This window comes from Tachypleus tridentatus, chromosome 9 (genome assembly GCF_004210375.1).
Source record: "Tachypleus tridentatus isolate NWPU-2018 chromosome 9, ASM421037v1, whole genome shotgun sequence".
NCBI lineage: Eukaryota > Metazoa > Arthropoda > Merostomata > Xiphosura > Limulidae > Tachypleus > Tachypleus tridentatus.
In genome coordinates, this window is record NC_134833.1 from 108650497 (window position 1) to 108722585 (window position 72089).

Below are 72089 nucleotides of genomic sequence, written 5' to 3' on the forward strand. Positions count from 1 at the left end.
GCAATGAAACATGTTTACACACCTTCTGTGTTTTGTGGGTTTTTTGTTTGTTTATTTTTCGCGTATCTCATTAGTTTAACTCCTATGTGACAATATCACTTATTCCGTACTTAAAGTTTGAACAGTTTCTTCAAGAAACTGATCATTTATGCTTTCTGTTGTTATACAAACCATACAATTAAAAATAGAATTAAACCATTTGTAATAACTTTAGTAAACTGTATCTTAATAATTACTGTAATAAAAGATTGTTCATTTGAAGTATGGTTTGTTTGTTTTGAATTTCGCGCAAAGCTACACCAGGGCTATCTGCGCTAGCCGTATCTAATTTAGCAGTGTAAGACTAGAAGGAATGCAGCTAGTCATCACCACCCACCGCCAACTCTTGGGTTACTCTTTTACCAACAAATAGCGGGATTGACCGTCACATTAAAACGCCCTCACGGCTGAAAAGGCCATCATGTTTGATGTGACAGGGATTCGAACCCGCGACCCTCAGATCATATGAAGTAAGAACCTTACCCTCCAAGAGCTTATATTGTTTTGTTTCTTATTAAATCACTAGTGTTGGTGGTTGAGTATTGTGATTTTAAGTTTTGTACTCAAAATAATAAAATGAATGAATTTCATTACGTTGTACAAATAAAGAAAGGCCTTGCACTTAAACTATCATCCATGCCAACATCAATATAAAATTAATCAAAGCATATCGTATTACAACACATTTGTCATAACGGAAAAAACTGATTATAATATTTGTTTATTTCTTTTCTTTTATTGTATATTAGAGTTGTATAATATATATTGTATATTGTATTGTATATTGTTTTTCTCATTAAAATGTATGTGTTTTATTGCAAATAGTTTTGATAATTTTCTTAATTAAAATAAAGAGTTAGTTACAAAATGAAAGATTTCAGCTGTCTTGTGTCATTCGTAAGAACCAATTATCTGTATATTCTGTGAGATCCATAACAAAATATTTCTCATAGAAACAAATCTATTAATGAATATATTCTTACTGAAAATAATATAACATAATTAAAGAGAACATATGTAATTTAAACGGTTAGTTAGTTTGTTGTTATTATTAAGCACAAAGCTACACAGATGAATATCTATGCTCTGCTCACCACGGGTATCAAAACCTGGTTTGCAATATAATAATCCACACACATACCACTCTGCCACTGTGAACAATAAAAATAGTTCTTGGCAATATCTGGCAAGTTAAATAAATTTATCAAACACTGCAGGACTGATTTGCTTAATTTAGCTGAGATAATTGACATTGTTATTGTACCTAATTTCATCAAAAACTTTCAATAACTGGTGATCTATTTTTACATTAGTTTCGAATTCTAACAGAATATTTCCACTCGATGAGTTTTATTTGGTTTTATATGTTACTCGTTTCTGTTATGCTGAAGTTTTGTTTCCATATTTGCTGTTACGCTTTTTGGCATACCTCAAAGAAGTTTTTAATAGGCTTACATATATTTTCTAGTTCAGTTTTGTGTTTCTCAAGTTCGCATAAAAAAACTAAAACCATGTTTAAATAAAATGTCTGTGTATTTACAGAAAACGAAGTGCCTGAAAATAATATAATAACGTAGAATATCTCTCACGATTCTGACCTTAAAAAATCAGTGTCAGCAAGGCAATGAGTTAAGCCTATTTAAAAATTAAAGAAACGAATAGATATTAATTGATCACTCAAATAATTACGTCAAACGAAATAAAATCAAAATGTCGCTGTTTTCAGTAAAAATAACAGCCTATAAAGTAATACTGATGTATCAAAGTACAATGAAAAACGGCTACATCTACATTTCTTGAGTTTTCATTATAGAAATCTCGCGCCCAGTGTGATGAAGAAGAGGTTGACCTTCAGGGTGGGTCTTTCCTTGGATTGACCTTGTGTCTGGATTGGAGGCGGAGGTGGAACGTCTTGAAGACTGTTAGAAGCTGTAGGGATTGCTCGTATCATCTGTTTGTTTATTGGACGAGGCGGTATTCTTTCGTTAGGAGCTTTTACCTAAAGCAGAAAAACAGAGGGAAGATCTAAAAATCTTGTTTTCATATTCATTCTTTATATTTTAGCTTCTGTTAACTTTTCCTGTTTTTGACAGGAATTCAAACTCGACCGTGAAATTTGTTGCCCTATTTGACTACTAATAACTATTTTAATATAACAAATGGCAGTAAGATGAAAACAAAAATTATTATTAAAGCATGATATTACTATATGCGTACATTAGAAAAAAAAAATTCAACTATAAGTTTTACGTCAGCTGATAATATTCTTTTGATAGTCGATATCTTATTAAAAATACAGATGTTACTATATTTTGTTTTATAATACGTTTTAAAATATTCATCATAGTTTGAATCTTTAAGCGCTTTGAATAACACAAAGAATAAACCTTGTAATTTTTCTTGTAGAGTTTTGCTTCAATCCTATATTTGTCACGTTGATAAAATACACCAGCAAATATGAGAACGTTTAAAATGAGTAGCGAACAGCCAACGGCAATGGTTACGCTGAGTGCTGTCGAATAGTTCGTATGTCTGAAGACGGTAGCCACTGTATCAGAACTATTAGTTGAAATGGAATGGTCTTCATTTGGAGCCATTGTTAGAGAAACGACATCATCAGTCTGCTTGGAGCTGTCACTAATATTCCACACTTCGGCCAGTGTCGGCAAGGGCAATCCTGGTAAAGACGTCGTAGTCACTGGAAATCCTTGGGAAAAGGGCACCTGGCGGACTATACCGTCGTACATATCAGCATTATTATGTTCGTACAATAAATGGTGATACGGCGGAACACCAACGTCGCTTTTGTCTAACTTCGGAATAAGGTGAAGCCACAAAGACATACGGTGAGCATGGTAGTGGTCACGAACCTTTGGTTTTATTCCTAAAAAAAATAGCAATATTATCTGCTGGTCAGGGAGTTATTCCTAAAATATTTAGCTATGTATTAGTAGGGCTATTTCTGGGTACAATCTGTAAAAATGAGATAACATGATATCTAAAAATTTAAAATTTCTGTGTGCGTGTGTATATTTTATAGCAAAACTATCTGCTGTATATACTGAGGGGAATCGCACTCCTCATTTTATCATTTTAAGTACCCGAAGCTTTACCGTTGATCTATCATGGGACTTAAAATTTGAGACCTCGTTATTAGAGAATATGTTTAGCACATTATTTGACCCTTAATTATCCTTCTCACTGATAATTTAATTCTAAAGCTAAAATTAAGACATTTATTTCAGTTTATTTGAATATGTATTTTCACAAGTTACATCCGTTTTTTTTTCAATTGAGCTACATTCTATAGAAAAACAATCTTTTTTATTTCCTATAACCGTTATGTTTCAATAGTCGCTAACAAAATGTCAGTAAACCAAGTATCAGTAAAGATATATATGTACACAAACACACACACACACACATATACATTCATCATAAAAGAAATTTTGATTTTGAGGCTGATTAGTGACATACGTTGCCAGTATCAAAGTCAAGTAGCAAAATGCTCGTTCTATTTTATTACAATACCCTATTATAGATGTTAAAACATTCTCCAGCACAACAATAGTTTGTGCTAATATGGATGATGATTTTTACTTGTTCAATAAATTAGTAAGGTTCTATATATTTTTTAGCTTCGTCCTCATAGAAACCAGCTTGTAGAACGTAAACAATAAATTATGCAGAACGTTTTACAACAGTTATACTTAAAGTTATAAGCTAAATTAAAGAATCTAATTTTATATAAGTACTTTACTTAATATACTCTTCAAAAAAAGAAACGCAAAAGGCAAAATTTGAGACAAATTGTTAATAAGTTTATTCCGGGTAGTTCTGTATGACATGTGTGAAACTTTGCACATCCACTGCTGAACATCCAAAGTCTGCAACAGCGAAGTCCACGCTTACTAGGTGAAGTTTAACGTCACTCAACGTCAATAACGAGTATACCCCCCGTGAGCATCAATAACTGCTTGGCATCTCCTGCCCATGGAAGCGATGAGATGACGAATCACATCCTGTGGAATGGCTGTCCACTCAGCCTGCAAAGCTGCTGCAAGCTGAGGTAGAGTCTGCGGTTGAGGTTGTCGCCGTCCCAGACGTCAGTCCAACTCGTCCCAAAGATGTTCAATGGGGTTTAAATCTGGTGATCTGGAGAGCCAGGGAAGAACGTTGATGTTGTGGTGTCTCAAGAAGACAGTGGTGAGTCGGGCTGTGTGAGGACGGGCGTTGTCATGTTGAAAAACGTCGTTGATATTCACCATGATGGGTTGCACATGGGGCCTAAAAATCTCGTCGACGGTTGCGTACGGTCTGATCGGAAATCCTATGCAGCCCTGGTATGGTTGAGGCAGTAGACGTCGCAGTGGTAATCCTATCCCGAAGGTGACGTAACCGAATGTTGCGATCTTGTGCGGGCGTGGTCACACGAGGTCTGCCAGATCGTGGACGGTCACGAGTTGATCCATGTTGTTGGTGACGATTCCATAGCATTGAGATGGTGCTTGGGTGGACATTCACAGCTCTGGCAACATCTGATTGAGATTCGCCTGCTTTCAAACGACCAATGGCGTTGTTGCGTTGTGCTTCAGTCAGTCTTGGCGTAACTGTATTGCGTGTGGCTTAACACTGAGCTATGGAAACCGAGAGCCCGTCACTATTATAGGGATTTTGCACATGTTGCACTTGCAGAACATGCAGATCTCTCAAACAAATTTATTGGACACGCATGCGTTTTGACGAAAAATCCGATGTTTTCTTCCGTTTTCAAAGTGCACAACTTTTATTGTCATTTTGGTCTGACAATCAGTGCCTAAACACGTGTAACATCACATACTCTGAGTTTGTAACGTTATTACATATATTTCTCTTTAAAATAACAAAAATATCCCTTTTGCGTTTCTTGTTTTGAAGAGTATAATTGCAGTCTCTCTGTCTGTTAATCATACGGATGATCTTACAGTTTTATTTATGTGACTTAGCAATGTTTATATCGTTCTTATTAGTAAGCACGATCAAATTAAAAACGAAAATACAAGCAATACTTAAACAGGAAACCCAATAATTGAATTTCATATGTTACGTTGTATTGTAACCTACAAAGTCGATAATTTTTCTCGTGATTCATGACATCCCCATGTTTGTTTGTTTGTTTTTTAATTTCGCGCAAAGTTACACGAGGACTATCTGCGATAACCGACCCTAATTTAGCAGTGTAAGAATAGAGAGAAGGCAGCTATTCATCACCACCCACCGCCAACTTTTGGGCTACTCTTTTAGCACTTGAAATTTTTGGCAGGATTAAAGGACATTCATTTTTAGACCTTTTTTTTTCTCTCTCTTTTTATTAGCTATAGTTGTGTTCGCCAAAAATACCAAACGTGAAGCGCGCGTGTATTCCATTCGATTTTATTACTCATCAATATCACTACCAGCCTATGTTGAAACTGAATTGTTTTATTCAGGAGTCAATTAATATATGAGACTTTGGACATGGTTAAATACATAAATCGATAGGGTTTGAGCTTCCGAGTCCTAAACTGTAATTAGACCTCAAGTCTGTAAGGAGATGACGAAAAAGTTTGCATTTGAACAAAAACAGCGATAACAAAAAAATTGTTATGTCGCGGCTAAAATAGTTTTAAAATATCGCTAATTTATAAACTTGTAAAAATACGCCATGTGTTCACTCCTGAAATTAAAAAAATATTTAAAAAGTTACAAGAGTTTGGTTTGTTTTGAATTTCGCGAACAGCAACCCTAGAGTTATCTGTGCTAGCTGTCCCTAATTTAGCAGTGCAAGACTAGAGGGATGGCAGCTAGTCAAAACTTTAACAATTTGAACGTATGTAGTAACACTACATCACCGGAAACATAATAAATTAGTTACAAGATTATAAAAATATATAATTACTAGATGGACTTCCGTAGGTTCCCCAAAGGTGCTCTTTTTCAAATGTGAATAAAACAAAAATTAAGAGAAACAAATATTTTTATTTCTTGCTCTTGAGGTATTGTTTTTGTTTGTTTTGAATTTCGCGACAAAGCTACACGAGGGTTATGTGCGTCAGCCGTCCTTAATTTAGCAGTGTAAGACTAGAGGGAAAACAGCTAGTCATCACCATCCATCGCCAACTCTTGGGCTACTCTTTTACCAACGAATAGTGGAATTGACCGTTACATTACAACGCCCCCATGGTTTATAAAGTGAGCACATTTTGTATGACGGGAATTCGAACCTGCGATTCTAAAATTACGAGTCGAGTGCACTAACCACCTGGCTATATTGGGTTCTTTTTGAAGCATATATTTTCTGCTGTATTGTGGCCATTGGAGTGCATAATTATCCTCATGATACATAGCATACGCAGGTTTTACAAATGTCACGAGAGTACAAGCTGCAACTTTAATCGTCCCTTATGCAATGTGAATTTAGGGTCTACTGACAACATACTATTTTAAAGTGATGCGAGTGGTTAAAACAGGTCACATCTCCAAGCGGTCTTAAGCTCCTTTTCAGAGAAATAAGTAATTTTAACATAGATTAAAAATAGGTTAAAAATAGTCAACAATTTTCTTCATCCCTTTTAACTGTTGAAATGGTTCAACTTTCTTTCTTCAATAAGTACATCACTGGCAGATTTTAACTATTCTAATAGATTTGTATAAAAGAAACAAAGGACTTTTGCTTTCTATAAATTCAAGAAAAATTATCTAGTTTAGCCTTTCAGAATTCCAGTTTAATAATAAATCCCTCTATTACCAAAATAAATGCCGCTGTAACCAGTTTCACAGATATTGCGGTTCTATCATAATAATAATAACACATATCTTAATCGCTGTCCAATAACCAAACTAATCTTTTGAATAATGTATGTTGGTAAGGTGTTTCTTCGTTTTTATTTGAAAGAAAATAACAATAAAAAAAACCTAGTCTAGCTTACTTGATTATCTCCACTCAAAGCACCCTTGCATTAACTTCACTTGTAAAACTTAGGCAAATCAATACCACATACCTTTGGGTGGATACGCGCGTAAATGGTTGCTTCATTGATTTATGCGATCGATGTTATTGTTTTTTTTTTTTCACTTTCGGTTCAAGTTTATTATTGTTATTATTTTTACTTAAAAGAGCTTGCAAACTTCTTTCGTTTCGTGGGTACCTTCACTCAATATTATTTTCTTACACCAAGCATATTTAGACCCATGGTTAAATTTTCAAAATAATTTAACTTCACCAAACTAACTAAATGCCCAAACTAATTTAACAATAGCATTTATACCCTTACTGAACTTGACACTAATTTTCGAAATAGTAATTATTTCCATATTCTGGTTATTGAGTCCTATATGGTTTCCTGTATAAAGACTGTGTAATATCTTCCTTTCGCAAAAAAGCCAACAAAATCGATATGTTAAAATAAAAAAATTGCAGGATATGTGATTGTTTTTTTTAATTCCCCAGTTTCAACTTCTATAAATTCTATCGCTAAATCTTCTACTAAACCATTCATGCATAATTAAGAGACGAAACACCCAATTATCTTTAATTAGGCATATTTTCCTCGTTGTGATTAAGTTGGTTTAAAGTGTTTATTTAGTTTTACTTGTATTAATTTATAAAACGCATGAGTATTAAATTCAACTTTCTTGCACTTCAATGAAACAAGTTTTGCTCTTTTTATTTATGTCACTGAAATTTCGATCTTGAAACTTACTTAAATTTTATTATTTTCAAGATGCATTGATTTTAAATTTCAATATGTCTGAATTAAAAAAACGTAAGTGAATATTTACACTGATAGAGTATTATTAAGGTTTCCTTTTTTATAAATATCAACAAGTTTTTAGTTTATTAAATAAATCTTAAGACATGGAAGCGATTAAAGTGTACCAATCAAGGATAACTGTAATCTTACCTATAGAAATATATTTCTGATGAACAGCGTCATATATTGGCCATTCAAACCTATAAAAATGGCCAATTCCTTTATCATCAACTACATCGCGGTGAAGAAGAGGAATATTTGGATCCCTTTAAAGAGAAAATAAACATAGATGTTTTTATCTAAACTTCAGTTTTCTAAAATGATTTTCCAAATAAAAAACAAAAGCAGACGAACACTTCTTGAAAATAACATTAAACAACATAAGATCTTTGAATTTCTTAAATGCTGTGAATGATAAACTGTTTGACGATCTATTAATGGAAAACTTAACAATTTTTACGGTGATTTTGAAGCTATTAAAAATTATTTGAAATATTTTACGAAACACTGAAGCTCAGCATTTATCAAACTGCGATCTTGTTTACGACATGTTCTTGTTTTTTTTGTTTGTTTTTTGAATTTCGCGCAAAGCTACTCGAGAGCTATCTTTGCTAGCCGTCCCTAATTTAGCAGTCTAAGACTAGAGGGAAGGCATATAATCATCCCCACCTACCGCCAACTCTTAGGCTACTCTTTTACCAACGAATAGTAGGATTGACCGTCACATATAACGCCCCCACGGCTGAAAGAGCGAGCATGTTTGGTGCGACCGGGACGACGTGTTCTGACTACAGAGTTTACAGTTGTTTTTAATATTAAAGCAAATTATACTGAATAGAATATGTGAGATATAACATTTTCATGGCGTTAAGTATGGTGGTATCAGTCGTAGGGGTAACACAAAGTGTTCACATCTATTAAATGAAACTAGTTTTCCCCACTACCAAGAAAATTCTCTTCCATCTTGTACACATAATCCTTCCTATTAGCATAACTTCACTAGTCGTTCTAATAGGCATAGCTTTAATAGTTGTTCCTGCTAGAATAACTTCAATAATAGCTTCTGTTGGCATAAGTTTAATAGACGTTGCTGTATTTTTAATAGTCATTGTTGTTTGTATAGCTTTAATAATCATTCATGTCGGTATATCCTCTTGGCATAATTTTAATAGTTGTTTCTTTTGATAACATTTTAATAGTAGTTCCCTTAGACATAGCTTTAACAATAACGAAATTTATCTACCTAATGTTTTCCTTCGGCCCACTTTGTTTACGTGTGTTTTTCTTACAGCAAAGCCACTTCGGGCTATCTGCTGTGTCTCCCGAGGGGAACCGAATCCCTGATTTTAGAGTTGTTAATCCGTAGACTTACCGCTGTCCCAGCGGTGGACACTTTGTTTGCATATACAACAAGTACACCTTAGTTACCTTACCACACTGGAACATAAATTAGCAAATATTATCGTATTAATTGTTCATTTCATATCTATAAATTACTAGTTTATAATATACGAACAAAGCTGACTTGTTTTTAAGACTAAAACCTACTGTCCTGTTTTGTTGTCTTACCCATATTTTGCGAAATTTGTCCAATACATCATGACAGCCATGGACAGCGTTACTTCGGCGTGGGTGAAGTTTTGTTGGAAATGTGATAAGACCCCGTCAACCAAAGGAGCACCGAACACATAGGGAAGTTCTTCACCGTGAACACATCCCAATCTTTCTGGGTAATCTCCGTGCTCTGTCTGGTGTCCAAATACGTAGAAAAAAGTTCTGGAGTTGGCCTTGGAATGATAATTCACTAGCCGAATGAGTGGCGCTACAATCAAGGCATCACCTAAGGCGTTCGCTGTGTTCTGCCTTATATTCATTGGGTGCTGCACAGTTTTAGCCCAGTCTGTGTATTCGTTAATAATTGTAAGAAATATTTCTTGAAGATGGTAGGTGCAAACATTTCTGACGAGAGTACGTATTAGTTTGTCTCTTCGTTCTGGTTCTATTCCATATTTCTCGTCTCGAGACGAGAAGTGATGATAAAATTCGTTTCTAGTCACTCCAGCTAAGAGCTCATATTGACTGTACACGTCAGGGTAATTTCTCAGCAGTAGCTCTGGGTCGTTTGGAATCACAATTCCATCTACAGTCGGGCCAAAGGCTGTCAGGTGTTCGGGAACTAATAATTGAACCCGCATGATGTCGGATAAAGACTGTTGTCTCATACAGGCCACTAAGAGGGCATGATCTTCAAATGGACACCCAAGAACTCTTGCCAGGTGTCGCGTGTAGGTTACCGCTTCTGGAGCAGTGGCCCACGGACTAAGAACAGAACCACTTTGCAGGATTACTCGTGAAAATAGATCTGCAGTGAGTTAAATAACAGATATTACCAGATAATGTAACAGATAAGTGAAAAAATAATACCTGAAACAAGTTATATATTTAATATTTTGTACATTTCAACATAACATTGAAGAAGAATGACAAACATTTGGTTTCTGTCATGTTTAATTCCTTTTAGTACAACTATTTCACGTTCTTACAATGAAAAATTATTTAGACTTCCCACATAATACAACTAACTAGATGTTGTAGTCCTCTTCTGTTTATGATGTGTTACAAAGAGGGGGCCAAAATAATTTTTAGAACTTTGTTATTGACAAACATTTAGCATGGATCATATGCTAGCCAAAGAGCGAGGGATTTTTGTGCTGAATATGTAATGAATAACAGGAAAAAGTGTTGCAATATATGAATAGTTTTGACAGTCTGCATTCTTATCAAAAGTCCTGCTAGCTGCTACAAAGAACAATGCCACACAGTTACATGTAAAACAATAAATAGAATGACCAGGATCTTAAATTACTAAAAGAGAAAACCTGAAGACGAAATGGGGACACTGTATTTATAGGTTTGTACTGGTGATTGCCACTATGAAACTTGCTGAGCTCGGAAAATGAAATAAAGGTCTACATTGACATGTAAATAAATCTAACCTTTAGCCATTGGAGACAACATAAGCAGGTTAACGAGAGCTGCTCCGTGTCCATGACCGAGAACCGTCACATTATTCGGGTTACCTCCAAACTCCACAATGTTTTCTTTAATCCAGTGTAGAGCTGCCACCTGGTCCATGAGGCCATAATTTCCGCGGGCTGCTCCCGTTAATGTAGGAAGAAATCCTGCAACAATTAAATATAATGTCTATATCGAATTCTTAAGGAACACAAAGGGTTTATTATACCAACCAGTACAATGTCCGTCAAGTTTAGGATGGTGCTGGACTTCAAAGCCTGCATTTGAAAAAGAAATAATATATTTATATATTTTTAAAACTTTCTTCATTTACGTAACGCGTAAAGGTCGCCTTCCACAGTTGCAACACTCAAATTACCTCTGGAAGCAACATCAGCACAAGAACTGTTCGTCCAGAGTTTCATGAAATGGATTTCCATCGCTGAGATCACCTAAGATCACCATGCTCAATGCCAAGCATTGGCTGAAGTGGTGTAAAGCACACCATTATTGGACTCTGGAGCTGTGGAAATGTGTTCTCCATAGTAATGAATCGCGTTTACTATCTTGCAGTTTGACGGACAAATCTGAGTTTGACAGATGCCAAAAGAACGCTACCTGCCTGAATGCATAGTTCCAACTGTAAAGATTTGTGGAGGATGAATAATGGTCTGGGGCTGTTTTTCATGATTTGGACTAGACTCTTTAGTTCCAGTGAAGGGAAATCTTAATGCTACAGTATACAATGACATTCTAGAGAATTTTGTAATTGCAACTTGTGGCAACAGTTTGGGGAAGGCCCTTTTTATTTTCACCATGATAAGGCCCACGTGCACAAAGCGAGGTCCATAAAGACATGGTGTGCCGAGATTGGCGTGAAAGAACTTGACTGGTCTCAACCCTATCGAACACCTTTGGGATGAATGGGAACGCCGACTACGAGCCAGGCCTTCTCGCCCGACATCAGTGCCTGACCTCACTAAGGCTATTGTGGCTGAATATGAGAGAATCCCCGCATCCATATTTCAAAATCTAGTGAAAATTCTTCCGAGAAGCGTTAAGGCTGTTATAGCAGCAAAGGGGGGACCAAATCCATATCAGTGCCCCATGGTTTTGGAATGAGATGTTCAACCAGCACATATGGGTGTCATGGTCGGGTGTCTGCATACTTTTGGCCATGTAGTGTATTAAACCAGTAACTGTAAAAACGTTATAACATTTCTAAATCAAAAACGTAACCGAGTATTATGGTATTTAGTGATTACGTGACATGTAGACATAACGTATTTCCTGGTGACGAGAAAACCACTTGAAGTAAAAATGTATCTCAGAACAGCTGGTATGGATATTAACACTTGTTATTAATAAAGCAGAAACTAATAAAGCTTTATTATATCTGACATTCAGACATAACACATGTTTTCTACCCCTTAGTTAATATGCACATTTTTCAAATGTTGTCTACATATCGTCTGTAGTTTTGATATAGAATGATCCATCAAAGGTATCACTAAGTTCATTTCGCTCTGGTTTCTCAAATCTTCTACCTGGTGTCTCATACTTTTCCCGATGAAGAAAAAATTATTTAACATACTGTACGTAGAAATAACAAACGATATTTTTATTGGCAATTCTTGTGATGCTTCAAGTATATAACAACCCTTGTCACGAAATAGATGTGACACTTAGTCGCGTGGGTAGCGTATTATCCTTAAGAATAATGAAATCGTTTCTATTTTAGTATGTAATACTTTATTCTTCAATGTAATTTAAGATGATTCAAGACCACTGCAGATCCTGAACTGCTTTAACAACAGCGATAAATATATAATAATTACACCACAAAACAAATTTGCATTAAGCTTTAATTGTGTTGGTATTAAAATAGTCAGTTTTCTAGAGTTTAATAGTATCCAGTCTCTACAATCACTTGGACTTCACTAGAGTAGTAAGATAACTCAGAGTTTTTTACGTAAACAATTTCTGGCAAATCACCTGTATTCGATTACTCTATAGGAAATCAATGAACTTGAGAGAAACACAGTTCTAAACTGATAGTTGAAGAATACAGTATAAAACCTTATTACCTCATGGTTCACAAACAGAAGCTAAAAATGTACCAAAACTTTAATGATTTAAAAGATTGCTAAGGAATATTATGTAATATTCAATTTACGAAACTGGCTTTATTTTAAAGCTAAATAATCAACTACGTTTTTAAATACCTGTCATCAATTACACTAATTATTAATTTTAAACAGAAATCACTATAATTTTGACCAAGTTTCGTAATTGTGGTCACAACGAATCATGGTCGTGCGGCAACATTGATAAAACTTAGTAAATGTAGGTGTACTAAAGTAACAACAACTGTAACTAGATTAAACCAATAAGACTATGTAACGTCGTGCCTGTTTCCCTTATATATAATGAACGCCATTATCAAACCATGAATTATAAAATGAAACGCTTCTCAACTGATATTCTGCAAATCAAAATAGCTAGTTCCTGGTAATATTCGTATGATGTCTTGTGAACTGTTTGACATCAATTACAGTACCGATACCAGCATCTTGATGACATGTTTTAAGAATATCTATTCCAAAATATCATCAAGAAGAAGGCAAATTTAAAGCAACTTAGCATTAACAAGGATATATGTTGAAATTAATATTACGTCTTGGATAATACTTGTTACTGTTTCGTTTGTTTTTATTTTTCTGAATGAATATGTTTATCCCATTTGATACATATTGTTTGTTTTTATTTTCTGAATAGACCTGTTATCCCACTTGATACATATTACTTTGTTTTTATTTTTCTAATAGATCTGTTAGCCCAGTTGATACATATATTTTGCTTTTATTTTTCCAATGTATCTGTTATTCCTATTGATACATATTGATTGTTTTTATTTTTCTGAATGGATCCGTTTATTCAAGTTGATACATATTACTTTGTTTCCAAATATATTAAGCAAAAAAGTAAAAAAAGAAACTCATTTCTTGTAAATTATAAATATTCAATCTTAACGTATTTTCATGACCTGAGTGTATAAATATTCTGCACACGAAATAGCTGTTGCATTGTTACATACCCTTCCCTAAAACGATTAATTTTTTGGTAACATAATATTACTTATGAAACGCCAAACAATATCAAAATATATTTTTGATACAAGCAGATTAACGCAACTTTAGATCGATTATGGCTGTTACGTAAGATGCTGATTAGTGTATTTAAAATAATTTGAATATAACATACTGAACCACATATATACAGAGAGACAGATGCAAACCTAGTAATAAATGCATTAACGTATGAAACAATATACCTTCAGAGTAATCAAATACTCAGTAACCTTACGGCATGAAATATCTGCCATTTGTGGAACAGATGGGGATTTATAAGTTTGTGAATAACCCACTGTTTAAAACGATTGACCTATTTTATTTGCAAATATTTTTGTACATAAAATAATTAACACAATTCTTAAAGCTTTCAGAAGGTAACGTGTTTACATTCGTGCTGGTGATTCTCACAGTCCCCAGAACGTGACAGCACGTTGTTGGACGCGATTTTAAATTGTTTCTAGAACGTGAAAGTGAGTTATTTCTAGGACATGGTAATATATTGTTTCTAGAGCTTAGTGTTGTAGTTCTAGGAAGATTCAGAGTTCCGGAAATATAATGATGATTCATTACATCGTTTTCATGTTACATTAAATATAGCGATACCGGCCATTGTTTTTATATCAGCATTCGTGTTGCAGCAGACCTAATGATGGTTAATCTTGCAAATTGCTTTGACTAGTACTTAGATTACAGTAAACCTAATGTCGGTAAATATTGCACATTGCTTTTCGCAATAACTACATTAAGTGTACTGATTGCTAATCTCACATATTATTTTTTATGGGTAATTAGATTTAATACTGCCATTGTATTTACCCGAATATTTGTGTTTCAGTAAATCTAATAATGAAAAATTAATTTTGCATGTTGTCTTTTCATTGGTATTAAAGCTAAGTAAACAAAATATGATTAGTTCAGAACGTTCTTTAATTACATTACATCACACAGGTCAGCACGAGAGATGCACAACTACTAAACCTAAAATTAATTCAAAAGATAATTTATCAGTAAGCTGTAAAAGTATCACTAACTGTACAGGATGTGCTAAAGTTTTGCTTAAACATTTTTATAGGTTGCATTAAACTTACTTGATGAATAAATAAACAGTTTTATTTATTCATAAGGATGTGAGTACCACAAAAGTGTTTAAAAACATAACGAAATTTAAAAGACTATTTAAAGATAGCAAGTATGTTTAGTTTTGGAGCAATTTCTTCCTTTATTTTTGTTTTCAATTCTTTAAATATTACGTAGAGTTCCAGAATATTAATAACGTTTTGTGGATAAGAAACATCATTTGTGGACAGATATAGAATAATTGCTCATTGGATAAGTGTAGTGTAGTTACAGTTTGTTTCAGAGCAAAGCCACATTATGTTATCTGCTGCATCAACCACGGGTATTCGAGTGTTAACGTAGTAATTCCATAAACCGAATATCAGTTTAATGTTTTTAATATTATATATGACCAGAGCGATATTTACTCTCGAGTAAGACGAAAAAGTAGCATATTATATCACGTTATTCGTGCAACATCGCGATGGTTTCCACAGTACCTAACACGTACTTACATCGTGTTATTAACAATAAATAGGCATTTCAAGATTTTTATTGAGGTAAACTTCGTGCCTCCAAATTCGAACGAGATCTTGTAAAACGTGTTTTGTGAGATTATTTCATTTTTTAACGAATATTATTAGGGAGTGACTTTTCCCGTAAGCTTACACAAATGTACTTTCCAGCTATGAAAAGCTTTCAGAAAAAAAAAAGAGAAGTTTATTTCATGTAGGACAATCAATCAACCACTAGAGTCAACCAGTGTACACTAACAGTGTCGAGGATGTATATAACTAAACATCACCCCGTTCATAAAAGTATAATGTATTTTATGCAACGTTCCGTAAAATGAGGCATTATGAATGTATTTTAAGGATAAGAACAAAAGCAAAAAGATAACCTTTGATAAGGCCGATGAAATGGAAGTCACTCAGATCTAAGTCAGAATAAAATAGAATAAGACCAACTTTGTTTATAGTTAAGTTTTTTAAGTGGGCTGTATACCAACTGTCGCATACGATAACAATAGCAGCTGACGGATAATACACTTAACAACGACTCATTCATATCTATCTATAGAAAAGGAAATCCTAATAATGTTTAACAAGTCACATGCATAAACCAGTGACGACTTACAGTGGTTGTGTTGTAAGAAAAACCTTGGTTTATCACTTCCTTAAACAAAAATATAAAGTGTAAAATAGTCACAGTTACACCACATTGATAATTATTTCTGGAACTTAAACCATGTATCGCACACCATTAGTTGTTTTTATAAGTTTTAACGCTATAAAAATTATCATATGCCAATAATTGTTGTCCTTCTCATACTTATGACCATGACTGGGATTCAGAAGCTAACATTTCTCATCGTGTTAAAGATATTGTAAACATTTCTACGATTTAAACCGTTTTTATCCACAAAGTTCTTCAAATATATATGCCTTATTAAAATAAAATATTTATTAATTATTTAACGTGAATCCGCATTCAGTTTCTGATCACTGAACAACTGGTAAGTTATGATTAATTATGTAAAGTTATTTATTATCCAACGGAAAGTTTGACATTCCTACTACATTTTAAATAGTAATACGTTTAAAATACCAACAACCTGCCCTTAATCTTTATATATAGATTCTTTTTGTTACTTTACAGAACGTATTTGTTGTTACTTCAGTAGCACAGCGGTATGCCTGCGGACGTACAACGCTAGAAATGGGCTTCAATACCTCTGTGGACAGACTACAGCGAGTCCATTGTGTAGCTTTGTGCTTAACTTCGAACAAACAAATCGTCATGCTCTCTGAACTCATTTCCAATGCCTTAAAATTAACGGTTTTTGATAAACTACCAAAAGTACTTATTTTTAATATTACACATTTAAATGTTTGTTTTCCTTTAAGTTCAAATTTACACAATAAAAATGTCTGCGACATTCTAACTGCAGATATGAAGCCTCGAACTTTAGCGTTATAAGCATGCAAGTTTACCGCTGAATCACTGGAGTATATGTAGAAGATATATACAAAATAGTTTATGTTCCCCTTTATTGTTCGAGTGACGTGCTTGGTTTAAACTGAAATATCATTTTACGACTGTCATTAAAAATAAGCATCTGGTTTATTATAGTGGTAAGATATCATTTTTTTAAATGTCTCACAAAATTGAAGAATACATAAAGATATTAAATGGAATATTCTAGATACAGAATATTCACTAAGCTCTTCACCAAGATGTTGACAGATTTTTTTTCATCGGTTAGGAAAAGGTTTCAGAATTTTAATGAATGAATATTGGAATGTAATTCAGATACGAAATTCTTGATGACGAGAAAAACACATGGAATAAAAATGTATACCAGAACGTCTGGTATGGTTAACCTGAATATGACCTTGGAAGGTCGAAACGTTGTTCTCTGCTTTATTAATAATAGTGTTGATACCCATACCAGCCGTTCTGAGATACATTCAGACGTGAAATGTTTAGGCAATATACAAAAATGGAGCGAACAACATTATAGTTTTCGCTAAATGAACTGTTATAGACAAAAGTTTTAAATATAAATATGTTGTCATTATTAATAAATATGAATATAATTAGATGCTCACCCAGAACTCCTAACCGAAAGTTTAAGGTAACAATAATAACTTCAGCGTGACTAGCAACCACACTTCCATCATATATATTACCAGAATTCCATTCGTAGGACTCTCCGTGAATAATAACGATAACTGGAAAACGAGATGTTTCTCTACCTATAAAACAAAGAAACAAGTTAATGAACAGTAACAATAATGAGCAGGAAAACAAATTGTGATAACAAATATTGAATATAAACATGTGACAATAACAAAAGATAAAATGAAACCAACAAATAACAAAAAGTAATAAATATTTACCAAACAACAATGCTTTATCAACAAGTATACACAATAAAAAATAAAAATTATTGAAAACAGAAAACAATTGGTACCAATACATAATTAAAACTAGCAAGAATGAACTGTGAACAGTAAAAAAAAAACATTTAGTTAACTGATGAAAAACAAATGAATAGGTGACAATATTCAACAACACTTAACGAACAAGTGAAATCTGTAAACAAAGTAAAAGAGACAACAATAAATAATGATAAACTGCGGTGATAAACATTGAACAATTGGTAAATAAAGTTATGAAAGTAAAAGTATAGATTTTTGTCAAGGGACAAAATTAATTAAAATTAATGAATAATGAACCATTGTGAGACATTAAGTAGAGAAACATAAAATCTTGAAAGATAATAATTAAAAACAAAGACAATAATGAGGGAACAGAAAAGATTTTTTTCAACTAACAAAATAACAAGGATAGAAAGCATTAATAGAAAACAATTGCTGTAAATTTCATCAAATAATAAAAAACAGAAAAAGTAGAAATAATGGATGAAATACAAATGACGGCAATCAATAAAGAATTGTTAGAAACGTATAATGAAAAATAACAGTAGGTAATTAAAAACCAATAATATTCACTGTAAAAGTAATAGAAGCAAATGACAAGAATAATGCAGTAGATAATTGCTAAGAGACAATATTTGACTAATGAAAGTGATAAATGAATGGTGAAAGAACTACAATATTTAGAAGAAACTGGTTTAAATAAACAATGAAAAGCAGCATCGTTAATAATCACAAGTAATAATATTCAGTTAAATTGCAAACAATAAGTAATAAAACAGTAATAGATAATAAGTAACAAAAATATAATCATATTGAAAAAATGGAAAATATTTAGGAAAAAAATTAAAAGATTAGGAATAGGTGCAACAAAAATTGAGAAAACAAAGTAGTCACTACCATCCTGAACACTTTCATATTATTATTATACTTAAATGACTACCACCATTGAAATGAAATGACTCACAAGGGGGCGTGTCAAACATCTGGTCAAAGTCTACTTTGTTTATGCTTTCTATTCTGTATACAGTAAGCCAGATGAATAAAATTTATCAAATTTAGTTATACTTGTCATACGATGACCAGAGGTTTTTGTTAATCGTATTATTGGAAGAAATGCATGTTTATATGGCCCCAGAATAATCAGATATTTATGTGGACCCACAACTTGTATGGTTTTTTATTGTTTTTTACAACTTTTCCGTCCTTTAACGATTACACGAGGAGGTAATTCAATTTTGTACAATAACTATATAGGTGGATTAAAATACAAATATAACATAATGGTATGTGGTATCTATGCATCTACGTCATATATTCATTACTGTTTGTACAAAAGTAGAAATATTACAGATACACTTTTGTTTGTACCCGTAAGTCGTATACCAGGAACACATAAAAACGAAGTAGACACTGACACACTTTCGGACCTCGTGAGATTGTAGACAGGAAGTTTTAACATACTATGTTTGTTCCTACATTGCTTTGATGCATCCACTCCTACACTTTAATTTTTTTAAATATGTTTTCCTTTTCGTTCATGTACTTTTCACATACAAAGTTATGTTAATATCTTGTCTATATGTTATTAGTGAGGGTGTACAACATAATATTCTGGTATGTGGAAATAACTGTACATGTGTGTATATGGTGTGCATTCTCTTCATTTATTGCGTGGGTACGCGTTGAGAGTGTGCATGTATGCTGTACATGTGATGTCACACACTTTAATTTGCAATTAGGTGAAGTAGTATGAGTTGTGGCTGTGTGCATACACCAAGAGTTGATAGTTTATTAACTTAATTAACTCCTTCGTCTGGTTTAGGCAATAATTAGAATTTCACGTAGGTAAAACTTGTAATGCAGATTGGTATTTATGAAAGAATCAAGTACTATTCGTGTAACTGAGTTGAACTTGGTACAAGTAGTTTCAACTTGTCTTCGGTTGAATGGGAAGCTTGTTAGATAGGAGTAGCACAATTAGACAAAATTGTAGTCTCACTTCAGCACAAATGGAAGAAATCCAGATGAAATGAATGCAATACTGTTTCAACCTAAAAAAAATTAGAGATCACAACCAGACCAACAAAATAATCAACATATTAAATAGTACACCTCCAGTGCATGATTGCACGTCCATAAAAGCTGACTTATTCAGCCTCGCAGTCAGAATTCATCTTATAAACACTTTCAACTTGATGAATTTTTTCACAACAAAAACTGGAAAAAAATTACTTTCCATCCAAAGCTTGTATGCAACAAAAACTGGTTGCCGCAGTTTGAACTACCTGTAGACTGCCATGCTAAGTATTAAATACTTAATGAAAGCAAAATTAATTAATTTACAGAAAGTGTTATGAATTCCTTGAAAAATAGCATAATTCGTCTTCTAGCCTGGTTACTGTAGTTCCTCTCAAAGCTCGCCCTATGTTGGCATACCATTACTCACAGTTTCCATATTTTGTCTTATAGCGCTGTAGGTTGAGAAGAGCACACCACATTCGCTGTTTAATTTAACCGCACGTACTCAGTGTATGGAGTGAGCGAGAGGAAATGTGTAGTTTAAAATGGCGTCTCTGTTCAAGGTATTACCTGACGTACGTCAAATAGCTTTTCTTTTGAAGGATGTTTAATGTAGAAAAATGCAAAGACGAGAACGCAGTCCGTGTAAAATTGCTATATTTTGTTATACAACTAAAAGTGCTAGAAATGTCAGTCAGTCAGTGAGAAATTTGTAATTTATTGTTTAAATGTTGTTAAAAGTGTATATGAATTTGTATTGTATGTAATTTATATCCGTCCAGTTCTTACTGCAATAGATATTGTACTTATAAAACCAAATGACTTTCAATTGTTTATTCATGTGTCATACTTCTTATGTCAAATAACCATCAAAGTAATAAAAAAAACCTTTTAAATTCTGCAACTTACTTTCAAGTGAAAGATTTATGTCTTTCATACTGAATTTTCAATAAAACTAATAGAAATAAGAATCTTTGGCGAGTATTAAATCACAAACGTAAAAACAATGTTTCCTAGGATTAGAGAACTTTAGTGCTAACAAAAACGCATTAACAACGATCATTACGTTTTGTTTTTCTGAAGGATTTTGTTTGTTTGTTTTTGAATTTCGCGCAAAGCTACACGAGGGCTTTTTGCTCTAGCCGTCCATAATTTAGCAGTGTAAGACTAGAGAGAAGGCAGATAGTCATTACCACCCATCGCAAACTCTGGGGCTACTCTTTTATTAACGAATAGTGGAATTGATCGTAAAATTATAACGACCTCAAGGCTGAAAGGGCAAGTACCTTTGATGTGACGGAAATTCGAACCCGCCTCCCTCAGATTACGAGTCGACTGCCTTAACCACCTGGCCACCTAGAAACTAGTGCAGAGAGCTCTCGTGCAGCTTTGCGCGAAAATGCAAAACAAATCAAGTTATGGACATTAGGTTTCACAGCTAGATACGCTATCTTAGCTCTTTCCGATATAAAAAGTATGTTACTCAAAAATTATCTTTTAAATTGTATCTTCTGAACTTAATGCAATAAAAAACACTTGATTTATAATTATAAACAAACAAAATCTTCAATCGCGCAGAAGTAGGCATTTAAAGATTATAAACTCGAAAAGCTATAAGACATTTTTAGAGAGCCTTCTTTTGCACGTCAAACTCTCTATAACTACATAGTTTCTCTGAAACAGTTTAGTCATGCTAGAAGTATAAACAGTTAAAGAAAGTACCAGGTTAACCAAGCATAAAGTCCTCGACCAGAAAGAAATAGCTCCCAACCTTATAGTATACTTTTGAAATTACGATTTCATAAAAAATACTTACCTGTATGAAGGTCGATATGATGAAACCGTTAAAACAATGTCATAAGTTTTAAGCAGTAACAAAAAAAATACATTGCACAAGGTCCGCGTATTCTCCAATAGAAACTTAATTTGTTGTTCCTTTTCTTAGTGCAATGCCACATAATAGGCAACCTGCATGTGATTCCTCACGGGTGATCGAGACTCAGACGTTATCATTGTAGGATCATAAATCTACAGCTTACCAACTGGGAGACATGGGGCTTAATTAATTATTTAAGCACATTTGATAAAAGAATATTATAAAGTGATGAAGTCACTTAAATTTAACCATACTAATAAAACTCAATCACATCATAAAATATGTAGTTTTAAACATTATAATATATTTAATGTTTATTAAATGATTGCTGCCTTGTCCAGTTGAAATATAAATCTTCATCAAAAACGTTTAGTGTAGGCGTTAATCAATGAAACAACACGATCTTGTCTCGCTTATGTACCATCAGATTCCATAGTTCTTAACCAATTATTTTAATATAACTATTGACTGATTGAATAGTTACCTTTATCTACTCTCTATTTAGATAAAGAAACACAAAACATGCTCTGAGATAAGAAAAAGATGTATAAATATTTCAATAATTATTTTTCTCTGCTAAGCTTCCCATGATTATCAAATATAAATCCACTAGGTTTTCGTGTTATATTGTGATAATTCTCAGAACGTGGCATTTATTACGTTCTTTGTACTAATTAGTGAGATAGATTCTCCTTGAAAGTTACATTATCTGAATAATCTACCATATTTCACATCTCAGTTATCATACGAACTCATATTACAATTTTATCATAACGAGCGAATTTTGCACTCATTTAGGATATTTAATTGAAACAAGCATGTATAATTATTTCCAAGGAAACCATGAAGTTTTTGTTATGAAATCTCCACCCAAGAAATGTGTAATTAACGTGCATAAGTTAAATGTTGAACATATGAATTATTTACATATACTTAAACGGGAATATTTTAGCAGTGGTAATGATCTATTCCGATATCTTGAAACCCTAGATATTATTCCCAAATTGTACAAAATTCCGTTGTTTTATTTTGTAAATTTCTGTATGTGTTTAAAGGTAAAATTACTGACTGGACTGTCTGCACTGGGTCCAACTGTGGTCTCGGATTTCGAATCTTAGCGTTATAAACCAATAACTTTACAGGATTTAAATTGTAATTATTGTAATAATTTTTGTTTGAAATCAGTAATTTTTGTTGTTATTCTTATGTTTTTTATCATCACAAAAGGTTCCAAATAAGCATATGTGCTATAAAATTTAGCATTTAGCGACTTAATTGTATATATTTAAAGTTCTTGAAACATATTTTGTTCTTTGGAAGATTATACATTAATTTTCTCAAAAGAAAACTGTTTCAAACTCTTTATATATACTTTTTGAGTGAGTACCTCTGCAAAGAAAAAAATATTTCAAATTAAATATGTTTTCAATGGTAAAATATAAAGAACTGTGAACTGCAGCATAACCTACTAGAGAATTTTTACATTGTGTAAAAGAAGAAACGTTTAAGAAACTGCTTTACCTTCAGCCTGACGATTTAAAAACACATAATTATTTTTCCTTAACACTATCTACTTTAGTAGGTTAAACACGTTTACAGTCTAGTTATTGAAACTTCAAAAACATTTATCAATTTATTCAAATTATAAGGTGATGTTTTGTTCACATTTTCCTCCGTCAGGTTTGATGACTCAGAAAACCTCGCGATCGTATTTGCAAACGTTAACATCTTGTGTGAGTTTTGGTTTGATAATTCTAGTCAACTTTGTCTACTTACGCCTTGTCGGAGAATATATATTCAGGTATAAACAGTCCTCGCTCTGGTTACGAAGAAAATAGAGAAGGCGTCGCAGGTAAGCCAGACGTCCAGGGGTCATCTTTTTCAGAGCTTCGGTCTCATTTCGAATATCTGGATATTTCTGAGGACAGACGGGACCAAACCGATCCGCTGTCCTTACTCCTCTCCAAGGGGGAGGGGTAACAGGTGGCATGAAGCGAAGTGACCCTGTAGGCGCCCGAGCATAAGGAATGCCGAGAAACACTTCAGCAGGTCTTAAGTGTTCATTAGAAAATATTTTTGTAAAACCTCGCAAAGAACCAAATTTAGTTCTCACCACACGAGAATAATAGCTTCTGATAACAGTAGAGGAACGAGGATGTATGAAGGACACAAATGAAACTAAAGTAAAAATAAATATAGCAAGTGTTCTTGTCATGGTTTAGTCCTCCATCTATCCAACATTTACATATTCACATATATAATATGAAAGTAAGGTGAATATAACATGGATATCCACGAGGGTATTAAACTAGAGTGTCAAGTATAATGGAAACTCTTCAAGTAGACCGTTCACAGCAACAACACATCGCATCAGTTCTGGAAGAGAAATTATATGCAAAATTATTCTGAGAAAGAAAAAAATAAATATTATTCTATATTCGATTAAGAATGTAAGGTTGTTCACTGAGATAAATGTTTTGTTTTGAAACAAACATCATTAAAAAACGCTGGACTATTCTTATTTTTAATGTGATCTTAATCCAAATATCAGGAACTTAATCAAACAAGCAAAACTACCGATGTTATTTTTGCGTAAGAACCCTCTATGCTGCATTATGTTTACAAAAGTATCAAGTAAAAAGTAAACAGTATGTAAAACAGTTTAGTATTGTTATATGTAACTTACATTTCCATCTAAGTTTCAGTAAGCTAATAACAAACAAAATAGGTTCTCAACATTGGTTTAAAAATCAAATAATTGATATGTTTAGGACATAGCCAAATCTAAACGAAAATAATTTTACTTTCCTTGAAATAACATACACTCATTTCAGATAAAAACAACCACTGTTTGTTGGTTTAAACATCGAGAAATACTTTACAAAGTACTTGTAAATGCATTTATATTATTATTGTCAGATTATAATCTGCAAATGACTCAAGTCTAGAAGTTTAAAGAGCTACATTTTCTGAAAGATTTTTCCTATCAAAAATCTTACTTTATATTTTACACTGAATGTTCAGCTTTATTCATGAATCCGTAACGAATATACTTTTCAACCACGAATATAGTGTTTTAAAAATTGACTGATATACAAAAACAGTGGCCGTATGTAAGAACAACATTTAGAGAAACGTCTTAAGAAATAGTTTAGACAAAAACATTAGCTTAAAGGTATCTTTTCTCTCGACCTTAATCAGTTAATTGTCAGTTATTTGATTAAAGTTTTTAATAATACTTACTTCGACCAGAGATTAAGGCGCTACTGTACGAATAATTCTTGTTTTTCAAGTGTTAGACTATATACTAGACTACAGCAGCACAATGCAAAAGCGCAAAAACACACACGCCCTCGAACCTAAAATAAACCTATCTACGTTTCATGAGCATGTTCCGTTTGTCGAAAGAGAGCCCTAGTGTCTCCAATGGATCGTTGTCGCGGTAGCGGGGTGCGTCTCTTTCTGTTACTTTACATGCGCAGAAGATGATGTCAACGAATACTGCGTCAGACAAGAGACAGACGCGCAGGAAGCCGTTGCCATTGGAAACGGAGTGGGTCTTCATGCTGACGACGCAGTAGATGGAGAAAGAAATAAAACTATAGATAGCAGTTATATCTTTGAACGTGTCAACCACAGCCTGTTAATATATATATATATATCTATTTAAGAACAGCGCTAAGACTCATGTTGTTTTTTATTCTCATTTTTGTAAGACAAAATTTGGCACATCTTCATTACTTTACATTCAATCCAAGAATAAAAAAAATCAAGTTTGAACTTTGACATTTCGACATTATTTGCTCAAAATACTATATTGTCTTTAAAAAGTCTAAATCCTACATAGAAATAAATTATAAGGTATTTGAAATTATTTTGTATGGGTTTGTTGGTTTGCTTGATGTCATCTGCACCTCAGGTATCAAAACCCTAATTCTAACGTTGTAAGTCCACAGATATACCGTTGTGCAACTTGGAGTTTCTTGTATTAGAAATTCTAATTCTTAATTCATTAATATATATGTACATAAATGTATAATACTATCAGTTGTCTTTTTTTATAATTCCCCAGACACTATAAATGTGTCATTTAAAGAGTACAAGGCGTGCGACTCGTAATCTGAGGGTCGCGGGTTCGCATTCCAGTCGCGCCAAACATGCTCGCCCTCCCCGCCGTGAGGGCGTTAAAATGTGACGGTCAATCTTACTATTCGTTGGTAAAAGAGTAGCCCAAGAGTTGGCGGTGAGAAGTGATGAATAGCTGCCTTCCCTCTAATCTTACACTGCTAAATTAGGGACGGCCAGCACAGATAGCCCTCGAGTAGCTTTGCGCGAAATTCAAAAACAAAAACAAACAAAAACTTATAGAGTAATGATGCGGTACCTTCAACAACGACTTTTCCCTTTAAATTTAAGCAAAATAGTAAAATAACAGGAAATATAAGTAAAATTAATAGACGTTAATTCTAATAACTTTACATATTTCACATTATTCCAGATTTCTTCAAGATTAGGTGATGGCCAAAACTGGCGCTGTGTACACATTAAGAATATCACCACGAACCGTTAAATTTAATTGTACGAAGCATTAACTTGTTTAATCAGGATAGCAATTATACCCCGCTTCTGGAGACACGTGACGACGTAATGCTTATAACCTAGTAAAGTTTCACATAAGTGGTTTAGTAACAGCAGTAAAGGAAATGTCTGTGATGTAAAGCCCAGTTTTCATTAAATTTAACCAAAGCAGATGTTAAGTAAATTGGGTGTAGATATTCTAATCGAACTCTGACATTATGAAGTTGTTATCAGATTTTTGTCCCCAATTTGATGGGTCAATAATACGTTTACGGATTTACAACACTAAAACTCGTTGTTCGATTCCCGACGTGTATTAAGTCGATATAGCAGGTCATTGTTACGGTTTCGGTTAGATTCGAAATGATTTCAGTCTTCTTTTGTTTGACTCAACACGGACAAGTAAGTCATGAATATATTGTGTTCGCACGAACTTCTATTAGTTGAAACCTGCTTAATGTTAATTTTTTTAGTATACATGTGTGTTTCATTTAAGGCTTGGCTTGGGTTGCTTTAAATTTTGAGCAAAGTTACATGAGGGCTATCTGCGCTAGCCGTCCACAGTTTAGCAGCAAAAGGCTAAGGGAAGTTAAATGGTCATCACCACTCACCGCCAACTCTTGGACTACTCTTTTACCAACGAATAGTGGGATTGACCGCCGCATATAACGCATCTACTGAAAGGGCGAGCATGTTTGGTGCAATGAGGATTTAAATCCGCAACCATCAGACTGTGAGTCGAGCGCAATAACCTCCCGGCTATGCCAGGCTCACACTTCAGGTTAGGTACCTTTAAATCTCTTTCGATTACACAAAATGGCGGATAGATATGCTTTACTAGTGTTGGAATAATTTTTCACCAAGTAAACACGAACTTGTTTTGTTGATATAGGATGTGACACTAGGTAAATGTCATAATTATCTACGTATTTGAGCCAACGAAGTAAGAGATTAAGTAAATGTCAGCTTTCTCATTATGCTTGTATTTAATACTTTTGGTTCAAATCAGTTAACCTTTAACTTTCTTCGTCTACTTGGAAGATCTAATGTCATCATTTAGTTACGACTATATTCTAATTCATCCGGGGTTTTATGCTGCTCACAAAAGAAAATTTAAGTCATGTATAATTATTCATTGCTATTTATACTATATCAGGATAATCCGGTCTTCTTTGGTTTGAGTTTATACGAACCAATTGGCTTAAATATTACCTTATACCCAGTATTAATTCATTCACTTTGAAAAAGAAACGGAAACGTCGTCTTGATCAGAGCTTAATTTTCATTCAGTTAATGGAAGATGAGATTTCTTAACGTATTACACCTTAATTAATTTCGAAATATTTACTCAGAAAGCTTTGTAATTCACACAACCTTTGAACAGCACACATATTTATTAAAAAACATAAGGACTGTATTAACTCTCGTGCACTGAAATGTTGTTAAATGATAATACAGATATTCTATAGAGAATTAAACTATGACGTGTTTATAGAAGCAAATTAGTTTGTTAATTCATGAGTGTTGTAGTTTCTTGCAACAAACGGTTTCTGCATGCCATCTATGAAAACGTTTCAGATAAATGTTTTGTAGAGGTGTAACAGCACTCTTGGAAAAGATTAGCGTATGCTAACATGGTGTCATATTAAAGTACATACAAGGCATGAAGCCAAAGATGACATGTTTTGTATTCTAAGGAAAAAATATTCCTAAACAAAATCATTAAATACTTTCAAACCAAAGGATACGACATCTTCTAAAATGGCTCTTCAATACTGAAGCAGAAACATTTGCTCTGTAGAACCTTTAGAACAACAACGGATGCTTAAAACTACATTCCCAAACTAACCCAAGACAATAAATTTAATTCGCAGAGAGACTACGAAAGAGAACTCTTCAACCCAAAAAAGCCATTAGAGTGAAGCTGGGAAAATCTCTTTGCACCATTAGCAAGGTAACAAACAAGAATTTGAAGCTGATCACAAGTCTCTCTCTACTCATGCTTGAAAATCAGCAGCTATTTGCTATATAATTAATATAGATTCAATAGGAGTCTGTGGAAAGTTTATCAGGATGCGTTGTTTATAACTGAGTTGTTTTTTTAAACGCAGCAACTTAATACAATAAAAGTTCGTTTCATAAGGAGTTATTACTCATCATAGACATCATAGGCACATTCCAGGATAGAAGAAGTATTTGAAAAGGCATCACGATATCTAGAACATCATTATTATAAAATGTTGTCAATGTCTGTATACCGAGTAAGTATATCTCACAATGATGTTTTTCATTGTATTTTACTTCTGTAATTATTTCTTTGTCGAAAAACAAAAACAGCATTACAGCAGCATTAATCAATGAACAATAGTGTTGGTGAGAACATTATACCATTATGCGCGCTGTTTAATTATTTGAAGCTGTGTTTTAAAACATGTTTTGGTTTACATGTAATCATTTTCTCCTTGTCCTATCAGACTGTATTCGAAAACTAACTTTTAAGCTACAAAATTAGCACAAAAGTCAGTTTTACTATTTTTATCATCCCGCATTTCTAACGCATGTGATGTTAATGTTTAACATTTTAGGGAATTAAAAATAAGAGTTTATAATTATTCTGATTTATTTGTTAAATTTCACTTAAAGCTACAAGCAGTCTCTAATTGTTTCTAAGAATGATCTTCTGGGTTTAGTGTTGCTATAATTCAACTTTATTTTTTTAACCAAGTTACGAAATGTAATTACCATGGCTACGTACCAATGTGCTCCAATGTAAATCAACGTCCATTTTGGGGTCCGATTTCGAGGAATTCAAGTAAAAGTATTTTCATGAAATACCCGGGCTCCCTAAGGGGTTGGGTCAAAAGTTTTACATTTGTGCAAATCTCGGGGCCAAGAGGATTCTCCTGACACTACTATTATTCTTCATTATATATACATGAACACATTTTATACTGTTAATAATTTTATCTTTTTATGTTACCCGACCTAACATGACCTGGAGATTAGAGTGCTTGACTCACAATCTGCGGTTCAAATCCTCGTCATCGAACATGCCCGCACTTTCAGCTGTGAGGATGTCATAATGTGAAAGAACGGTTAATGCATATATTATTACTCAAGTAATTTTACATAAAACTCAAACGTTTGCACTATTGTCATAATTCATGTTTGTTGATATATTAACAAGATAAAAAGACATCAATCACTTATCATTGTTAACGGAGTTCTCCAGTGGTGATTAAACATAAATCTGTTTTAATTCACATATTTTATCTCTATCAAGAATTAGTTACAATCATTGACTAATATATATTTGATGATAGCCTAGTATTATAGGTAGTTAAATCTTGTTAACTACTTTTTTATTTTAAAAAAGTAACTAAGATTGTGCTTTTTCAAAGCGGTTTTCTGTTTACTGAACTTAAGTTGGTGAAGATCAAAGCAACATTATCATCTTATGTTCGATTAGACCATTAGAGCAAACGTGAGTTTCAACCATTATTGTGTGCTACATATATACGCATTGTACAGGTGTATATATATTAGATCACTCATCTATATGTTCTTTCTTTGACATATAATTTCGTTACTTTAGGCAGTATTCGAAAACTGTGTCTTATTTATCAAGTTTTATGTCTTTCAGCATGGTGATTGACAAACAGCACATACAGCCCTCGAATTAGTTTTACACAAACTTCAACAAAGAAACGTGATTAAACGTAACTTCTTATCTGTAACTCGCTAAAATATAATTTATAACTGATTAAATATGATCGCTTAACAGAACGTTTTATTTAATCTGAAATCGATTTCAATGTTGTAACTATGTTCTTGTTGTCAATTTTCGGCTGTTATCAAGAAAGAGTTTTTTATTTTTTTAATATTTTACATATTTTCAGAATTTTAATTCAATACTTGAGGTATTTAGAAATTTTGTCAATAAAGTTAAGAAACAAAGCCCTTTACTCTCCTGTTGATAGTTGGAAAATACACTTTTATTTTAGTCAACGTTTCGGTCTTACAGTTTCATCAAGGTTAGTAGTCCTGATGAAACAGCAAGGCCGAAACGTTGGCTGATATAAAATTATGTCTAATATTGCTTCTGTATTTTGACCTTACTAATGTTTACTGTTGTCTTTCCATATAACTTCTACTTCAAATTTATGCTTAAACGATAGTAACAGCTAATTATTGTTAAACAACTGAATTATTATATTTCTCGGCAACTTTGGTAAGTTTTTTAGGTGAAGAGATACGGAAAGTAAATGATTTTTAAATTACTGGAATTGTATTGTGCCAGCTTTTACACTGTTACGTACAACTTATATATTTCACTTGTTCTTGCTGATTAAGCTAATTAGGATAAGTTAATATACATCTCCAAATAAACCTCATGTTAATTGCTTTAACAATATTGAATAGCTCTAAATGCACAAATATTTCAAAGCATGTTCTAATTTTTTATTTATTTAGCTTGCCAATCTCTAGATGCAATAATTAGTATGTTATTATAATGTCTAGAACCTATCAAAAACAGCTTGCCTCACCGAATGTGTGCCTTTACCGTTAGTGATTTGACACTTAGTAATTCGAAATTTTAAAGCCCCCCAGTGGTTCAGCGGTATTTATGCAGACTTACAACGCTAAAAACAGGGTTTCTAGCCCCTTGGTGGGCAGAGCACAGATAGCACATTGTGTAGCTTTGTGCTTAATTGAAAAAAACAACAACAAAACAACAAATTAAAAAAAAGTTTTACAAATTAAAAAAGTCAAAGTGTCGCCATCTGTACACTACAACTGTAAGTATAATACAACATCTGTTTGTTTTTCTTCACTCTCTTGCATAGCATCATATATAAAGATTATCAGATACTAAAATATGATCAACACCTTAGAATCGCTGTATTTATATGTGCATGTGTGTATGTTCTATGTAAGCATGGAATGAATTTATAAATGTAGGTGTTTACAAACAGGGTGTGGCTCACGATAAAAATACTTTTACTGTGAATGCGATAGCTCGCATTTTACGGATCTTTACAAAAAAAAATAGTGTTTTTTTTTTGTTTAAGCTTGAGATAGCAAGTGCGCTTTATGAGTGACGGCCAAACTTTACTATTCAGGTAGAAAGAATTATCCGAGAATTGGCGGTGAATGCGGCTGTCTTTCTACTAAATTTAGAATTAAGAACGACTACACTGTGCATGAACATGGTGAAACAAATAATTAAATCTATAAAATGTTTACCAGTGACCTTATCGGCTTCTATTACAAAGCGTAATGCTGTTTTGAACGATGTAATTAACGGTACCATTTGGGGGTGTAACTGAAAATTTATAAATCCATGGTTTTGAAACTCATTACCAGAAGTCAAGTTTAAAATGCTTTGATATAAACCGTTTGAATAAAAAATAATGTCAGCCGGTTAGTTGATAATAAATAGACCAATTGTAGGAGAGATATAGAAAGGACGTCAGTTAAAACAGGAGGGAATTCTCAACAGTCGCGGCACTTAAAATAACTTTCAGCAGGATTAGAGTAAATTAATCAATGACACCGAAAGCGTGGTCAAATACATCAACCAAATTTATTTGACCTTCTGAGGCAAAAACTGTAACAAGATCTCAAATCAATCAAGAGAAGACGGAACTATTACCTAAAAGTACGCACTTAGAATAAAAAAAATTTTCAAAGCCGTTCTATGAGCCGCTATGCCATGGCTAAAAATATCTCTATATGGGCGGAATTAACCGCTTCACTATTTTCTTTTTCAAGTTAATACTGGTAATAAAGATACAGAAAACTTTCTATATTACTAAATGATTCGTTTTTGAATTTTATGAGAAGCTACAGAGGGCTATCTCCGTTCACCGTCCCCAATTTTAAAATTATAGTCCAGAAGGAAGATATCACCTATCTCCAACAACTAATCGAAAAGTGGTATTGACTGTCACAGTGCAACTTCCCTACGGCTGAAAGAAAGAGCATATATAATGATGAGATTCGAATAATTTAGAACAGAGCCGCTTACCCTTGAGCTACTATTACATGGCCGAATAATGGGATTTCATCGTTACTTTTGTGGTAACGTGACACAAACCACGAATCATCAGATTCAAAATACATGCACGATAACCACCAGGTTCATAAAGCCTGGCACAAAATTTATACTAAAATACATCTAGTATATTTAGAAAATACAGGTATATTACAGTAAATGAAACAAAGAATTAATAATCCTAGTGTTTTATTTTCTAAGAAGATCTAAGTAGTATTGTTGACTTTACTGACTTAGACCACTGAACTTATAACACCTTTAGGAATAAAACTCTTGATTTCGGGAAACTTTCTAGTGTTATTATGTTTGCCACCATGTTCTCATGAAGGTCCACTTAAAAATTGCTAAATTTATTTTGAAACTACGTACGTTTAATTAATGTCTGTCTGTTTTGTTATATCAAAGCCAAATTGGGCTATCTGCTGAGTCCACCAAGGGGAAACGAACCCTTGATTTTAGCGTTGTAAACCCTAGACCTACCGCTGTACCCGCGGGGGGCGTTTCATTAATCCAGTAAAGAAATAAAAGTACTTAAATGCCAATAAATAAATACAAAAAAAAATCGAAAGAGCAAAATATTAATCTTAGTAATATATAAAACACACCTCGGTATTATAAAATAAAATATTAATCTTTGTAATATATAGAACACACTTCGGTATTATAAAATAAAATATTAATCTTAGTAATATATAAAACACACCTCGGTATTATAAAATAAAATATTAATCTTAGTAATATATAAAACACACCTTGGTATTATAAAATAAAATATTAATCTTAGTAATATATAGAACACACCTCGGTATTATAAAATAAAATATTAATCTTTGTAATATATAAAACACACCTCGGTATTATAAAATAAAATATTAATCTTTGTAATATATAAAACACACCTCGGTATTATAAAATAAAATATTAATCTTAGTAATATATAAAACACACCTCGGTATTATAAAATAAAATATTAATCTTTGTAATATATAAAACACACCTCGGTATTATAAAATAAAATATTAATCTTAGTAATATATAAAACACACCTCGGTATTATAAAATAAAATATTAATCTTAGTAATATATAAAACACACCTCGGTATTATAAAATAAAATATTAATCTTTGTAATATATAGAACACACTTCGGTATTATAAAATAAAATATTAATCTTAGTAATATATAAAACACACCTCGGTATTATAAAATAAAATATTAATCTTTGTAATATATAAAACACACTTCGGTATTATAAAATAAAATGCTTAGAAAATATTTGAAGAGATTTATATACATCTAATAATCAATAAAAGAACGAGTAAGGATAGACAAAAACATGAGACATTTCAATGTACTATCTAGTTTAGTAACTTGGTAACCTGCCAATCAAATTGTCAACTTTTAACTACGATTTGAGTAGTGTACATGCAAAATTATTTTCATTAGAAGTACGTTAAATATACAACTTAGCAAAATATGTTAGTTTAAAGACTTTATTTCACTTTTGGAAAATCGTTCCCGAGAAACTCTCTCCGAGGAGGGAAGTGTCGCCATCTAACGTTTCAACTTATTTCAGTCTTTAGTACTAAAATGAAAATTTGAAAATCGGCTTAGTTACTCGAAAAAATAAAGATATGTATGAAATTTTACTTGAGCACGAAACAGAAAAATCTGTAGCGTACGATCACTTAATGAGAAGACTATTCCACTGAGGTCACGTGTTTTAAAATAAAAAAGCAACATATACGAATATTTATGTAAACGTTAAATCTCTATCTGTAAGTTAGAAACTGTCGATATGAACTGCTTACCTTGTGAGCGTATTTTTATGCCTTTTTATTTACTGATATATTCTTGAAACAACACTATAAATACGTTATATTTAACCTTATAATAATCCTCAGTCGTTTATATTCGAAACAAAATCTGTAAAAAATTAAAGAAAAAGCTATATTTTCTTGTCACTATGTCCCGAGTTCGCTATCATAAATCGATTAGAAGTTTCGGTATAATAAAGTTATTACAAGTTTCTTAATTTTTGAAAAAAATACTAGAATTTCTCTCTCTCTCAATAAGCAAAACATCATCGCATGTTCCAAACACTTCAATAATATTTTTATTTTCTTTGTTTAATTTTTCAATAGTAAGTATTACAAAGAGAAAAAATATATATATATTTTTCAATATGGTGAGTTTAGGGATATTATGTAACAATTGTGGTACAAATTAAACGTCAACCAAATTTATTTTGATCATAATATGCAGACAACAATGTGAACAAGAACAGTTAGAACAAATATTATTGTTGTCGTTATAGTACAGTTTAAAATATGAGTTACATCCTAAACAGCGTTCGTACTTTACGTACGTCACTGTATAAACTTATGTTGAAAATCTAAATATTGATGATTGACCAGAAGTACAGAAATTTTTCTATATCTTGCTCTAGGTACAAATTTTACTATATCTTGCGCGAGACACAACTTTTATTGTACCATGGCATAGATACAAGTTTTACTATACCTCGCAAGAGGCACAACTTTTACTACACCTTGGAATAGATGCAAATTGTATGCACTTTTTTGATAAAACAAATGATATAGTCAAGAATTAAAATTTTTCATATAGCTGGATGTGCTGGGTTTCAAAATATGTTTATGATAATCAGGTTGCCAATATTAGTAATATGCACACTTTTTGTTTAACAAATATTTTGTTTTAAGATTCATTAATTTTTTTCTTATTTTCTTATACGTCCCTGTTTGTTTTTGAATTTTGCTCAAAGCTACTTGAAGGCTATCTGTGCTAACCTTCCCTAATTTAGCAGTGTAAGACTAGAGGGAAGGCAGCTAGTCATCACCACTCACCGTCAACTCTTGGGCTACTCCTTTACCAACGAATAGTGGGATTGACCGCTACATTATAACGTCCTCACGGCTGAAAGGGCGAGCATGTTTGGTGTGCGGGTATTCGAACCTGCGGCCCTTTGATTACGAGTCGAATGCCTTAACCGCCTGGCCATGCCGGGCCACTTACAATGTTAACACACTATGGACGAAGTGCCAGTTGTATAGCTTTGTGCTTAACTAGAAACAGATATATTTTTTATGGAGTAATTTTTTTCCTACAAACCATCTTTAATGATTAACGCTTCACACCCTTCTTGGTAAAATTTTTATTATGTTGTTTTAAGTTCAAATTCACTCCACCTAAAAATAAACATAGCTGGATGCTAACTATGGGTGAAGAGTTGAATAACGTCATTATCTAATGGAATAAAAAAATCTATAAAATTGTGTTTATGAAAACAACATTATGGCATCTTATATACCAAAACTATATAAAATTACATTCGTAGACTTGCTTCAATCATTGACAACCCTGTAGTTCTTTGCTGTCTGTAGCATAGAATTTACCTTAAGTTGTTGTTATGCTACACTGGCTATTTCCCCTTTGGTAAAATTCCGTCTTAGTTCACGGTACAAACTTAAAATTTAATATATTTTGTTATTAATGGAAATGCATGTGCAGTTCACCAGCAAATTATCGTTTAAAATCACTAAAAAATTAATTTTTCTGTTTAAACTTGAATCTTGACAGTTAAATTACATCTTACTCTTAAGGTTTTAATAATAACACGTTTTGTCTCGTACTTGAACGAACAGCCAAAGGAAAGGTACCTAAAGATATTTAATTTGTGACTCAACATCTATCGTGTTAGTATATCTCTATTGTAGCTTTAAAAAAACACGAAAGTGCGACATAAAAATTACTGTTTTCACTTCTCTGCTTGAAAGGCTTTACAAAATATAGTGCATTTGCAGCAAATGATGCATGGTGCTTCGGAACTCCGAGTAAAAGAAGAATTACTGTTTGAGGCATAACCTTGAATTCTAGCTCCTGGTCAATATTTCTGTCAACCAACATAATATTTCTGCTAGGAAAAGCTTTTAACGTAATCGAATGTCATCCATGGTGAAAAAATATATTGAAAAAGAACTAATGGAAAATGAAGTCGTCAGAAGATGAAAGGCTTTGAGAATCCTTGATCTTCGAGAAGAGCCTGTGGTTGCAGATAACACGGTAAAGCGATCACGAATGGTGAAAAAAAAATTGATATTCTATTACAAACAATTTCTGCTAGCTTTAAATTAGTTTTTTTATGTAATTATTACAAAATAATACATAATGTAGACTAAACATTGGGTTTAACGTTTCGTTTTCGCTAACATAATAACTGAAAGAATGAAATATCTTAATAAAATGAATATTTTGAAACCAAATGAAAGCAAGAAAGATATGAATAACGTATTTAAGCCGTAAAAAGGAGAAATTTTGTTAATAAGCCTAAAGCTTACTACCAATCTAAATAAAGCAAAGAGGAACATACCCTTCTTGAATATCAAATAAGCTCAATGGTGAAGTTAACAAACCTTACAAACATTACTTTTTGAAATGTTGAATTTGACAGTTATGTAAAGATTGTCATTTACCTTTATGAATAGAGTTATGGATCACGATGCTATATATAAACATACTATATTTTTCTACATTTTTGTTTCGATATGAAAAGATTCAAAATTTACTTTGTGTCATTTTCACACTCGTTTGTTTAGAAAGTCATTAAATTTCTTTCACTTCAGTTGCTCATTGTACATTGTCATTCATCTAGAACAGCGCCTTTCGTCTTCTCATGGTTTGTGAAATTAAAAAGAATCTATTCCACCAATGGTTAAATTGACCTCTGGAGTTGACAATGATCTTTCTTGTATATCATTGTAGAATGACTAGTCACATATGTAACGCTAGTTGCTCTGTCTGAGTAATCTGACATTGACATTTTATGTAGCTAAAATAAAAATAATATAGCATGAAACAAAATATCAGGATATTTACTTTGGAATAAGATATTGAGATATATTGTTGGAACTTCAAAATACTGGATTAATAGTAACTTTCCCGTAAAGGCAACTGTCCGTTGTGACGACATGTTAACATACTTTCCACTGTGTTAGTCTTAAATAAACTGTCCACTTTAATCTTATACATGTGTTTAGTTTTTATTTATTTATCACAACTTTAATAGTCAGAGAAGATACAGAACTGTTTCGCACTAAACATCTTGCCAAATCTCTTGTTATTAGCTGACCTGTCTTGTCCCTCTGAGTGGAATCAGGTTTATCTTTAAGTATCATAAACACACCCATTCGTAGGATTGGTTTATTTTGAATTTCGCGCATAGCTACACAAATGCTATTCGCGCTAACCGTCCCAAATTTAGCAGTTTACACTAAAGGGAAGGCAACTAGTCATCACCACCCACCGCCAACTCTTGGGCTACTCTTCTGCCAACGAATAGTGGGATTGACTGTCACATTATAACGCCTCCACGGCTGAACGGGTGAACATGTTTGGTGTGACAGGATTTGAATCAGTAACCCTCGGATAACGAGTCGACTGTCTTAACCACCTGGCCAAGCCGGGTCCATTCGTAGGAACTAAATTATGCTAGAAATGTTCTTACAATGCAAAATAAGAATAAACAATCATAACTTTCAATATAAACCAGAAAAAAATAATTATTTTAATTACAGCTTGCGAATGTGTTTTAGATACTTATTTAAATGTTTCTTAAATATATTAAAATTAATCGAATATGATTCTTTCTTGTGATATGAACATATGTTTATACTACTTCACATACTTACAGGAGAACTTTTTATCAGAACAATAATTAAAACTTTAAGCGCTATATCTTAATTATGTCACTACCGACTTCTTGAGCATCTTTTCCCAGCTGGTGTGTTAGTCAAATAGAAAATTACCTGTTTGAAAACTCATTATATTCTCTATGAGAAAACGTGTATATTTTTTGTTTTAATTTAAAAATAACGTTTATTCTGTTCAAATGCTCTAAACGCTACTGTAAAGAAAGAAAGGCATGGTAGACATTCACTATTGCAACGAAAATAAAGTATAAGAAACGTACACACATTTTCAAGCTGATATTTTGAAGCTAAGCACAAAACTACAAAATATACTGTGTATGGTTTGCCCATCACGGGTATAGAAATCCGGTTTCTAACGTTTCAAATCCACAGACATATTGCTGTGCCACTGGAGTGCTTCAAGTTGAGTAAAGTTTAATCGACATTATTACAGTTATGTATATATAAACAACTATGTAACGGTAATAATCATTTTCTTATAAATAAATGAACGACATAGTTTAAATAAGAAGAAATTTTAGAAACATCATTTGTTCACTGAATCCATTTAATGGACTATTATATTGAAACAACAAAATCTAAGAGCTTTTAGCTTCAAAATGTTCATATTCTAAAGTTTTACACTCAACTTATACAAATGAATTAGGTCAGAACAAATGGAAACAAAAGAAAAGATATTTAGTAAGGAAATTCTCCTCCTACACCCAACATGAATACAGTTTGAAGATATTGGTGATCAGCTGCAGAACTAGTTTATTGGAAGATTTCGTTCCATTTCATCAGTGACGTGGCAGTGTGTCTCTCTGGTGGTTGATTAGGATTAAATTCAGCATGATACCCACTGAGGCACCATATAAGATATATATATAAAACTTAGATTAGAAAGCTTTGCTGATCAGTCTACAACTTGTATCTTTTTCTTGTTCAAGGTAGCCTATGAAAGTCCCAGTAGTATGACGTATCCTACATCAGGAATAAGTCTGGTTCTATTGCTGCCGAACCCGAAATGGTCATATTAATTTGTATTGAACTATTACAGCAAAGGTCATGTTAATTTTATTTTGAACTAAGCATATACTTTACTTTTGAACCATGTCGTCGACTTTTGACAGAAACATGAATCTGGATTTATCTTTGAAAAGTGTAGATGCCAATGACATTGATGCTAATTTTGATGATTTTGACAAAAGTCCAAACAAGCTGTGCGGTCACTTAAGGAGCTAAACGACTTTTCCTTATAGTTTGGTCATAACTATATAATTATCAGATTCAGATTACGTTCAGTGCAAGGGACTTTAAAAACCATGTTGTGAACATTATAGTCATTACATGGGGCAGTTCATAAAAGGATTAACGCATGAGTACATGAGTCCCTTGGTAGCTAGGGTCCACATTCACATCTTAAAATTTTGAGAATTTAAATAGAGCATTGAATCAAAGGATTAAAATTGCATTATTTCATTATTTACTAATTTATTTTGATTTGTGAAATAAGAAATTTAGTGTGAAGGATTTTTATATATAGTCTTAGACACAGGTAACATTTCAGTGCAGAAGAGATCTTAATGCAACTTTCTGTTGTTTAAATAACTGTTGTGATACTAAGATATTTATTAATTGCTTTTCTGCTGAATGCAAACATTTAAAATGGCGTATTAACTAGAGCTGCTCGAATTTTTCCCTGTTCTTGAGTTTGATTGTTCATAGTTTGCGGGTGTTCCGTAATGAGCTCAGAACTTTAGTAGTTTTATCACTCAAGAAGTGAGAGCATTTTTGTTGTTAACTCGATTATGAGTTTAATGAGTGCAAAAAACACCAAGGTGTATGTTTGGTGGAGGGTTAAGGTTTAGGTGCACACAATGTCTAATAAAGTCCAGAACAAGTTCTCTAGGATTTCATAAACTACTTCTTCCCGACAGAAGTTGGTATTTCGTAAACATTTTATTATAATATTTTTTTCATAAATAAAATCGTAATGTAGGTACATAATAATAATAGTTTGTTATTCTGCCTCATTGTGTTTTCGTTAGAAAATTCGCTTTGGGTCGAAAGTAAAAACTTTTTCTTTTCGTAAAAGTAAAAATTTGCACGTACGCAATATTCAAGAACTGTTACTTTTTTTTCGCAAAACATAAAATATTTTCTTTGACGTATTATTGTACAAAAAACGTTTAATAAAAATTAAGAAAAGTTGGTGAACTACTCGGGAGTCACACAGTGTGGTTTCCTATTTTTAGTATTTAGAAGCGAAAAGTCTTGCACAACCTGCAAGGAAACCTTTAACAGTTTAAATGACAAAAACATATTGTGTCATACAGTGGGATTTTAAACGGTGTTAACTGCATTTTCTTAATTCAGTTGTGTTTTGTTCTCTGCTACTAGTAGATATTTATAAGTTATGTTTGTCTCCTGATGGCAGTACCAAGGCAGCCAGTCAATTGATATAAAGGCCTGGCATAACCTGGTGGAAAGGGTGTTCAGCTTGCAACCTGTGGGTCACTAGCTCAAATCATATCACCGAACACAGCTGGAGCGCTATAAAACGTAGGGGTTAATCCTAATTTTCTATTTTGTTTGTGTGCGTTTTTTCATACAACAAAGCAACATCGGACTGTCTGCTGAGTCCACCAAGGGGAATCGAACCCTTGAATTTAGCATTGTAAATCCGTAGACTTACCGCTATACTATCTATTATAGTAGCCCAGTAGTTGATAGCGAGTGATGTTCACTAGTTGCTTTACCTCTAATATATCACTTTTAAATTGAGGGTCCGGCATGACCAGGTGGTTAGAGGGCTGGATACGTTATCTAAGGGTCGCGAGTTCGAATCCTTGTCACACCAAACATGCTCGTTCTTTCAGTCGTGGGGTGGGGTTATAAGTTGCGGTCAATCCTAGTATTCGTTGGAAAATGAGTAGTCTAAGAGTTGGCAGTGGGTGGTGTTGGCTAACTGCCTTCCCTCTAGTCTTAAACTGCTAAATTAGGGACAACTAGCACAGATAGCCCTGGTGTAGCTTTGCGTGAAATTAAAAAAACAAAACAAAAAACAATTTCCTCGCGGGTCAGCGACAGGCGTACAGACTTATTTACAACACTGAAATTAATGGTTCATTTCGACGCAGTGAAGAGGAAAGGATAGACAGTTGTTTTTCACTGCTCTTCTTTAATTAAGACACATTATGCACGACATGCAAGTTTATGACCTACCGTTAACGATATGGCAAAATCTCGCCATTTACTGCTATTTCTGCTGTTAGGTTCCAGGATACATGTGTGGTTAGCCCTTTACGCGCCTCTGAGTGCAACTAGTACTTAACGTAACAAAATTTTAGAGAACAACTACTAAATTCTGAGTGATCAACAAACCATAAATCATAACACTTCTTTACAGGACAACTAGTACGTGAAGAACGCGCTGAAACGAGTGTCCAATCTTACACCAGGTATTGTGAAACGTAAAGTACAAGAATAAGGAAGAAAAATCCAAATGTCCATTGTGAGATTTCAGGTTCAACTTTTTCCTTTTTTAGTAACAATATGTTATTCCGTATGAGAGGACATGACAATAAGCCAAGAACAAAAACATATTCTTGTTAAAACAGCATAGAAATTGTTTGTTATGAATTTCGCGCAAAGCTACTCAAGAGCTGTCTGCGCTAGCCGTCCCTAATTTAGCAGTGTAAGACTAGAGGGAAGGAAGCTAATCATCACCACCCACCGCCAACTCTTGGGCTACTCTTTTACCAACGAATAGTGGGATTGACCGTAACATTATAACGCCCCCACGGCTGGGAGGGCGAGCATGTTTGATGCAACGGGAATTCGAACCCGCGAGCCTCAGATTACGAGTCAAACGCCTTAACCCACCTGGCCATGCCGGGCCAGCATAAAAACAATAAACACTATTTTCTGCATACATATTATCAGGGGATACAATGACAAAACGTTGCGTGTATTCACAGATTTAAAATTTTCATTTATCAACTAGTAAGAGTTAATACCTCTTGAATTTTGAATATGAATAACTTTAAACAATTAGATCTGAATGAAGTTTTTGTATATATTTCAATAGTTATTCATTAAGACATATTTCTAAAATCGTACGAAAGATGCCGCCACATGAATAGTACAAACAGTGGAGTGGATGATGTGTTGGTTTTATATTTGTGTAAACTGTGCAATACGCTAAGCGTGCTCTGCCCAACATGAGAATCGAATCCAACATCTACTATCGTAAGTACGTAAACTTACCGCTATCATAGCGAGAGACAGATGTTTTGGCATTAAGACATCTCATTTTTAATACTTTATACGGAAATTTGAAGTGACAATTATATTAAAAAGGTCATACATTAAAGTACCCTGCAAAAATTCAAATAAATGGCTTCATATAAGTATAGAATAACAGCCATTTATTTTGTTATTTAAAGTTTAGAGTACTGTTTCGGGAAAAAATTGATGAGCTATCAGTAAGCTGTAGTTCGATCTTTGTACTTTACTAATGTGTGAAGTCCTTAGTCACTTGAAACATATACGGGTTTACTTATACCCACCAAAACAAACATTTTTAATTTGGAATATACGTGGCTATAAATTCATTCTATCGCTGGTCTTGGTATATGGTTCATTTTTGTTACATTGTAGAAATAACCAAAAAAGGCATATATCCATGTTCACTTGGAATCAGTACGCAAAACATATTAGATTTCAAGTTTTATACATTAAAACATCAACCGTTATATATTAGATTATATATTAGAATATATTTTACAACCATTGACTTTCATAACGCCATATTCATTTAAGGCACGTTTTAATAAAAACTTGTTACAATAAATAAAATTAGCTTGTGGCGAATACCATATGTACAATTGTCATAAAATGTCTTTTCATCAACTAAAATAAAGTAGAAATTGTAGCGTAGAAAACTGGTGGTTGTGAGTTTGAACACCCATATCTGGTTGTAATTTTTAAGTTCTAGAGAAAGTTGATAGATGCTCATCTCCACAGCTTTCTAGGCCTTACTTTTCATAAACTCTGCATTTATATTCCAGTTCTGGATATGACGCGTAAACTACATTTTGGTCTAGTTTATAAGATAATGATTCCACAATGGAATCTAGAAGAAAATATCAACAAAAGAAAATAACCAAACTTAATACACTTTGCAAACGTGTCATAACGTTGTTTTAAGGCAAAATTGTAATAAATAAAATTGGTTTGTTCTGAATTTTGCGCAAAGCTACTCGAAAGCTGTCTACGCCAGTCGTCGCTAATTTAGCAGTGTAAGACCAAAGGGAGGGCAGCTAGTTGTTACCACCCACCGCCAACTCTTGGGCTACTTTTTTACTAACGAATAGTGGGATTAACCATAACATTATAACACTTCCATGGCTTAAAGGGCGAGCATGTTTGGTGTGACGGGGATTCGAACCCGCGATCCTCGGATAACGAATAGAATGCCTTAACCACCTGACCATGCCAGGACAAACAAAACTTGAATTTTCAAGTTACGGTTCATAACATTTGTGTCCCCTGTGAGTGTATTTGTGTATATGTGTGTTTGTCAGGAAGATTGCTCGAAAACAACTGAATGGATTTGGAGAAATGATGGTACACATTTGGACTATGATTTAACTTAGAAGTTATTAGTTATTGGAGGATCAAGGACGATCACAGCAAGGTAACGAAAATCCAAAAACTCCCTATTTGTTAACATGGGGATCCATTTTTCACACTAATTTTGCTCTATAACTCAGTACAAAATTACTGGATTTAGATTAAACTTGATAGTCTTATGTAGAATATTATTCTTCATTATTTTAGTGAAAATGGTCCGTCTCTCTTAATAACGGCGGTCATATGGACACGTTTTTGTATTTTTTGAGAACTGAATATGATCAACCCTTTGTGGCAAAAATATGAGCATTGCTGAGTTTCCCTCCATTGTTTGACAGATCTATGCCTTTAATTACCAATCATGACATTAATAATTTAATTTTTTTCAATAAAATTTCACTACTAGTTTTCTTATGCGAAATAAAACATATCTTGTAATATATTAAAGAAGTTTAACATATGACCAATAGGCGTAGTGATTTAATTGGCATAAATATTTTTAAAGCTAGGATAGATATGTCTGGAAACCAATCATCAACCAATCTGCTTGAGAAAGTTAAATGTAGATCGAAGAAAAAGCTACTCAGACAATAATTTCTAATCGATGCTAGAAGAGCACAAACTTTTAATGATTTTGAGATAATTTTACACTTCAATAAGTCAGAATTTCAAATCAGTATCTGTTGGAAGAGAGGTAAAATATTATCCGAAGTTTCGTATAAGAACACTTCTGATGATAGTGAACTAGTCTGCTATTTATCTATGAGATATAATTACTTGAAAACTTGACACAAACCACAAGAACATTTGAAACTTGTTAAAAGTCATAATGATGTAATGATAAGTTATGAGGTTTATAAACGGCAAAAGCAAAACTCCAATAAGCAGCAATTTGTAGTTGAGGAGTTTCTAGTTGACAAACTAATAACCGAAAGCATTCAACTGGAATCAATATTAACTAGAAAGACTGGGAAATGTTTAAATAGGCTGTAACACTAAATTAGAATTTTCAGCCTGAACGACTCGTATGTAATGCTTGGGCTAGAGGGCAATGCAGACTAGCTGTCTCCAAGTTCGCTCTACCAATCAGAAGAAAGGACTCCAGTTTGGTTTTTTTAAGCAGAATAATAGGATTGACTGTCACTTTTAGAACGTGTACACATTTGAAATTGTGGAAGGACGGTCGGCTCAGTCACTGCTCGATCCTTGGATCTTCGATGCGTCGTCCGGTGCGATAACCACAAGCTTACACCTGTAATAGTGAACGATAACACAATAATAATAATTATCTTGAATCATTCTGAGTTGATTACACATATGACTGTACAAATGAGCACTGACATAAAGTCTAGAAAATGAGAAAATATTTTATTTTGCAGCATTTGTTAGTATAACTAATTGGCACACATACAATATCAGTGTTTCAAATTGTTATTCCGTGAACACTTTCTAATACGTTGTACCTAGCCCCATGGTGAAAACATAAAGTTATTTGACTTATTTTATTAATAGGAGGCGGATGTGGAATAAAAATGTGTGGCACTTAAGTATTTTACTATAAGTCGTTTTCATCATATATCTTTGTTAGGCCCATTTAATTTAGTTACTACAGTAAAACCTGTCTAAGACGGAATCGCACGGGACCGAGTAAAATTTCCGGCTTAGACAGTGAATGTGTATTTCCTTAATTTATATAATTTTTGAGCGGAACGTTATACTTGTTTGACTCAAAGGAAGTGAGACGTTTGTGAATAAAGCTATTATACTGTTTATGCTATATTTATTAGAATAAAAACAAAAATAGACATAAGTACACAAAATCTTAATCAAATTTATTTGAAGAAAGTGTCCAACTTCAACTATTTCTTTTTCTTAATGAACTTTCTCATGCGGTTTAAATAAAACGCCAATTCTACGACCTTTTCATGAAGTTCATTTCCGCCTTCATTTTTGCATACAATTTGATAGTGTTAATATAACTTAACACTTGCAATGAAGAAGAAATTTCTATTTCCTCAATATCTTTTCCAATTTGTTCATTTTCTGAATCTCTCACATTGTTACCATCTTGCGATTCTATTATAAATTTTAAATCAGTTTCTGTTAAAATATTTTTGTCAACGTTCACAAAACTTTTTACGTTCACAGAATAATCTGCATTAATATTCTCAATCAGAGTTTGAATTTCACTCGAATCGTCATAAACAACTTCTCCACAATCACCGCCATTATCAAGAATAAATCTGTAGTTTCAAAAGTACTTTATTACACATTGATCTTTTAAGCATTTGATTGAATGACTTAAAAATGCAATTGCAGCTAACACGTCAATTTTCATGGTCGTTTCAGATACTCTCTTACAGTTGTTCATGTTTGCAATATTATTGCAATCAATTTTCTCTATTTCAATTTTATACGCTGTATAATTCAGTTATCTAATGGTTGTAGAACTGATGTTGTACATGGAGGTAGAAAGATTAAACGAATATTTGAAAGTTGAACTTTGGGTGACAAGTTGCATTATCTAGGAAAAGTAAAATATTTCTATTTTCTTGTTCTATTCTTTTGTTTAATTTGTTCACAAATTCTTCTAATACAGCACTTGTCATCCACGCTTTATTATTCGTTTTCTATTCCACAGGAACTTGATTATTCCTTAAATTTTTAAAACAGAGCAGATTTTCACTTTTACCTATTACCCATGGTTTCTCCAGTTTATCATCAGCAAGTGCGACCACAAGTACAGTCAATCGTTCTTTCGAACAGTGACGTTCGGAATAATAACGCCAGAAAAAAAAACAGAATATATTTAACCTGTTTTGTTTGTTTTATTTTAATTTCGCGCTAAGCTACTCGAGGGTTATCTGTGCTAGCTGTCCCTAATTTAGCAGTGTAAGACACGAGGGAAGGCAGCTAGTCATCACCACCCACCGCCATTCTTGGGCTACTCTTTTGACCGTCATATTATAACGCTGAAAGGACGAGCATGTTGGGTACGATTGGGATTCGAACTCGCGGATTACGAATCTAACGCCTTAACACACTTGGCCACGCGGAGCCCAATACTTAACCAATACTTACTGTAACAAAACGTCCGATAATTTATTAATATTTAAAGAAATTATTAATTAAACAATAATTTATTAATATTTAAAGAAATTATTAATTAAACATAAATTTATTAATATTTAAAGAAATTATTAATTAAACAAGAATTTATTAATATTTAAAGAAATTATTAATCAAATTAGAAATTAATACTTAATCAAAAACATTTTTACCGCCTTATTCAGGTTCTTATCCTACTTGTTGATAGATGAGGTAGGTGAAAGTTTTCCGTCCGCGTTACGCAGGTTCCGTCACATAGAGGGCCTTTTATAAGAGAAATCGTAAGATACAGTTTCCGACTTAAATAGATGTTATTGTAAAAAATAACAAAATAACCTTCATAACTTAACACACTCTGTGTTTAATTATAATGTTGTTTTTTTTCAAATATTCGCACACGAAACGTTTTGACAAAAATACCATGTGTTGTTTTTAGAATTAAGCAAAAAGCTACAGAATGGGATATCTATGCTATGCCCACCACGGGAATCGAAACCCAGGTTTTAGCGTTATAAGTCCGCCGACATACCGCTGAGTCACTGTTGGGCAAGACCATGTGAAAAAAGAACATTTAATAATTATAAATAATTTAAAAAGTAAGTTAAAATTAATCATGAATAAATATTTAGTATGGTATTAGGACACGATAAGCATGTTTATTTGTTTATTTTATTATTTACAAAATTAGATTGAACTGATAATGCAGAATAAGACTGTCGGCATTCGAAATAAATTATTGTCATAAATTATTGTTATTATAAATTATTATTATAAATTTTGCCATAAATTGTAATTATAAATTATTATTATATAGATATATAGGTTTTATATATTTAACTAACTTTTATGTGTTTCAGGTAAGGTTACATTTTCTATCCTAAGACTCGTGACTCGACTCGCAACCTGTCATCGCAGGAACGTGTTCCGCCTTTTGTAGCCGCAGCGTACTCTAAAATGGTTAAATTTCACTATTCAGTCAGAGAATTGTAGCCTAAGTGGTAAGTACTGTTGACAAGCTACATTATGTCAATTAGAAATTAGGGATGGCTGTGAGCAAGCTACAGTCTACCATTTAGAAATTAGTAACGACTGTAACCATACTACAGTATTCAACTTAGAAAACACTAAGCTGACAAGATTATTATGTTTTTTTGTTTTGAATTTCGCACAAAATTACACGATGGCTATCTGCCCTAGTCGTCCCTAATTTAGCCGCGTAAGACAAGAGGGAAGGCAGTTAGTAATCACCACCCACTGTCAACTCTTAGACTACTCTTTTAACAACGAAAAGTGAGATTGACCATCACATAGTAACGCCTCCTCGGCTGAAAGGGTGAATATATTTGATGTGACAGGGATTCTGACCATCACATAGTAACGCCTCCTCGGCTGAAAGGGTGAATATGTTTGATGTGACAGGGATTCGAACCAGCGACTTTCAGATTATGAGTCGCGCGCCCTAACCACCTGGTCATGGCAGGTAATAATTACGATTAAATTATTTATTACCAATACCACTTACTGCTTATGTTTGTTCGGTTAATAAAATCTGAGGTATTTTGGCACAACATTTGTTCTATTCCACTTTTGCCACTCAAAAAAAGCAGTATAAACCTTTAATATGTGCTACGTTGTAGAGAATAATGTTATTTATATGATTTCACTGAACAAAATTATTTATTTTTTAGTGATTCAGACACACTGGATAAAGTAATTGTGTTACAATGGTTTGTATGTGGTACACTAGATTCGTTCAGAAAGAGTAACTGTCTTTGACATATTAAATTATGAAGCAGAGACATTTTGTACTCTGTAATATGTCGAGGACTACAAGGTGTATAACTAGTAATAAATGAAGTGTCAGGACATCGTAATTAGACGGTGGTGATTTATTAGATACTGTATTTACGAGTAATATATACTCACGGTGACTCCATGACTTTTTCATTAAAACATGACAACCATTGTTTTTGGACAGTAATTGTAAGTTCACCAATAAATTTTGTTAAAAGAAAAGAGGAATGTAATAGCAAAGTCAACTTTATCAGTTTGTTTAACTAATGAAACATGATCGTTTAGAATCAACAATGCTAATGTTATTACTTCTTTTTAAACACATTTAATTAACCTGTATATTAACCAAGTTTTGTGTACGTCAATGACTTTGTCGGTTGCAAGGTTCTTAGTAACACACGAGTTACACAAACATTTAAATAAAATTACCATCAGTATTGCAATTAATAACGATAACTATTGCAGGAATTCCCTGTATATTATCCACAGGAAAAGGGTGTATATTTGTTTCATTATTAGCTGTAATGTAGCATCAGAAAGTTTTCCTCTCAGTATAAATAACACTCTCTTGTATCACATAACTTAGAATCTTTCTCTGTGTTATGGCCTTGGCTTGAAACGTTAGAACATTTCTCTGTCTGACAGCCATAATTATGTTGCACTGCATTGTTAGCTCAATATTTGAATATTTACTTCCCACCAAAATCGCATAAGCTGGACGATTCTTGTTTGATATTATTGAGAATATAACTAAAAATAAACTTAAGAGTAAATATACTCAATGCATTGTAATATATTTAAAGATTCAGTTCTCTTGTGTGTCGAATTATAACATTAATTATTCCCAATAAGTTTGTTATATAGGATTGGCTTACTTATTTAATTTATAAGCTACTTTTTAAATATGATCTATATAGTTATATTATTTTTGTTCAGAGATTCCTATTAATTAACACATAACTCCTAACGTACCCATATGACACATGACCTTAAAGTAACTTTATTTAAGCCCATAATCAAAGCTTGACTTGTGTCTCGATACTTGAACATTAATTCTGCTCTAAAAGATACATAAGATACTTTTTATTGTATGGCATATTTCAGAACTTGACCCTGTATCACGAGATTTTAACAATAGGTCTACATTAATAGATAGATAAAATATTTTTTATTATACGGCAAAATTTCAACTTTGCTGTACATAACATTTACTTTTTTCGTCCAAAACAACTACATCACATATCAGGTAAAAATATGTTTTTCATAATGTCAAAAATCTCAAATTTCATCGATTCATGATCTTAGAAAAACACATAGTTTCAAGATGTTTTGATGGAAATGAATAAAACCCCCATAACCCGAGTGCTTCCCAATTTGCCCTCCCCCACTCAAATAAGAAAAACTCACTTTTCGATAGCGCTCGGGTTATACGGTTTTATTCATTTATATAAAAAAATGTATCGATGTAAGGCTTTACTACAGAAACTGTACCAGATCTGACTATGCTACAAATTCTTAATCTTCACTATGCTATATACATATGTCGACTTGCTTGGAAGCTGAACACGTAACATAAATTTAACATTAGTTTTATAAAATAGAAACAGATGAGAATACGAATTAGCTTTAATCTTAGTTTTACTGCAATGTGAATTATTTTGGCAAATAATGTAAATAATGAACCAAGAAGTTTCTTACATTATAAAGCTAACATGGAAATTTGCAAAATTCTATTCAAATTCTAGTTCGATGCAAATGAGGCTAATACGTAATACAGGAAGACGATGTGGATAAGCAGAGATAAAATATTTACATTATTTGGGTGACTATCACTTGCTTGAAACATTTGGCTTCTTGTAACATCCGTTTCTACAAAATACACTAAGCATAGAGGCATTCATTGTATCTAACTCTCTTATGGTTTAGATTGAATAGTTCCTAAATATCAGAAACGTTCGATGAGACACAGCTGTTTGTGTCGCTTTGTTCTCGGAACTTACTTGTTTGTGAGCGAGAGCTCCCAAGTAGTTGTATGTTCTCTAAGATCATAGAATGTTTCATCCTAACACCTTATAATATCTCACATTAATTACGAAATAAACATAAGTTGAAGATTTATAGTGGGTGTTTGTTTGAAAGTTTTTATATCTAAATTTGTTTATCTAAAGACAATCTCGTAAAAGTTACGGTTTAACCGTCGAAAACATCGACCATTGAAATCAAACAGGCTTGCTGTTTGGGATAAAAGTAAAGTGAACAGTAGTTTTCATGAAATGAGATTGACCGTCGTGTTATAACGCCCTAAGGTCTGAAAGGACGACCATCGACTATGTTTGATGTGAAAGGGATTCGAACCTCTGATTACCACTTGAGCGCCTTAACCACCTTCCCATACAGGGTATGATTTAAGATATTAAACTTTCTTTTGACATACAAGTATTGCAAATTATTCGTCAGCCGATAAAATTGGGCATATATGTAGGAGCAAAAATTTGCCCAGTTACTACTTGATTGATATTAAGAAACAAAAAATGTTTTAAACAAAGTTAAATAGTTTTTAGTGTTTGGTTGTAATTAAGCACAAAGCTACACAATGGGCTAAATGTGCTCTGCTCACCATGGGTATCGAAACCCGCTTTCTAGCAGCTCGAGTCCTTTGGCACTGCTATGCCACTGAGGGGCATTCTTTTAGTGAAAACTGATTCAATGTCAAAACTGGAAAGTTTGAAAGACAGTGTGTCTGAATAGTTGCAGTTGTATTCCACTTTCTAATTAAATCCGTAGTTACCAGTTAGTACAATTACAGATTATTACACATGAGAAGTTAGCTTTATAAACATGGGTATGCAGTTGCTCAAGATGAAGCCAATATATTCAGAATATTGAATAAAACATTGCTTTATAGGTTGAGTACAGATGTCTTAAAGTAAACAGTATAAAAGTAGCTTATTTTATTCAAATATATAAATATATTAAGAAAAGTTGTTCATATGTTTCCTGATATTACATTTTCTTTGGAGAAAAAGGCTGAGCCTATTTCGATAAAGTTTGGCATCTCTATTAATTTTACTATCATAATGAGGCAAATAATTGATAAAGTAAGGAACGATAACTGAACGTGGTCAAATAGTTAGCATGCCGGATCGTGGATCCGAGGTTCCTTGGTTGGCGTACTTTTACTACACAGAAATGTCAAATAAAGGTATTTGTTTACAGTTCTTTTATGAAGAATATAAACTTGGGCTTAAGATTATTTTACTGTATGTGTCTGTAACGTGTTAACAATACAGTCAACGATAAATGAACAGCACGCACTCCACTTGTTTACAAAATAATACATACATATATTCGGAACAAATTAAACGTATATACAACAAATACTTTACACTATAAAGATAATATGGATGTCATAAACACTATGTAGTTCTCTTCATCTTATTAAAAGTCCATTTAGGCCTATTCAGTTACTTTAGAATTTCAGTCGAAAAGCCGAACTATCTTTCCCTATTTCTAAATTATATCACATTAGTATTATGTACATATTTCCATTTACAATTGTAGCACAAGTTTCAGCAGTCGTCTGTCTTCATTCTTCAAAATATCCCCTGTTCCTTTTGTCAAAGTGCACTCAGGCTGATACAATCACTTTAGAATTACACTTTAGAGAAATAAATTATTCTTCTCATGTCCTCTTCTATTGTTAGTCTTACTCCAGCACATTAAACGTTGGCCTATGTTAATCGTTAGGCCTATCACTTCTGCAGTAATTAACTTCACACCAAACTTTCCTTGACCATGACTTTACTCTCTCCTTTTATTGTCTTTGTCAGTCTGCTGTTTTCTGCTCCCCTCATTCTATTTATTAAAACGATATATTCTCTACGTCAGTAACTTACAAACACAGTTTTCAATAATCGTCTGCTTTTAACGCTCTTACGATAAAAAAATCTAAACAATTGTAAAATATTCATTCACAAAATAAATTAATGAATAAATATCCCCACTAAGTAGCCTTTTATGCCATGAAGCTGAACTAGCCGTTTAGCTTTTGTAACAGATTTGCTAATGTGTATTTATTTTAATATTGATGTTTGTTTTAGTTTAATACACATTTAGAAACTCGTGTAACTGATATTGCTACAAGTGTATCGTGAAAGTCCCTCCTGTTCTCTAATTCTGTAGAAGATTCTCGAGCGTAATAACCAACAGTGCATATATCTACGTGAATACCAGTATTGTTAGGCTAACTGAATTTTCGACAAAGGAAAACAGTTCCCTAATATTGTTGGTTTACTATATACCTCGGAAGCTGTAGTTTGTGATGAACGCTTATTAATCGGAAAAATATGGATATCTAACCAGGAACGTTTATAAATTTCGAATATTACAAACTGTTTAACTTCGGACTTTAGAATTTCTACGAGAACATTATATATCTTCGCCGGTAAAAAGTCATCTTGCAAGCGCCGTAAGCCCAGCCAAGAAAAACAGCAAGCTTGTTTGTTTTTCAATTTCGTGTAAAACAACACGATAGTTATCTCCGCTAACCATCCGTATTTTAGCTGTGTAAGACTAGTGGGAAGGTACCTAATCAACACCACCAACGACTGAAAGGGCTAGCATATTTGGTGATTCGAACTCATAGCCTTGAGATTATGAGTCGAGTACCTTACCACCTGGTCATGCCGGACATCGCTAGTAATATAGCTTAAGTTAATGTGTAACAGAATCAACTTAGAATGGTTTCGCTCATTGTGGATCAGGACCGTTTATAGAATATTCAGTCCAAGACCAGATAGAAGACTGAATATTGTTTGTGAGTTCGTAATTTTTTAATAGAAATAATTATTTGTAACAAACGTTATTATAAATTTTATCGTTGTTTGTATATTAAAGCTTTTTATGTTAAGAAAGAAAATTGTGTTTGTCAATCTTGTTGGCAGATATCATAAATTTAATACATATTAACATTTAATCAACTACAAAATTAAAATTAAAATTTCTGGCTATCTGAAATCGTAATGCTTAATGCATGTAAGACAAATAAATTGGTGATTAATCCGAGATACATTCTAAAACGTAACAACACGCTCACATAATATGACGCTCCAGCTGAAAATACTACTTACCTTGAAACTTATTTATAATCAACATTCTAAAGCATTTAAAACCTGACAACTTTGCTCAGTATGTCAATTTCAAGATGTTCTTATACTTCAATACTAATATAAAAGTTGTTCTTTGCATCATGAGATCATCTCTAGTTCTAATTTTCTTCTCTAAAAAAATAACCGATGTTATAATAAAATGTCATGTACACTTCTGTCTTTTACTAAAAAAAGGAAGCATTATCCTTTTTTTAAATATAAAAACATTTTCTGTAAGACTGAATACGAGATTCCAAAAATCTGTTTTATGTGAAAATCATTATCCCAAATTAAATAACAATCCTTAGATAACGAGTTGACAACTGCAACTCTGTGCAAATCTCCCTCTCATCTACACAACTAGGCTTATGGTTAGGTTTCCTTCTGTTGTAGATATTCTGACATAAATTAAGTTTAAATGCCTTTTACACCTACGACACTCACTTTGTATATTTTATAGTATGAGAGTACATTTTCATTTTGTTTGATATAAATGCTATCCAACAAGTACTAACCGTATAGGGCTCCATCAAAGCGTTTTTTCACACGTAGTGTAATCAGGTTCTTCTTCAGTACGTTTATGGCTTTAGGCCGTTCTATGACGTTGGACGTTTCTCTGCAGATATAAGAACTGAGATATAAAGCTGGTTACTAAATCTGTTTAGAAACTCTTTATAGTTAGTTAAAGCATTACTCTTGTAAATACGTTGATGGTTTCATATCCCATTCGGTCTCACTTTTTATATTTTTCTGAAATACCTCTACATTATTCAATCATGTAGTATTGAGTCTTCATCAGGTAAGAGTTATAATAAAAAAATAGTTATAACTAAAAATTAGAACAAAGGTATACATGAGATTTACATAATTAATAAAAATAAACAATCTAAGGAGAGTCTTGTTTAAAAAATAAAGGATACAGTTGGATTATTCATATTTAAACTCCTTTAAAATAATATAATGCCGAAAGTTAACATGATACAGATGGTCATGTTTAGAAATTCAGTAATCCCTGCTTTACTAAGTATGATATAATAACATTAAATCAAGTGACAGACCCAGCGTTACATTACACATATGATAATTTAATTGAGTATCTGTAGAAAGCTGCGAGTAACACAATTATCAAGTTCTTGATGCATGTAAAGATTCATTTCGCTTTCACTAACTCCACCTATTATAAGTGTCATTAACCTAGATTACATTAGGTCAAGTTAGATTGATTGAAATAAATTTGTTACTATAAAAAATATCCATTAAAACAAACAAACAAATAAAAACAACCAACCTTGATTACTGTTTAATTTCTTGAGTGAAACGTCCTTGTAATGGTTACAAAGTTCAGCATGTTTTATAATTTCTTGTAGTTAACATTCACCTCATTTTATCAACATATGTTTATAGAGTAGATTAACAAAATATAAACAAGTTAATCTTCACATCAGTTTTCTGGATCAACCTAAATATGACTAACGTAAACGCTGTATAGATTATATATCGAATGGGAATCACTATTAGTACATTTTGTACGATGGTCAAATGTCTTACACTTACTGCAAACGTTCTGATGAACCAAGCATGGAATTGTATAGATTGTTCAATTTAATAACGTTATTCCACGACCCATTTTTCTTGACAACTAACTTGACTTGTTACTTCTGAGTACAAGTTTAATAACTTGACGATAAATAGTACAAATAGGCCTGTTATTGATTTAACTCAATATTTTAATTTATATGCGTAAGCGTCTAATAAACTGAAATGCACTGATGCTTTCAAATAAACATATATATGAATTACTTGCTATACAAAAAAGTCTTTCGTTTGATATATGGATGAGGTTCTAAGATTCAGCACAGTTTAAAAGTATGTAACCACACGGTTGTATCAACTACATCGATATCACTGATGATGAAAAGTAAGAAGATCTCTCAATATCATGATCACTCGACGCTGTCTGTTCGAAATGGTCATTTAGCTTACCAGTACTTAGTGACATTTGGAAAGAGTGAAAGATTCACTAGGATCACTGGTTCATAAACTAAGCAAGTGAAATGATGGATTTTCTTTCGTTACTATACCTTATTAACATTTAGGTATACGAAACTTTCACTGGGATCAATAGTTCATAAAGTAACCAAGTGAAATGAGAGCTTTTCATTCGTTGCTATACCTTATTAACATTTAGGTATATAAAAATTTCACAAGGATCACTGGTTCATAAAGTAACCAAGTGAAATGATGGATTTTCTTTCGTTACTATACATTATTAACATTTAGGTATACGAACTTTTCACTAAGAGCACTAGTTCATAAAGTAACCAAGTGAAATGATGGATTTTCTTTCGTTCCTATACCTTATTAACATTTAGGTATACGTAACTTTTACTGGGATCAGTAGTTCATAAAGTAACCAAGTGAAATGATGGATTTTTCTTTCGTTGCTATACCTTATTAACATTTAGGTATACACAAGGAAAGTTTTCAATGATGGATCACTACCTTATTAACATTTAGGTATCGAAATTTTCACTGGGATCAAGTTCCAAGTGAAATGATGGATTTTCTTTCGTTGCTATACCTTATTAACATTTAGGTATATGAAAATTTCACAAGAATCACTCGTTCATAAAGTAATCTAGTGAAATGATAGATTTTCTTTCGTTGCTATACCTTATTAACATTTACGTATATGAAACTTTCAATGGGATCACTAGTTAATAAAGTAACCAAATGGAATGATGGATTTTCTTTAGTTACTTTACCTTATTAACATGTAGGCATACAAAACTTTCACTGGGATCACTAGTTCATAAAGTAACCAAGTGAAATAACAGCTTTTCTTTCGTTAATATACCTTATTAATATTTAGGTATATGAAAATTTAACAAGGATCACTAGTTCATAAAGTAACAAAGTGAAATGATGGATTTTCGTTCGTTCCTATACCTTATTAACATTTAGGTATACGAAACTTTTACTGGGATCAGTAGTTCATAAAGTATCCAAGTGAAATGATGGATTTTTCTTTTGTTGCTATACCTTATTAACATTTAGGTATATGAAAATTTCACAAGGATCACTAATTCATAAAGTAACCAAGCGAAATGATAAATTTTCTTTCGTTGCTATACCTTATTAACATTTAGGTATACGAAATTGTCACTGGGATCACTAGTACATAAAATAACCAAGTGAAATGATGGATTTTCTTTCGTTGCTATACCGTATTAACATTTAGGTATACGAAACTTTCACTGGGATCACTAGTTAATAAAGTAACCAAGTGAAATGATGGATTTTCTTTAGTTACTTTACCTTATTAACATTTAGGTATACGAAACATTCACTGGGAGCACTAGTTCATAAAGTAACCAAGTGAAATGACAGCTTTTCTTTCGTTGATATACCTTATTAACATTTAGGTATATGAAAATTTCACAAGAATCACTGGTTCATAAAGTAACCAAGTGAAATGATAGATTTTCTTTCGTTGCTATACCTTATTAACATTTAGGTATACGAAACTTTCACTGGGATCACTAGTTCATAAAGTAACCAAGTGAAATGATGGATTTTCTTTCGTTGCTATACCTTATTAACATTTAGGTATATGAAAATTTCACAAGAATCACTGGTTCATAAAGTAACCTAGTGAAATGATAGATTTTCTTTCGTTGCTATACCTTATTAACATTTAGGTATACGATAGTTTCACTGGGATCACTAGTTGATAAAGTAACCAAGTGAAATGATGGATATTCTTTCGTTGCTATACCTTATTAACATATAGGTATATGAAAATTTCACAAGAATCACTGGTTCATAAAGTAACCTAGTGAAATGATAGATTTTGTTTCGTTCCTATACCTTATTAATATTTACGTATACGAAACTTTCACTGGGATCACTAGTTAATAAAGTAACCAACTGAAATGATGGATTTTATTTAGTTACTTTACTTTATTAACATTTAGGTATACGAAACATTCACTGGGAGCACTAGTTCATAAAGTAACCAAGTGAAATGATGAATTTTCTTTCGTTGCTATACCTTATTAACATTTAGGTATACGAAATTTTCACTGGGATATAAAGTTCATAAAGTAACCAAGTGAAATGATGGATTTTCTTTCGTTGCTATACCTTATTAACATTTAGGTATATGAAAATTTCACAAGAATCACTGGTTCATAAAGTAACCTAGTGAAATGATAGATTTTCTCTCGTTGCTATACCTTATTAACATTCAGGTATACGATAGTTTCACTGGGATCACTAGTTGATAAAGTAACCAAGTGAAATGATGGATATTCTTTCGTTGCTATAGCTTATTAACATTTAGGTATATGAAAATTTCTCAAGAATCACTTGTTCATAAAGTAACATAAAGAAATGATAGATTTACTTTCGTTGCTATACCTTATTAACATTTAGGTATACGAAACTTTCACTGGGATCACTAGTTAATAAAGTAACCAAGTGAAATGATGGATTTTCTTTAGTTATTTTACTTTAATAACATTTAGGTATACGAAACTTTCACTGGGAGCACTAGTTCATAAAGAAACCAAGTGAAATGATGGATTTTTTTTCGTTGATATACCTTATTAACATTTAGGTATATGAAAATTTCACAAGGATCACTAGTTCATAAAGTAACCAAGTACAATGATGAATTTTCTTTCGTTCCTATACCTTATTAACATTTAGGTATACGAAACATTCACTGGGATCACTAGTTCATAAAGTAACCAAGTGAAATAACAGCTTTTCTTTCGATAATATACCTTATTAATATTTAGGTATATGAAAATTTAACAAGGATCACTAGTTCATAAAGTAACAAAGTGAAATGATGGATTTTCGTTCGTTTTCTATAATTTAATAACATTTAGGTATACGAAATTTTCATTAGGATCACTAGTTCATAATGTAACAAGGTGAAATGATGGATTTTCTCTCGTTGCTATGTCTTATTAACATTTAGGTATACGAAACTTTCAATTGGGATCACTAGTTAATAAAGTAACCAAGTGAAATGATATATTTTCTTTCGTTACTAAAACTTATTAACATTTAGTTATACGAAACTTTCACTGGGATCACTAGTTAATAAAATAACAAAGTGAAATTATATTTTTCTATCGTTACTATAACATATTAACATTTAGTTATACGAAACTTTCACAGGGTTCACTAGTTCATAAAGTAACCAAGTGAAATGATGGATTTTCTTTCGTTACTATACTTTATTAACATTTAGGTATATGAAAATTTCACAACAATCAGTAGTTCATAAAGTAAACGAGTGAAATGATGGATTTTCTTTCGTTGCTATACCTTATTAACATTTAGGTATACGAAATTTTCACTAGGATCACTAGTTCATAATGTAACAAGGTGAAATGAGGTATTTTCTTTCGTTCATATACCTTATTAACATTTAGGTATATGAAACTTTCAATGGTATCACTAGTTCATAAAGTAAGCAAGGTGAAATGAGGTATTTTCTTTCGTTCATATACCTTATTAACATTTAGGTATATGAAACTTTCAATGGTATCACTAGTTCATAAAGTAAGCAAGTGAAATGATAGCTTTTCTTTCGTTACTATGTCTTATTAACATTTAGGTATACGAAACTTTCACTGGGATCAATAGTTAATAAAGAAACCAAGTGAAATGATATTTTTCTTTCTTTACTATAACTTATTAACATTTAGGTATACGAAACTTTCACTGGGATCACTAGTTCATAAAGTAACCAAGACAAATGATATATTTTTTTTTCTTGCTATATCTTATTAATATTTAGGTATATGGACATTTCACAAGGATCACGAGTTCATAAAGTAACCAAAAGAAATGATATATTTTCTTTTCTTGCTCTAACTTATTAACATTTAGGTATACGGAACTTTCACTGAGATCACTAGTTCATAAAGTAACCAAGTGAAATAATAGCTTTTTTTTCGTTGCTATACCTTATTCACATTTAGGTAAATGAAAATTTCACAAGGATAACTAATACATAAAGAAACCTAGCGAAATGATGGATTTTCTTTCGTTGCTATAACTTATTAAAATTTAGGTATATGAACTTTTCACTGGTATCACTAGTTCATATAGTAACCAAGTGAAATGATGGATTTTCTCTCGTTCTTATATCTTATTAACATTTAGTTATACGAAACTTTCACTGGGATCACTATTTAATAAAGTAACCAAATGAAATGATAGCTTTTCTTTCGTTCCTATACCTTATTAACATTTAGGTATATGAAAATTTCACAAGGATCATTAATTCATAAAGTATCCAAGCGAAATGATGGATTTTCTTTCGTTGCTTTACCTTATTAATATTTAGGTATACGAACATTTCACAAGGATCACTAGTTCATAAAGTAACCAAGTGAAATGATGGATTTTCTTTCGTTGCTCTAACTTATTAACATTTAGGTATATGAAAATTTCACTGGGATCACTAGTTCATAAATTAAGCAAGTGAAATGAACGGTTTTCTTTCGTTGCTATGTCTTATTAACATTTAGGTATACCGAACTTTCACTGTGATCACTAGTTCATAAAGTAACCAAGTGAATTAATAGCTTTTCTTTCGTTGCTATACCTTATTAACATTTAGGTATACGAAACTTCCACTGGGATCACTAGTTAATAAAGTAACCAAGTGTAATGATGGATTTTCTTTCGTTCCTGTACCTTATTAACATTTAGGTATACGAAACTTTCACTGGAATTACTAGTTCATAAAATAACCAAATGAAATGATAGCTTTTCTTTCGTTCCTATACCTTATTAACAATTAGGTATATGAAAATTTCACAAGAATCATTAATTCATAAAGTAACCAAGCGAAATGATGGATTTTCTTTCGTTGCTTTACCTTATTAATATTTAGGTATACGAACATTTCACAAGGATCACTAGTTCATAAAGTAACCAAGTGAAATGATGGATTTTCTTTCGTTGCTCTAACTTATTAACATTTAGGTATATGAAAATTTCACTGGGATCACTAGTTCATAAATTAAGCAAGTGAAATGAACGGTTTTCTTTCGTTGCTATGTCTTATTAACATTTAGGTATACCGAACTTTCACTGTGATCACTAGTTCATAAAGTAACCAAGTGAATTAATAGCTTTTCTTTCGTTGCTATACCTTATTAACATTTAGGTATACGAAACTTTCACTGGGATCACTAGTTAATAAAGTAACCAAGTGAAATGATGGATTTTCTTTCGTTCCTGTACCTTATTAACATTTAGGTATACGAAACTTTCACTGGAATTACTAGTTCATAAAATAACCAAATGAAATGATAGCTTTTCTTTCGTTCCTATACCTTATTAACAATTAGGTATATGAAAATTTCACAAGAATCATTAATTCATAAAGTATCCAAGCGAAATGATGGATTTTCTTTCGTTGCTATACCTTATTAAAATTTAGGTATATGAACATTTCACTGGTATCACTAGTTCATATAGTAACCAAGTACAATGACGGATTTTCTTTCGTTCCTATACCTTATTAACATTTACGTATACGAAACTTTCACTGGGATCACTAGTTCATAAAAAAACCAAATGAAATGATAGCTTTCCTTTCGTTGCTATACCTTTATTAACATTTAGGTATATAAAAATTTCACTGGGATAATTAGTTCATAAAGGAAGGAAGTTAAATGATAGCTTTTCTTTCGTTGCTATACCTTATTAATATTTAGGTATATGAGCATTTCACAAGGATCACTAGTTCATAAAGTAACCAAGTGAAATGATGGATTTTCTTTCGTTGCTCTAATTTATTAACATTTAGGTATATGAAAATTTCACTGGGATCACTAGTTCATAAAGTAAGCAAGTGAAATGATAGGTTTTCTTTAGTTGCTATATCTTATTAACATTTAGGTATACCGAACTTTCACTGAGATCACTAGTTCATAAAGTAACCAAGTGAATTAATAGCTTTTCTTTCGTTGCTATACCTTATTCACATTTAGGTATATGACAATTTCACAAGGATCACTGGTTCATAAAGTAACCAAGTCAAATGATGGATTTTCTTTCGTTGCTATACCTTATTAACATTTAGGTATACGAAACTTTCACATAGGTTGACTAGTTAATAAAGTAACCAAGTGAAATGATGGATTTTCTTTCGTTACTATACATTATTAACATTTAGGTATACGAACTTTTCACTGAAGAGCACTAGTTCATAAAGTAACCAAGTGAAATGATGGATTTTCTTTCGTTCCTATACCTTATTAACATTTAGGTATACGTAACTTTTACTGGAATCAGTAGTTCATAAAGTAACCAAGTGAAATGATGGATTTTTCTTGTGTTGCTATACCTTATTAACATTTAGGTATATGAAAATTTCACAAGGATCACTAGTTCAAAAAGTAACCAAGCGAAATGATGGATTTTCTTTCGTTGCTATACCTTATTAACATTTAGGTATACGAAATTTTCACTGGGATCACTAGTTCAAAAAGTAACCAAGTGAAATGATGGATTTTCTTTCGTTGCTATACCTTATTAACATTTAGGTATATGAAAATTTCACAAGAATCACTCGTTCATAAAGTAATCTAGTGAAATGATAGATTTTTTTTCGTTGCTATACCTTATTAACATTTACGTATATGAAACTTTCAATGGGATCACTAGTTAATAAAGTAACCAAATGGAATGATGGATTTTCTTTAGTTACTTTACCTTATTAACATTTAGGTATACAAAACTTTCACTGGGATCACTAGTTCATAAAGTAACCAAGTGAAATAACAGCTTTTCTTTCGTTAATATACCTTATTAATATTTAGGTATATGAAAATTTAACAAGGATCACTAGTTCATAAAGTAACAAAGTGAAATGATGGATTTTCTTTCGTTCCTATACCTTATTAACATTTAGGTATACGAAACATTCACTGGGATCACTAGTTCATAAAGTAACCAAGTGAAATGATGGATTTTCTTTTGTTGCTATACCTTATTAACATTTAGGTATATGAAAATTTCACAAGGATCACTAATTCATAAAGTAACCAAGCGAAATGATAAATTTTCTTTCGTTGCTATACCTTATTAACATTTAGGTATACGAAATTTCACTGGGATCACTAGTTCATTAAATAACCAAGTGAAATGATGGATTTTCTTTCGTTGCTATACCTTATTAACATTTAGGTATACGAAACTTTCACTGGGATCACTAGTTAATAAAGTAACCAAGTGAAATGATGGATTTTCTTTCGTTACTATACCTTATTAACATTTAGGTATACGAAAGTTTCACTGGGATCACTAGTTCATAAAGTAACCAAGTGAAATGATGGATTTTCTTTCGTTGCTATACCTTATTAACATTTAGGTATATGAAAGTTTCACAAGAATCACTGGTTCATAAAGTAACCAAGTGAAATGATAGATTTTCTTTCGTTCCTATACCTTATTAATATTTACGTATACGAAACTTTCACTGGGATCACTAGTTAATAAAGTATCCAAGTGAAATGATGGATTTTTCTTTTGTTGCTATACCTTATTAACATTTAGGTATATGAAAATTTCACAAGGATCACTAATTCATAAAGTAACCAAGCGAAATGATAAATTTTCTTTCGTTGCTATACCTTATTAACATTTAGGTATACGAAATTGTCACTGGGATCACTAGTTCATAAAATAACCAAGTGAAATGATGGATTTTATTTAGTTACTTTACCTTATTAACATTTAGGTATACGAAACATTCACTGGGAGCACTAGTTCAAAAAGTAACCAAGCGAAATGATGGATTTTCTTTCTTTGCTATACCTTATTAACATTTAGGTATACGAAATTTTCACTGGGATCACTAGTTCAAAAAATAACCAAGTGAAATGATGGATTTTCTTTCGTTGCTATACCTTATTAACATTTAGGTATATAAAAATTTCACAAGAATCACTAGTTCATAAAGTAATCTAGTGAAATGATAGATTTTCTTTCGTTGCTTTACCTTATTAACATGTAGGCATACAAAACTTTCACTGGGATCACTAGTTCATAAAGTAACCAAGTGAAATAACAGCTTTTCTTTCGTTAATATACCTTATTAATATTTAGGTATATGAAAATTTAACAAGGATCACTAGTTCATAAAGTAACAAAGTGAAATGATGGATTTTCTTTCGTTCCTATACCTTATTAACATTTAGGTATACGAAACTTTCACTGGGATCACTAGTTCATAAAGTATCCAAGTGAAATGATGGATTTTTCTTTTGTTGCTATACCTTATTAACATTTAGGTATATGAAAATTTCACAAGGATCACTAATTCATAAAGTAACCAAGCGAAATGATAAATTTTCTTTCGTTGCTATACTTTATTAACATTTAGGTATACGAAATTGTCACTGGGATCACTAGTTCATAAAATAACCAAGTGAAATGATGGATTTTCTTTCGTTGCTATACCTTATTAACATTTAGGTATACGAAACTTTCACTGGGATCACTAGTTAATAAAGTAACCAAGTGAAATGATGGATTTTCTTTAGTTACTTTACCTTATTAACATTTAGGTATACGAAACATTCACTGGGATCACTAGTTCATAAAGTAACCAAGTGAAATGACAGCTTTTCTTTCGTTGATATACTTTATTAACATTTAGGTATACGATAGTTTCACTGGGATCACTAGTTGATAAAGTAACCAAGTGAAATGATGGATATTCTTTCGTTGCTATACCTTATTAACATATAGGTATATGAAAATTTCACAAGAATCACTAGTTCATAAAGTAACCAAGTGAAATGATGGATTTTGTTTCGTTCTATACCTTATTAATATTTACGTATACGAAACTTTCACTGGGATCACTAGTTAATAAAGTAACCAACTGAAATGATGGATTTTATTTAGTTACTTTACTTTATTAACATTTAGGTATACCAAACATTCACTGGGAGCACTAGTTCATAAAGTAACCAAGTGAAATGATGAATTTTCTTTCGTTGCTATACCTTATTAACAATTAGGTATACGAAATTTTCACTGGGATCACAAGTTCATAAACTAACCAAGTGAAATGATGGATTTTCTTTCGTTACTATACATTATTAACATTTAGGTATACGAACTTTTCACTAAGAGCACTAGTTCATAAAGTAACCAAGTGAAATAACAGCTTTTCTTTCGTTAATATACATTATTAATATTTAGGTATATGAAAATTTCACTGGAATCACTAGTTCATAAAGTAACCAAGTGAAATGATAGATTTTCTTTCGTTCCTATACCTTATTAACATTTAGGTATACGAAACTTTCACTGGGATCACTAGTTAATAAAGTAACCAAGTGAAATGATGGATTTTTCTTTTGTTACTATACCTTATTAACATTTAGGTATATGAAAATTTCACAAGGATCACTAGTTCATAAAGTAACCAAGTGAAATGATAAATTTTCTTTCGTTACTTTACTTTATTAACATTTAGGTATACGAAACATTCACTGGGATCACTAGTTCATAAAGTAACCAAGTGAAATGATGGATTTTCTTTCGTTGCTATACCTTATTAACATTTAGGTATACGAAATTTTCACTGGGATCACTAGTTCATAAAGTAACCAAGTGAAATGATGGATTTTCTTTCGTTGCTATACCTTATTAACATTTAGGTATATGAAAATTTCACAAGAATCACTAGTTCATAAAGTAACCAAGTGAAATGATGGATTTTCTTTCGTTGCTATAACTTATTAACATTTAGGTATATGAAACTTTCACTGGGATCACTAGTTAATAAAGTAACCAAATGAAATGATGGATTTTCTTTAGTTACTTTACCTTATTAACATTTAGGTATACGAAACATTCACTGGGATCACTAGTTCATAAAGTAACCAAGTGAAATGATGGATTTTCTTTCTTTGCTATACCTTATTAACATTTAGGTATACGAAATTTTCACTGGGATCACTAGTTCATAAAGTAACCAAGTGAAATGATGGATTTTCTTTCGTTGCTATACCTTATTAACATTTAGGTATATGAAAATTTCACAAGAATCACTAGTTCATAAAGTAACCAAGTGAAATGATAGCTTTTCTTTCGTTGCTATACCTTATTAACATTTAGGTATATGAAACTTTCAATGGGATCACTAGTTCATAAAGTAACCAAATGAAATGATGGATTTTCTTTCGTTACTATACCTTATTAACATTTAGGTATATGAAAATTTCACAAGGATCACTAGTTCATAAAGTAACAAAGTGAAATGATGGATTTTCTTTCGTTCCTATACCTTATTAACATTTAGGTATACGAAACTTTCACTGGGATCACTAGTTCATAAAGTAACCAAGTGAAATGATGGATTTTCTTTCGTTGCTATACCTTATTAACATTTAGGTATATGAAAATTTCACAAGGATCACTAATTCATAAAGTAACCAAGCGAAATGATGGATTTTCTTTCGTTGCTATACCTTATTAACATTTAGGTATACGAAATTTCACTGGGATCACTAGTTCATAAAGTAACCAAGTGAAATGATGGATTTTCTTTCGTTGCTATACCTTATTAACATTTAGGTATACGAAACTTTCACTGGGATCACTAGTTAATAAAGTAACCAAGTGAAATGATGGATTTTCTTTCGTTCCTATACCTTATTAACATTTAGGTATACGAAACATTCACTGGGATCACTAGTTCATAAAGTAACCAAGTGAAATGATAGATTTTCTTTCGTTGCTATACTTTATTAACATTTAGGTATACGAAAATTTCACTGGGATCACTAGTTCATAAAGTAACCAAGTGAAATGATGGATTTTCTTTCGTTGCTATACCTTATTAACATTTAGGTATATGAAAATTTCACAAGAATCACTAGTTCATAAAGTAACCAAGTGAAATGATAGATTTTCTTTCGTTCCTATACCTTATTAACATTTAGGTATACGAAACTTTCACTGGGATCACTAGTTAATAAAGTAACCAACTGAAATGATGGATTTTCTTTCGTTACTATACCTTATTAACATTTAGGTATATGAAACTTTCACTGGGATCACTAGTTCATAAAGTAACCAAGTGAAATGATGGATTTTCTTTCGTTGCTATACCTTATTAACATTTAGGTATACGAAATTTTCACTGGGATCACTAGTTCATAAAGTAACCAAGTGAAATGATGGATTTTCTTTCGTTACTATACATTATTAACATTTAGGTATACGAACTTTCACTAAGATCACTAGTTCATAAAGTAACCAAGTGAAATGATAGCTTTTCTTTCGTTAATATACTTATTAACATTTAGGTATATGAATAATTTCACAAGATCACTAGTTCATAAAGTAACCAAGTGAAATGATAGCTTTTCTTTCGTTGCTATACCTTATTAACATTTAGGTATACGAAACTTTCACTGGGATCACTAGTTCATAAAGTAACCAAGTGAAATGATGGATTTTCTTTCGTTGCTATACCTTATTAACATTTAGGTATACGAAACATTTCACTGGGATCACTAGTTCATAAAGTAACCAAGTGAAATGATGGATTTTCTTTCGTTGCTATACCTTATTAACATTTAGGTATACGAAATTTTCACTGGGATCACTAGTTCATAAAGTAACCAAGTGAAATGATGGATTTTCTTTCGTTGCTATACCTTATTAACATTTAGGTATATGAAAATTTCACAAGGATCACTAGTTCATAAAGTAACCAAGTGAAATGATAGATTTTCTTTCGTTGCTATACCTTATTAACATTTAGGTATATGAAACTTTCAATGGGATCACTAGTTAATAAAGTAACCAAGTGAAATGATGGATTTTCTTTCGTTCCTATACCTTATTAACATTTAGGTATACGAAACATTCACTGGGATCACTAGTTCATAAAGTAACCAAGTGAAATGATGGATTTTCTTTCGTTGCTATACCTTATTAACATTTAGGTATACGAAATTTTCACTGGGATCACTAGTTCATAAAGTAACCAAGTGAAATGATGGATTTTCTTTCGTTGCTATACCTTATTAACATTTAGGTATATGAAAATTTCACAAGGATCACTAGTTCATAAAGTAACCAAGTGAAATGATGGATTTTCTTTCGTTGCTATACCTTATTAACATTTAGGTATATGAAACTTTCACTGGGATCACTAGTTCATAAAGTAACCAAATGAAATGATGGATTTTCTTTCGTTCCTATACCTTATTAACATTTAGGTATACAAAACTTTCACTGGGATCACTAGTTCATAAAGTAACCAAGTGAAATGATAGCTTTTCTTTCGTTGCTATACCTTATTAACATTTAGGTATATGAAAATTTCACAAGGATCACTAGTTCATAAAGTAACCAAGTGAAATGATGGATTTTCTTTCGTTCCTATACCTTATTAACATTTAGGTATACGAAACTTTCACTGGGATCACTAGTTCATAAAGTAACCAAGTGAAATGATGGATTTTTTTTCGTTGCTATACCTTATTAACATTTAGGTATATGAAAATTTCACAAGGATCACTAGTTCATAAAGTAACCAAGTGAAATGATAAATTTTCTTTCGTTGCTATACCTTATTAACATTTAGGTATACGAAAATTTCACTGGATCACTAGTTCATAAAGTAACCAAGTGAAATGATGGATTTTCTTTCGTTGCTATACCTTATTAACATTTAGGTATACGAAACTTTCACTGGGATCACTAGTTCATAAAGTAACCAAGTGAAATGATGGATTTTCTTTCGTTACTATACCTTATTAACATTTAGGTATACGAAACATTCACTGGGATCACTAGTTCATAAAGTAACCAAGTGAAATGACAGCTTTTCTTTCGTTGATATATCTTATTAACATTTAGGTATACGAAAGTTTCACTGGGATCACTAGTTCATAAAGTAACCAAGTGAAATGATGGATTTTCTTTCGTTGCTATACCTTATTAACATTTAGGTATATGAAAATTTCACAAGAATCACTAGTTCATAAAGTAACCAAGTGAAATGATGGATTTTCTTTCGTTCCTATACCTTATTAACATTTAGGTATACGAAACTTTCACTGGGATCACTAGTTAATAAAGTAACCAAGTGAAATGATGGATTTTCTTTCGTTACTTTACTTTATTAACATTTAGGTATACGAAACATTCACTGGGATCACTAGTTCATAAAGTAACCAAGTGAAATGATGAATTTTCTTTCGTTGCTATACCTTATTAACATTTAGGTATACGAAATTTTCACTGGGATCACTAGTTCATAAAGTAACCAAGTGAAATGATGGATTTTCTTTCGTTGCTATACCTTATTAACATTTAGGTATATGAAAATTTCTCAAGAATCACTTGTTCATAAAGTAACATAAAGAAATGATAGATTTACTTTCGTTGCTATACCTTATTAACATTTACGTATACGAAACTTTCAATGGGATCACTAGTTAATAAAGTAATAAAATGAAATGATAGATTTTCTTTAGTTACTTTACCTTATTAACATTTAGGTATACGAAACTTTCACTGGGATCACTAGTTAATAAAGTAACCAAGTGAAATGATGGATTTTCTTTAGTTACTTTACTTTAATAACATTTAGGTATACGAAACTTTCACTGGGAGCACTAGTTCATAAAGAAACCAAGTGAAATGATGGATTTTTTTTCGTTGATATACCTTATTAACATTTAGGTATATGAAAATTTCACAAGGATCACTAGTTCATAAAGTAACCAAGTACAATGATGAATTTTCTTTCGTTCCTATACCTTATTAACATTTAGGTATACGAAACATTCACTGGGATCACTAGTTCATAAAGAAACCAAGTGAAATAACAGCTTTTCTTTCGATAATATGCCTTATTAATATTTAGGTATATGAAAATTTAAAAAGGATCACTAGTTCATAAAGTAACAAAGTGAAATGATGGATTTTCGTTCGTTTTCTATACTTTAATAACATTTAGGTATACGAAATTTTCATTAGGATCACTAGTTCATAATGTAACAATGTGAAATGATAGATTTTCTCTCGTTGCTATGTCTTATTAACATTTAGGTATAGGAAACTTTCAATTGGGATCACTAGTTAATAAAGTAACCAAGTGAAATGATATTTTTTCTTTCGTTACTAAAACTTATTAACATTTAGGTATATGAAAATTTCACTGGTATCACTAGTTCATAAAGTAACCAAGTGAAATGATGGATTTTCTTTCGTTCCTATTCCTTATTAACATTTAGGTATACGAAACTTTCACTGGGATCACTAGTTAATAAAGTAACCAAGTGAAATGATATTTTTCTTTCGTTACTATAACATATTAACATTTAGTTATACGAAACTTTCACAGGGATCACTAGTTCATAAAGTAACCAAGTGAAATGATGGATTTTCTTTCGTTACTATACTTTATTAACATTTAGGTATATGAAAATTTCACAAGAATCAGTAGTTCATAAAGTAAACAAGTGAAATGATGGATTTTCTTTCGTTGCTATACCTTATTAACATTTAGGTATACGAAATTTTCACTAGGATCACTAGTTCATAATGTAACAAGGTGAAATGAGGTATTTTCTTTCGTTCATATACCTTATTAACATTTAGGTATATGAAACTTTCAATGGTATCACTAGTTCATAAAGTAAGCAAGTGAAATGATAGCTTTTCTTTCGTTGCTATGTCTTATTAACATTTAGGTATACGAAACTTTCACTGGGATCACTAGTTAATAAAGAAACCAAGTGAAATGATATTTTTCTTTTTTTACTATAACTTATTAACATTTAGGTATACGAAACTTTCACTGGGATCACTAGTTCATAAAGTAACCAAGTGAAATGATATATTTTCTTTTCTTGCTATATTTTATTAATATTTAGGTATATGGACATTTCACAAGGATCACGAGTTCATAAAGTAACCAAAAGAAATGATATATTTTCTTTTCTTGCTCTAACTTATTAACATTTAGGTATACGGAACTTTCACTGAGATCACTAGTTCATAAAGTAACCAAGTGAAATGATAGCTTTTTTTTCGTTGCTATACCTTATTCACATTTAGGTATATGACAATTTCACAAGGATCACTAGTTCATAAAGTAACCAAGTGAAATGATGGATTTTCTTTCGTTGCTATACCTTATTAACATTTAGGTATACGAAACTTTCACTGGGATCACTAGTTAATAAAGTAACCAAGTGAAATGATGGATTTTCTTTCGTTCCTATACCTTATTAACATTTAGGTATACGAAACTTTCACTGGAATTACTAGTTCATAAAGTAAACAAATGAAATGATATATTTTCTTTCGTTGCTATACTTTATTAACATTTAGGTAAATGAAAATTTCACAAGGATAACTAATTCATAAAGAAACCAAGCGAAATGATGGATTTTCTTTCGTTGCTATAACTTATTAAAATTTAGGTATATGAACATTTCACTGGTATCACTAGTTCATATAGTAACCAAGTGAAATGATGGATTTTCTCTCGTTCTTATATCTTATTAACATTTAGTTATACGAAACTTTCACTGGGATCACTATTTAATAAAGTAACCAAATGAAATGATAGCTTTTCTTTCGTTCCTATACCTTATTAACATTTAGGTATATGAAAATTTCACAAGGATCATTAATTCATAAAGTATCCAAGCGAAATGATGGATTTTCTTTCGTTGCTATACCTTATTAATATTTAGGTATATGAACATTTCACAAGGATCACTAGTTCATAAAGTAACCAAGTGAAATGATGGATTTTCTTTCGTTGCTCTAACTTATTAACATTTAGGTATATGAAAATTTCACTGGGATCACTAGTTCATAAATTATGCAAGTGAAATGAACGGTTTTCTTTCGTTGCTATGTCTTATTAACATTTAGGTATACCGAACTTTCACTGTGATCACTAGTTCATAAAGTAACCAAGTGAAATAATAGATTTTCTTTCGTTGCTATACCTTATTAACATTTAGGTATACAAAACTTTCACTGGGATCACTAGTTAATAAAGTAACCAAGTGAAATGATGGATTTTCTTTCGTTCCTGTACCTTATTAACATTTAGGTATACGAAATTTCACTGGGATCACTAGTTCATAAAGTAACCAAGTGAAATG

At 32.1% G+C, this 72089-nt stretch overlaps 1 protein-coding gene across 1 annotated transcript; it reads right to left on the reverse strand.

Annotated features, from left to right (window-relative positions):
- Positions 1-755: 755 nt before the first annotated feature.
- Positions 756-25285, reverse strand: LOC143226016 (neuroligin-4, X-linked-like). The gene is made up of 8 exons (XM_076456385.1): positions 25100-25285; positions 23633-24232; positions 17629-17775; positions 10808-10993; positions 9381-10173; positions 7962-8077; positions 2427-2923; positions 756-2038 (listed from the first exon to the last, which is right to left on the reverse strand). Exons 2-8 carry the CDS (start codon positions 24069-24071, stop codon positions 1847-1849), a joined length of 2370 nt encoding a protein of 789 aa, XP_076312500.1. The 5' UTR covers positions 24072-24232; positions 25100-25285; the 3' UTR covers positions 756-1846.
- Between the last annotated feature and the right edge of the window lie 46804 nt (positions 25286-72089).

Excerpts from the sequence above, each read along its gene's own strand:
- LOC143226016 (XM_076456385.1), bottom strand. The coding sequence starts at position 24,071 with ATGACAAGAACACTTGCTATATTTATTTTTACTTTAGTTTCATTTGTG. Across the intron at positions 17,776-23,632 it reads TATATATTCTCCGACAAGGC|GTAGAGAAACATCTCGTTTT; the intron begins GTAAGTAGACAA and ends TTTGTTTTATAG. Across the intron at positions 2,039-2,426 it reads TCTACAAGAAAAATTACAAG|GTAAAAGCTCCTAACGAAAG; the intron begins GTTTATTCTTTG and ends TTTCTGCTTTAG.